Source organism: Trematomus bernacchii, unplaced genomic scaffold (genome assembly GCF_902827165.1).
Source record: "Trematomus bernacchii unplaced genomic scaffold, fTreBer1.1, whole genome shotgun sequence".
Taxonomy (NCBI): domain Eukaryota; kingdom Metazoa; phylum Chordata; class Actinopteri; order Perciformes; family Nototheniidae; genus Trematomus; species Trematomus bernacchii.
Genome location: NW_022987689.1, coordinates 4,957,827 through 5,018,774, shown reverse-complemented (window position 1 = coordinate 5,018,774; position 60,948 = coordinate 4,957,827). Strand labels below are relative to the sequence as shown.

General features: G+C 43.3%; 2 protein-coding genes and 1 long non-coding RNA gene across 3 annotated transcripts; all 3 read right to left on the bottom strand.

Moving 5' to 3' along the window:
- Nucleotides 1–340: 340 nt before the first annotated feature.
- Nucleotides 341–2,545, bottom strand: LOC117488966. Its single transcript, XR_004556556.1, has 5 exons — nucleotides 2,243–2,545; nucleotides 1,993–2,138; nucleotides 1,779–1,894; nucleotides 510–1,577; nucleotides 341–391 (listed from the first exon to the last, which is right to left on the bottom strand). It is a non-coding gene; the product is annotated as an uncharacterized LOC117488966 (long non-coding RNA).
- Nucleotides 2,546–13,112: 10,567 nt separating this feature from the next.
- On the bottom strand, nucleotides 13,113–19,076 carry LOC117488566. The gene is made up of 5 exons (XM_034137559.1): nucleotides 18,613–19,076; nucleotides 18,356–18,493; nucleotides 18,153–18,271; nucleotides 17,629–17,784; nucleotides 13,113–13,295 (listed from the first exon to the last, which is right to left on the bottom strand). The coding sequence occupies exons 1-5, from the start codon at nucleotides 18,905–18,907 to the stop codon at nucleotides 13,113–13,115; spliced, it is 891 nt and encodes a 296-aa protein (XP_033993450.1). The 5' UTR covers nucleotides 18,908–19,076.
- A 20,990-nt stretch (nucleotides 19,077–40,066) lies between these two features.
- LOC117488565 lies at nucleotides 40,067–46,100 on the bottom strand. Its single transcript, XM_034137558.1, has 5 exons — nucleotides 45,636–46,100; nucleotides 45,380–45,517; nucleotides 45,176–45,294; nucleotides 44,640–44,807; nucleotides 40,067–40,249 (listed from the first exon to the last, which is right to left on the bottom strand). The coding sequence occupies exons 1-5, from the start codon at nucleotides 45,928–45,930 to the stop codon at nucleotides 40,067–40,069; spliced, it is 903 nt and encodes a 300-aa protein (XP_033993449.1). The 5' UTR covers nucleotides 45,931–46,100.
- Between the last annotated feature and the right edge of the window lie 14,848 nt (nucleotides 46,101–60,948).

Below are 60,948 nucleotides of genomic sequence, written 5' to 3'. Positions count from 1 at the left end.
ACCATGTATTTGTCTTAAGGCAGACTGGGCATAATACCAGTTGTGACAATTGCCGTTTTAGGTTCTTCTTTAAATTCTTTGGTAAAGTAGATTAGCAACCCGTAGGTTTTTTTTACCCCTAATCTGCACAGACTTTAAAGGCAATTGGCACCTTGCCAAGAACATGGTACAAAAAAAAAGAAAAAAAAGACAGTCAGGTTAACGGTTTCCTGTAACCCATGCAAAACATGTCACTTGCCAAATGTCTTTGGAAGAAAAACACACACCCAGGACATGCCAGTTGTTTTTAGCACCCCAGCACAAAAGGAAATATATTACAGATGAATCACAAATGACAAGGTTAAAATTTAAACTGGTTTATTCAATGCTCAGTATTGCAGGACACCAGCCCCTGAAAGAAAGCAAAGAGTTATGGTTGGTTGAGAGACTTGACAGTTGAAATAAAAAAAAGAGGTCACGCCAAATTCCATTTTTTTTTTTTTTTTTTTTTAAACACAAGTTATACTTACCATTTAGAGTTAATCTGCCTCAGGCAGTGTCCAATCAAATAGATTGTTCTCCCCCATTGAGTGTGGATACCAGGGCACAGTTTGCCATGCAGTTGTTAAACCCTGGATGTGCTTGAGCCTGGAGACCAGATTTGTAGCCAGCTTGAGGCATGTACTTCTGGTCATCTGGGAGTTTACCAGCCTTGTATGAAACGTATGGAGTAAAGGGAAGCTCATTGTATATGGACCAATTTGGCCTGGGTAGTTATTGCTTGGTGTTTGTGTCGTTAAGCAAGTGGTTGTAGGAGCAGAAGTGGTTGTAGGAGCAGAAGTGGTTGCAGGAGTCGAAGCAGAAACAGTTGTTGCCATCGTCGTAGGACTTGCGTTATTTGGTGTTGTGGTGGGAGCAGTTGTACCTTGCGTCGTTGTGCCAATTGGAGGCATTTTAGTTTGCATGGGTGCATATGTAGGGTATGGAGGATTTCCAAAGAAAGGCTGGTTATATGGGTAGTAGTAAAGATTGAACGGGAATCCTGGAGGGTAGTAAGGATTTGGATAATATGGGTAAGTTGGCATTTGAGAAGTCATCGTCGGCATTGTGGTGGTCAGCATCGTGGTGGTCGGCACCGTGGTTGGGGCAGCAGTCGTTGTGGTCGGCATGGTTGTGGCTGTAGTAGTCATCCCACTAGTGACAGGTCCAGTAGTAGGTGTGGCAGTGGTAGTGATAACTGGGGCATTTTGAGGGTATATGGATAGTAGTAAGGATAATAATAGTAATAATATGGATATCCAGGAGGCATGGTTTGAGGGGGGTCCATAGATGGCGTAACAGGGGTGGTGTCAGGTTGAGCAGTAGTTGTAGCAGCAGTTGTGGCGGCGTCAACATACTCAAGTAATACATATAGTAATAGAGATAAGGATCGTAGTTGGGCTGTATTAAATGACGCTTATGACGATTCACGCTCCAGGGCTTGAGGGAATGGAAGTCTCGTTGGCTGACGAGCAGGCTTCTGGGTAGCAGAAGCCGAACTTTTCAACATGTGGCAGGTGAACTTTACTGTAGTCTCCAACCAATGCGTACTCTCCATTCTGAAACACAAAGCAAAGCAGTTATGGTATACACACTAAACAATTTGCTGAAAAGTTGGCTTTAATGTGCCAATACATTTTAGCTGCAGTCATTACAATTTTTATGAGCAATACCAACACTTTTACTTGCATCTTTAAAAGGCTTATAAATGTGCCACCTTGTAAGTATATGTATTGCATTATTAGAAGTAAAATGCATACCTCTATCACATTGCAGCCATCATATGGAACAACCAAAACGAGGCCAAGCTCATTTTGCCGCATTGTATAGCCACAGATTTTAGGCACCTGGATCAAATGCAGGGAATTGGCGTTGCCTGAGGAGGAGAAAGAAAATAAAACATGCCAACTTGTCTTTCACATACAGTGTCAGAATAAACTGACTTTATGCAAGTTTGGTTGTGTGTTGTAATACCCATGTCCAGCTGAAAGTCAGAAGCTCCAGGTCCCATTGCTTTAAACTTCATCTTGCCTTGTCCACATGTCAGGGAAATATTCAAGCACCTCCATGCCGCTTCATCAACCATGTTGTTCCCCAGCTATATGAGGTCTCCAACAACCCTTTAGAGGTCCAGATAAAACAGTTAATACTGGCCATATTCCTTGGTTTTAGTTCCAAACTTTCTGCATGTAGTATATCAAATTAGGAAACTGGAACATCTTACCTCTGCCATCAGATTGTTTTGAGTCAATATGCAGCAATCCATCATTTCCTGTGGTAGGAGCAGAAGCAGATCCTGACTTGGAATTAAACTCTTTCCCATTCAGGAGAATTCTTCTTGTCCTAACTTCTGTCACCATCGCCCCACTAACTTCATCTTTACTAACTATTTTGCTCAGCTGATGCAAGCTAAAACAAGTTAAAGTCTGGGTCAAAGCACAGAGGATTAATATGACGGCTGCAGTTGGGATCAAGCTGTTTCCCCTTCCATCGTCACCTGCCACAGGGAAAATCCAAGCTCAGAGCAGATGGAGAGCACTTTGCAATGAAGCATGAGACACGGCTTTTAATACTGGCACATATTACCACCAGGCAGCCAATCAACAAGGCAGGTGCAGCCTCAGCTAATGCTTGCACCTGTGTTCAATTAGCTTGCAACAGGTGGGCCTCGTTAAGACTTGTATAATGTCTACACCAGGGGTACTCAAACTTTTTAATTAAAGGTCCACTTGTGAACTTTATACAAGGTCACTGGTCCGGATCAATGCCAGTAAAGTACACCCCCCCCCCCTCCCGGAGTGGAGAAGCGAAACTGAAATTAAGAAGCAGTTTCTTACGGCGCTCTATGCATGTCGTTGCAGTAAATTAAAGGATGTTTCATGTTGTCGTTGCTGTGGACCTTCTTAATCTACCTTCTTTGGGGGCCCACTTCTGGTCCAAGCACTTGCCTGCCTTGCCTGTCGGCAAACGGCGCCCCTGTATACACACACACATTCAATACATACATACAGTATGATGGCTTGAACTAGTGGGAGAAATGGCACTGTTTGTCTGTAGCCAATGCCTTGAACCTCGGCAAAAAAAAAAAAAGGCATTAGAACCATTAGAAAGTCAAGGTAAACTTGCGATTAACTTGCGGTCTGCAATGCGTGTCACGCTCGCGCACCCAAGTAAATATATATGCACGTTCATTCTCACAATGCGTCAGACACAAGACGCGCGTACACAATGATGTACATTAATTTATCAGAATCAGAATAAAAAAAAAAAAAAAAAAGATTTTTATTTTTATTTATTTTTTATAATGGGACACAGGGTTCGGTCCGGATTGATTTGCAGTTCGGTCCGGATCCGGACCTTGGTCCGGAGTTTGAGAAGCCCTGGTCTACACAGTAAGCCCTGTATATTGATCATGTAGATCAGGGGTGCCCAATACGTCGATCGCAAAGGTAGTGTGGGTAGATCGCATGGCATTGAAGCGCAAATGCGGCGCACCTTTATGCGCTTAAGAGGCGCTATTGGTGTAAGTGCTCCACAGTTTCTCCGTCGCTGTGAGGTTCCGGCACTCGCAGTTCACTAGCACCGTTGGTTTCAAAGGCATACCAACTATTACAAATTAAGTCACAAGAATGATAGAGACATAACAATACAGTATTTATTTGGGCATGGCTAATATACTGTAATTGTTGATGGCCAAACATTTCATAGAAGTAACACAACTCTGCTCACATTTCAGGGTTTTTCTTTGACTTAGCCTACTTAAGAGGGAAAATATCTTTCAATATAAAATTATTTTTACGATAAGCTTCTTAACAATTACTATCATGTTTACATAACAGTAGACTAGATACAACTCATATGATGTAATTAGGACACTTATAAAATAGAAAAACATATTTTCTATATTGCTCCAATACTTTAAATGTAGATTAAAGGGTTGTGAGGATACTTTCTATTTAACCTAGATAAAAGCATTTACTGGCAGGCCGCAAACAACTTCACGGCGTATACTGCCGCCCGAAGTCCCCGGCCGGAAGTCCCCGGAGTTGTCACAGCACCTACTGAAGCCTTCCGAGTAAATCGCCAGAACGTCGACATCTCCACCGCTCCCATGTTTTCTTTTGTGTTGCCATAAGTTAGTCTCTCTGCGTTTCTGCGCTGGGCTAATGCTAATGCTAATAATGCTAATGCGAGGATAATAAAATGGCTTCACAAAACTTTTTGGGAGTTTTACGGGGCGTGGTTTGCATTCCGCCCAGCCAATCAGACATAGGAACCTTTTTCTCCAACACACTCTCACTCCCTAAACGTCCAGGAGCGACGCTTGGTCAGGGTCCCGTGGCGTGCAGTTGGGACGCGCCGAGGCTCCTTCAGCTTCATAAACGGACGCAAAGAGCTTTCAACTGATTGCAATGTATTCCCATCGGCAGCGGTATTTGACGCTCAGGGAAGCACCGCATCGGTCCATGTCGGCGGCATTTAAAAGCAATGTGAGCGTCCATTCCCATTGGATAACGGAGGATTTTACACCTGGAAGTAACTATTCTCCTTACTGTCGATTGATTTTACAGTGATATCTGCACTACTCATCAACTCAAAAACACCAGATTAACCTTGTTAATTACACAACATTGATTGGTTTAAATTGTGTGCAATGCTTTTGTGTTTTTCCCCTTCGATTCGGAGAAACAAATATTTTTTCGGAGTTTAGGATGGCAGAAGACACTACACTACCCAGAATCCTCAGCTATCGTTTGGGACTACACCATGTGCTTTGTTTGACAAACCCCGTGATTAGTTCTCAAGCTCTGTGATTGGATGTTGGAGTGGCAGCGCGCAAAGTTTACACCGCGTCAAACAGCACTTTGAAATGGAATGAAACCCATCGACGGCACACTATCCAAATCAAGACACCGCAAAGACTTCAGCCTTACCAGCAGGCGGCGGTAGTGTGTATTCGTCATTCAAAATAGGCAACAACCGGAAGACAGAGAAGAAGAACAGACCGCGTGATATAAACAAACAACAAATAGCGTGTGCGTTCCATTTTCACTCTCGTCCATCGAAAACATGTTTCGTGCGGTACTGGAGCTATCAGCCATTGGAGTGTTGCTTGTGGAAGACATTCTCAAGCAACAGTCTCTCAAGAGGCGGAAGCGAAGAATTAGGAGAAACCGCACTAAATGGGTGAAATCATGGATACTACAGCGAGAAGCTCGTGGGGCTTTCCTGAACCTGTGTCGAGAGCTGGAGTTAAATGAAATGCCAGATTTCAGATATTTTCCTCAAGCTTTGGTAAAGTGTATTCTTTGAATGCAGATTTGGGTTCTGCCCGCTCTGTATTAATGTCATGTGAATTTTCCTGTCATGTTGACAGGTTATCATCATGTAGGCGTTGATAAAAGCTCATTCTAATGTTGTGTTATGTGTTAAAGTTTTGCATTGCCTATCCATCCATATATTTGTGTTTATTCTTTTAATCACACAGCGATAAGAAACAATAACAATGTGCCTACATAACTGTCAGTTGCAGCCCTAGCATTAGTATTGGTTATAGTAACAGCTACAACATTAAAATACTTCGAGGCAGATTGAGGAGGATAATGGGAGAATGAACAGAGGGGCAGAAACATCCATCTGAATAATAATAATAACTTTATTTGTATAACACCTTTCATACAGGGGATTGCAGTTCAAAGTGCTTTACATCAGTAAGAAATAAGACATACAATCAGTGTAAAACAAGCAGCAAGAGCAAAGCATAAAGTGGGATAAAATAATGCAGATATATTATATATATATATATATATATATATATATATATATATATATATTAATCCCAACAGGCCACCTTGTTTATAGTTTGATTCAGTTTTAGTAGAATATAAAATACATGAATGATGAAATGAGCACATAAAGTGCAGACATACTATAAAATCACAGTTAATAGACCTGCATCTGATGATCGCAGTGTTCTGGCGGGTGTGTAGTTTATTGAGTCAGTAATGTACAGTATGTAATGTAATAATGGCCACTTCTTGCTAAATTTACATTTCCATGTGATGCTTTTATCCGAGGCGACTCACAATAGGTAAATGAACAGCAGTAGACAGTATCTCATGTACTTGAGACTAATGAATAGCCGTCTGTGTTGTGCCTTCTTAAATCGTTTGTTTACGTCCCTCACTTCCGTTTCGCTTCTCATTCGCTAGCTGAACAGCCAATCAGAGTGGTTTCTTGGTCCGACTGCCTGTTGCCGACGCATGGCCGATTCAACATGTTGGTTTGGGTTAAAAAGCTGTCAAGTTTACAGTGTTAACAAAATAAAATATACTGCTGTTTCTGGTTTAGTTTACGATGGATATATTTAGTTATTGTTTTGATATTTGTAACACAAAAGCGATGTAAAAAACCCACTGCAACACAGAAAAGATGGTCTTAACATGACCCAGCGGTCTAGTAGTTAATAAAAAACAATAATATCAAAACAAAATATTACTACTAACTTTATTGTGAAATTAAAACAGAACGGTAAAATTATAATTTCCGGTCTATTCTGAGGCCCGATGTCTGTAGATAAATAAAGAACTACGACAGATGTGTAATATTTAATGCAGCCGAACCATTTATTACAATGCATTCATGTGATGACTTTCAAAGAGTAAAGCAAGCACTGCTGAATAAAGTATGATTTTATCTTTTACGAAACGTTTTTATTTCATATGGAATGCAGTTGGAGGTCAACCAATCACAGAGCTTGAGAACTAATCCCGCCCCCCCTCTTCCCACATTAAAAAAATTAAAAATAAAAAGATATATATTTAAAGAATATATATATTTTTTTTATTTATTTTTTTAATAAACAAGGTAAATATTATATAATTGGTATCAGTAAAATGTATAATCTACATTAAAATCTCGTTTAAAATTGTGTTACGATGTCTAAAGTTACTGATAAGTCACATGTTTCCTGCCTGGCCTTGCCCGTGTATCATTACCATAGACTGTATATATAAAGGATCATTACCCTCTCTGCACTTGCTGCACTCTCGTCTGGGCGCTGTAGCCCAGACGAGAGTGCAGCAAGTGCAGCACAAGCCAACTGTTGCTATCTTTAAACTATGCCGCCGAAACATAATTTCAGCCAATTAGCGTCATCAAATCTGATGGTCACAGGGCGCCTACGTCAGCGCCCGGTGCAGTCTGTGAGTTTTTTGGACTCGTATCCAAGGAGACAAAACAGGAAGCTGTCATACACTCTGGAAGCTATCATTAGCAGTTAATATGAAAACTCCGTTTTTGACATAAAAATTGAATTATGGATTATCAATAATTTTTTCAAAGTGACAGACACATTGGATTGACCTATGGATTAACCTTCAGCCGCGTTTTTCTGGTTAATAGAATAACAGCAAAAGGTGAGCATATCTCCGTGTTTTGCTACCTAAAGCTACATTGTGTGATGTCTGTATTTGCTTCCCCTGTCGCGAGTTCTGATCGCTCAGTGATGATACTTATATTTCTAGAATCTGTGGAATCTCAGCTTGTTAGCTAAGCTTGTTTGTGCATATCCGATAAGTATATCGATTGATTTATACCTAGAGTGCGTTAGCATTTTTTCGCTCAGGGCTCATTTAGACGCTTCTTGTGAGACTTGTGTTTTGTTTCGGTAAACATGGTTCATATCATCAGTTAGCTGAGTGTCTTCCCGTTAAATGAGTAGGACACATGAATAGTTTATTACATTTTAAGAAGCCTTGAGAGTTGAGACACAGTTTCATGAGAAAAAAACGGGGGGAAAAAGCCCCTTAACAGGTTAAATGGGAATTAAATCATTTAAAGTGGACCTATCATGCTATATTTAAATGATATATTGTAGGGCCATACCTATATAAGGTATATTTATACGTTTCTGTTTTCAAAATACCAAACAGATCATGCATTTTAGCCATGCCTCATTTCGCTCTATGTGCTGTTTGCTGTCTACGGGTCTGATTCTGCTGACCACGCCCCCCTGCAGGAGAGGTGAGCCGTGCTCTGATCAGCTGCTGGGCTGTCAGAAGAGGGGGAGAAAAAGAGATCTCCGTCCTCCATGTTTTATTATATTGAGTCGTTATTCATTTGTTTTAAAGCTCAATAAATAACAAAGAAGACCTTTGACCGGCACTTTTCTAATTTTGTCCGGAAGATTTAAACTTTAACGGACATCTTGACCGGCGAAAGAAACTGAAACTGAAACTCTGCCGCACGGTCCCCTCGTTCCTTGGAAGAGGCGGAGAGGTGGGTGTTTGTCATCTGCTGGTGAACTAACCGGAGAGAATTACAGTGCTTGCCTCGACGGGGAGGGATTGCATTGAATTAAAGCAGCGGGAGCAAACGCTTGCCTCGGGGAGGGAGAAAAAAGCCACAGCGGAGAATAAACAGAAGGGTAACCATGGTAACTATGGGCAGGAAGTCTTCTTCACTGCTTTTGTGGCAGACTACAGCGCCACTTACAGGCCTGGCATATGTACTACAGCGTCTCCACCGCTTTCGAGTGGCAATGGCCGGCCGTGGCCCAACCCCACATTCCCCTGATAGGTGGAGAGTTGGCCCAATAGCCGTAGCGCCACTTCTGTGACGACATAGAAGTGTTCAAATCTGGATCAGTCTGTATCAGATCCGTTGCAGCCCCTTTTTTAGAGATTTGGGTATGGAGGAAAATAGAGAGGGTTGTGTTTTCTGACACTTGGTGAGTTCCCTGGAACACCAGGGACACATATTCATGTATAAAAGACGTACAAAAGTGCATTTTGCATGATAGGTCCCCTTTAAAGTAATTTTGAGTGTTCCCAAAGCCCCGGTGTTCTGCAGTTTGTGTGGGCCTACTGTACTGTTGCACAGTTTATACTGTAGAAACTATGTCAAGGACAAGGTGTTTGGAAGTTTTGGAAGATTCATAGCTAACCACACTGAAGATTATGGAGGTATTGATCAGTCTTCTCATATTTTTAAGCCTCAATTTGTCCTTCCAACCCCACCCCCCTAACATCACCAGAAGTCATCATTTAAGTGGTCTTTTCTCAATTTTTATTTACCGGGGGAGCATCCCCCCGGACCCCCCTAGTATTGTTTGGTTACCATTTCCACAGCCCCACCAAAGATATTTTCCACCTGCCGCCATGGTGTGTAATGTATCACACGGTTTGATTGCGATAACAAACCAATGAATGCAAGGGAAGAGTCTGACTATTTTGATTTGTTAATCTACTTTGACCCACAATTAGATGTATAACAATGCTTTCCCTTATTTAGAAGACAAAATATGTATCTTCACATCAAGGAAAGTCAATCAGACGGTAACGGGATGGTGAACATGCATCAGTGTCCCAGCCTGACTTGGACCAGAGATGTCGTTTTATGGTTAGTTCCATAATTTGAAAGAAACAATACACAGGTGTTAAGGACACTCTGTAGGATAAAAGGTTTTGCTTCTATCATTGTTGACATTTCACTTGAATAATTAAGGATCTCACCTGTCAAGTCATTTTTAGTTGTATGAAGGCTACTTTTACAATATGACATCTACATGTGTAGTTTGAACACTTATGACCTAGTGTTAGACCACATATTTGGTAATGCTTACTCCAGTTTACAAAACCAAAAAGAGACAAATGCTGAAGGTTCATTGTTTTGATTTGCAGAACTGCCCAAAGTTGTAAATGCTCCTTTTCAGAGTTGGTGTATGTAATGAGTGAAGCCAGCATCCATCACACAGCAGATGTTAAGTATTTTAGGAAAGGACATGATGGAACTTTACCTTTGACTGAAATACATTTTCAAAAATACAACCCTTTTAAAGCTTGTTCACACAAGGAAAGCCAGTGTGAACACAAAATGTTCCAATTAAAAACCTTCTAAGAAATGGTTGAGCAATGATGCCACCATGTGGACACAAAGCCACACTATGACAACACTTCAAATGCCAAACATTAATTGAATTTATAAATGTAGCAATTTAAAGTGTGCACTTTAAGTTAATCATTTGTCAGCACAACTTTTCTGTTTAAATTAAATGTCATTTTCTCAATATGGACTGTTCACTCATTCACAAATCAAATGAGACTTCTTGAAGAGCCTGGAATAAAGAGTCTCTTGGGTAGTTGAAGGTTAAAAAAAAAAAAAGCACAAACTGGAAAGCGTCTCCATTCAAAACTTTTATTAGAACTGTTTAAGTAAGGTAGCGTGGAGGAGGAAAAGGAGGCAGCATTGGTATGGGCAAGTGAACATGGGGATGAAAAGGAGGATGGGGTGCCGGACTGGGCGGGGGATCTGGTTTCACAGTGGTAGCTGGAGTGGTTGGATATTGGGGATAGGGAGGGATCATAGGGTAAAGATGATAGTAAGGCATAGATGGTGGAAGCTGCGATAAGGGATTTTTAGCCTTTAGTCGCAGAATTTGTAGCTCGATATTTGGGTGGATCAAGAGGATTAATCGGCGTATATTGTGGAAACGGCATCTGAGGGTTTTGAGGCATCTCAGGACATTGAGGCATCTCAGGGCATTGAGGTATCTCAGGGCATTGAGGCATCTCAGGGCATTGAGGCATCTCAGGGCATTGAGGCATACCAGGGTATTGAGGCATACCAGGGCATTGAGGCATCTCAGGGCATTGAGGCATCTTAGGGCATTGAGGCATACCAGGGCATTGAGGCATACCAGGGCATTGAGGCATACCAGGGCATTGAGGCATCTCAGGGCATTGAGGCATCTCAGGGCATTGAGGCATCTCAGGGCATTGAGGCATCTGAGGGCATTGAGGCATCGGAGGGCTTTGAGGCATCTGAGGGTTTTGAGGCATCTGAGGCATCTCAGGGCATTGAGGCATCTGAGGGCATTGAGGCATCTGAGGGCTTTGAGGCATCTGAGGGTGTTGAGGCATCTGAGGGAATTGAGGCATCTGAGGGAATTGAGGCATCTGAGGGTTTTGAGGCATCTGAGGGAATTGAGGCATCTGAGGGAATTGAGGCATCTGAGGGTTTTGAGGCATCTGAGGGTTTTGAGGCATCTGAGCTACAGGGGAATGGGGGCAAGTCGTTTTGGAAGCAGGAGGTGAGGCAGGAGGTGCGGCAGGAGGTGCGGCAGGAGGTGCGGCAGGAGGTGCGGCAGGTTTGGAACACCAGAGAGAGACTGGAATTCCTTGCCAACGCATCGGGAGTACATAACTTCCACCCTTTGGGAGAAAAACATGCAATTAGAAACAGCAAGGAATCATACAAACCTGTCAATGTTACAATCCGACTGTACAAGGCAAAATATTAATCTCATGCTATATTTTCTAAATAGATCATCATGATGCAACATATTTGAATGTCGGTCCCCATCCAAAAAACATAGTTAATCAGTACATTTGAAAGCAAGCGAAAAACAACTCGCATTTGAAAAGCTGAAAACACATTTTCGCTTGAGATCAATGATGAAGATTAAACATTTAATTGTTTTGGCTCTCGTTACACCATTCATAACCATAACAATTCACAGCACTAGCCATCGTATTTTTAAACTCACTTCCTCACTCTTTAAATCAGTTTCACATTACCTCTTGAACCATGTTGCAGCCATCATAGGGAACAAACATGACAAGTGCATGAGAGTTCCTCTGCATGCTGTAGCCACAGGTAGACGGGACCTGGGACAGAGGCATTGGAGGTGCATTTCCTGTGGGGTAAAAAGGTTCAGTGTTTATATCATTGGTAGAGATAAATGAAGTCTACATTTAGAATATTATCGCTATTAATTTACCTTGTTCTACCGCAAATTGTGAAATTCCTGATCCCACCACTCTGAATTTCAACTGGCCCGAACCACACTGCAGTGAGGGCGACATGCTCATCCATGACGAGTCTTTGGGACTGGCGACTTGTGTAGGGCTTATCCAGCCTGAAGGCGAATATATAATATATAATATATATATATATATTTTTTTTCAATAGTTTGTACTTTAAAGAGAAGCAAAACAATTCAAGCAAAATAACAAACCCTTCAATACGGAATCAAAATATGTTTACCTGCAGAGTCTGCTTGATAAGCACCTTCATCATCCACATAAGCGTTTGAGGATGACTTCTTTGTCCCGTCTGTGACTTGAGAATCAAGTCCTGACCCTTTTTCAAAAGCTCTCCCGAAAACAATTGTCCCCTCTTGGAACCCATTTGTAGTATCGGCATCTTTTCTCCCTTCTCGTCGTTCTGTTTTCTTCAGACGATAACAATCTATAGTTTGCGCAAAATAACACGTCAGAATAACAACTGCAGCCAGGTAAACACCGGCGCCTTTTCTGTTGCGTATCATCATGTTGCACATGACTGCTGGTAATGTGGAGAGATGAGATAACTTTCTTTGCCGCAACTATTTGAGCATCAGCAGGTGCTGTGACAACCAATACAGCTGTGATAGGTGCTCATAGGATTCCCATTCTGTAAAATCAAACTCACTGCGGGTGGAGAGCACTTGGCAATGAAGCATGAGACAGGGCTTTTAATACTGGCACATATTACCACCAGGCAGCCAATCAACAAGGCAGGTGCAGCCTCAGCTAATGCTTGCACTTGTGTTCAATTAGCTTGCAACAGGTGGGCCTCGTTAAGACTTGTATAATGTCTACACAGTAAGCCCTGTATATTGATCATGTAGATCATGGGTGCCCAATACGTCGAACGCAAAGGTAGTGTGGGTAGATCGCATGGCATTGAAGAGCAAATGCGGCGCACCTTTATGCGCTTAAGAGGCGCTATTGGTGTAAGCGCTCCACAGTTTCTCCGCCGCTGTGAGGTTCCGGCGCTCGCAGTTCACTAGCACCGTTGGTTTCAAAGGCATGCTATTATTACAAATCCAATCCAATCCACTTTATTTGTATAGTACATAATAAAAACAGAGGGTTTACCAAAGTGCTTCACACCAAACATAACATTATAATAAAATATAATATTACAATAATAGATAAAAGGCACACATAAGAAAATATAAAAGGATAAAAGGCACAAATAAGAATTAATACACGGTACATAAAGGCTATGGACATACAATAAAAGCATAACAATCCATAAAACATAGCTCAGACTGACTCGAAAGCGAGGGAAAAGAGGTGGGTCTTTGGACGAGACTTAAAAGTTTGGAGGGTGGGCGACAATTTGACATGGGGGGGCAGGTCGTTCCAGAGCCTGGGGGCTACCGCTGAGAAGGCTCGATCTCCCCTGGTCTTTTTCTTGGTTTTAGGGACTACCAGCAGCAGCTGAAGCTAAATGAAGTCACAAGAATGATAGAGACATAATACAGTATTTATTTGGGCATGGCTAATATAATTGTTGATGGCCAAACATTTCATAGAAGTAACACAAATGCTCACATTTCAGGGTTTTTCTTTGACTTAAGAGGGAAAATATCCCTCAATATAAAATTGTTTTTACGATAAGCTTCTTAACAATTACTATCATGTTTACATAACAGTAGACTAGATACAACTCATATGATGTAATTAGGACACTTATAAAATAGAAAAACGTATTTACTATATTGCTCCAATACTTTAAATGTTAAAGGGTTGTGAGGATAAACAAGAACAGCAGTACATCCAAAGACAATGGAAAGAAAACGTGGAAATATACCAAGAATGTCTACACATCCTCAATTGCTAACCTATTATATTTAAAAGATGTTCTCACCTCGAGTATTTTTAATATAAGACATTCCCCATTGTTATTTTCCCCGACTTGACAGGAAAGGGGAAAAAACGAGCAATTCATTATTTCCCCAGAATCTTTATTCACGAAGCGCTATACAAGTTGTATTCAAAAGTATACAAACAACTTTGCACAAGCTTGAGAATGCAAAGTCCATTAAGTCCTTTCAGAGTTCAAATAAAAACATATCCCGATTCTTGGTTCTTCATCATTTTGTGTAATGTATCATACGGTTTGATTTCGATAACAAACCAATGAATGCAAGGGAAGAGTCTGGCTATTTTGATTTGTTAATCTACTTTGACCCACAATAATTAGATGTATAACAATGCTTTCTCTTATTTAGAAGACAAAATATGTATCTTCACATCAAGGAAAGTCAATCAGACGGTAACGGGATGGTGAACATGCATCAGTGTCCCAGCCTGACTTGGACCAGAGATGTCGTTTTATGGTTAGTTCCATAATTTGAAAGAAACAATACACAGGTGTTAAGGACACTCTGTAGGATAAAAGGTTTTGCTTCTATCATTGTTGACATTTCACTTGAATAATTAAGGATCTCACCTGTCAAGTCATTTTTAGTTGTATGAAGGCTACTTTTACAATATGACATCTACATGTGTAGTTTGAACACTTATGACCTAGTGTTAGACCACATATTTGGTAATGCTTACTCCAGTTTACAAAACCAAAAAGAGACAAATGCTGAAGGTTCATTGTTTTGATTTGCATAACTGCCCAAAGTTGTAAATGCTCCTTTTCAGAGTTGGTGTATGTAATGAGTGAAGCCAGCGTCCCTCACACAGCAGATGTTAATTATTTTAGGAAAGGATATGATGGAACTTTACCTTTGACTGAAATACATTTTCAAAATACAACCCTTTTATAGCTTGTTCACAAAAGGAAAGCTAGTGTGAACACAAAAGGTTCCAATTCAAAACCTACTAAGAAATGGTTGAGCAATGATGCCACCATGTGGACACAAAGCCACACTATGACAACACTTCAAATGCCAAACATGAATTGAATTTATAAATGTAGGAATTTAAAGTGTGCACTTTAAGTTAATCATTGGTCAGCACAACTTTTCTGTTTAAATTAAATGTCATTTTCTCAATATGGACTGTTTACTCATTCACAAATCAAATGAGACTTCTTGAAGAGCCTGGAATAAAGAGTCTCTTGGGTAGTTGAAGGTTAAAAAAAAAGCACAAACTGGAAAACGTCTCTGTTCAAAACTTTTATTAGAACTGTTTAAGTAAGGTAGCGTGGAGGAGGAAAAGGAGGCAGCAATGATATGGGCAAGTGAACATGGGGATGAAAAGGAGGATGGGGTGCCGGAGTAAGAGGGGGATCTGGTTTCACAGTGTTAGCTGGAGTGGTTGGATATTGGGGATGGGAGGGATCGTAGGGTAAAGATGATAGTAAGGCATAGATGGGGGAAGCTGCGATAAGGTTTTTTTAGCCTTAGTTGTAGTAGTTTTTGGCTTCGTAGCTGGATAAAGAGGATTAAAGGGAGGATACATCGGCATATATTGTGGAAACGGCATCTGAGCGTATTGAGGCATCTGAGGCAGGACAGGAATTTTAGTCGCCTTTGCAGTTGTAGGCCGTGTGGTCGTTGCTGTTGTTGTCTCCAGCATCTTAGGGTATTGACGCATCAGATGGTATTGAGGCATCTGAGCGTATTGAGGCATCTGAGCGTATTGAGGCATCTGAGCGTATTGAGGCATCTGAGCGTATTGAGGCATCTGAGCGTATTGACGCATCAGAGGGTTTTGACGCATCAGAGGGTACTGAGGCATCTGAGCGTATTGAGGCATCTGAGCGTATTGAGGCATCTGAGCGTATTGAGGCATCTGAGGGTTTTGAGGCATCAGAGGGTATTGACGCATCAGAGGGTTTTGAGGCATCAGAGGGTTTTGAGGCATCAGAGGGTTTTGGGGGTTTTGAGGCATCAGAGGGTTTGGGGGGTTTTGAGGCATCAGAGGGTTTGGGGGGTTTTGACGCATCTGGGGGATTTGAGGCATCTGGGGGTTTTGAGGCATCTGGGGGTTTTGAGGCATCTGGGGGTTTTGAGGCATCTGGGGGTTTTGAGGCATCTGGGGGTTTTGAGGCATCTGGGGGTTTTGAGGCATCTGGGGGTTTTGAGGCATCTGGGGGTTTTGAGGCATCTGGGGGTTTTGAGGCATCTGGGGGTTTTGAGGCATCTGGGGGTTTTGAGGCATCTGGGGGTTTTGAGGCATCAGAGCGTATTGAGGCATCAGAGGCAGTGCAGGAATTTTAGGAATTTGAGTCGCCTTTGCAGTTGGGGGCCGTGTGGTCGTTGCCTCAGGCATCTTAGGGTTTTGAGGCATCGGAGGGTATTGAGGCATCGGAGGGTTTTGAGGCATCGGAGGGTTTTGAGGCATCTCATGGTATTGAGGCATCAGAGGGGTTTGAGGCATCAGAGGGGTTTGAGGCATCAGAGGGGTTTGAGGCATCAGAGGGGTTTGAGGCATCAGAGGGGTTTGAGGCATCAGAGGGGTTTGAGGCATCAGAGGGGTTTGAGGCATCAGAGGGGTTTGAGGCATCAGAGGGGTTTGAGGCATCAGAGGGGTTTGAGGCATCAGAGGGGTTTGAGGCATCAGAGGGGTTTGAGGCATCAGAGGGGTTTGAGGCATCAGAGGGGTTTGAGGCATCAGAGGGGTTTGGGGGTTTTGAGGCATCTGGGGGTTTTGAGGCATCTGAGGGTTTTGAGGCATCTGAGGGGTTTTGAGGCATCTGAGGGTTTTGAGGCATCTGAGGGTTTTGAGGCATCTGGGGGTTTTGAGGCATTTGAGGGTTTTGAGGCATCAGAGCGTATTGAGGCATCAGAGGCAGTGCAGGAATTTTAGGAATTTGAGTCGCCTTTGCAGTTGTAGGCTGTGTGGTCGTTGCCTGAGGCATCTGGGGTTTTGAGGCATCTGGGGGTTTTGAGGCATCTGGGGGGTTTTGAGGCATCTGGGGGTTTTGAGGCATCTGGGGGTTTTGAGGCATCTGGGGGTTTTGAGGCATCTGGGGGTTTTGAGGCATCTGGGGGTTCTGAGGGTTTTGAGGCATCTGAGGGTTTTGAGGCATCTGAGGGTTTTGAGGCATCAGAGGGTTTTGAGGCATCAGAGGGTTTTGAGGCATCTGGGGGTTTTGAGGCATCTGGGGGTTTTGAGGCATCTGGGGGTTTTGAGCCATCTGGGGGGTTTTGAGCCATCTGGGGGTTTTGAGCCATCTGGGGGTTTTGAGCCATCTGGGGGTTTTGAGCCATCTGGGGGTTTTGAGCCATCTGGGGGTTTTGAGCCATCTGGGGGTTTTGAGGCATCAGAGTGTATTGAGGAATCAGAGGCAGTGCAGGAATTTTAGGAATTTGAGTCGCCTTTGCAGTTGTAGGCCGTGTGGTCGTTGCCTCAGGCATCTTAGGGTTTTGAGGCATCTGAGGGTTTTGAGGCATCTGGGGGTTTTGAGGGCATCTGGGGGTTTTGAGGCATCTGGGGGTTTTGAGGCATCTGGGGGGTTTTGAGGCATCTGGGGGTTTTGAGGCATCTGGGGGTTTTGAGGCATCTGGGGGTTTTGAGGCATCTGGGGGTTTTGAGGCATCTGGGGGTTTTGAGGCATCAGAGGGTTTTGAGGCATCAGAGGGTTTTGAGGGTTTTGAGGCATCTGAGGGTTTTGAGGGTTTTGAGGCATCTGAGGGTTTTGAGGCATCTGAGGGTTTTGAGGCATCTGAGGGTTTTGAGGCATCTGAGGGTTTTGAGGCATCTGAGGGTTTTGAGGCATCTGAGGGTTTTGAGGCATCTGGGGGTTTTGAGGCATCTGGGGGTTTTGAGGCATCTGAGGGTTTTGAGGCATCTGAGGGTTTTGAGGCATCTGAGCTACAGTGGAATTTAGGGAAGTCGTTTTGGAAGCAGGAGGTGACGCAGGAGGTGACGCAGGAGGTGAGGCAGGAGGTGAGGCAGGAGGTGAGGCAGGTTTGGAACACCAGAGAGAGACTGGAATTCCTTGCCAACGCATCGGGAGTACATAACTTCCACCCTTTGGGAGAAAAACACACAATTAGAAACAGCAAGGAATCACACAAACCTGTCAATGTTACAATCTGACTGCACAAGGCAAACGATTAATCTCATGCTATATTTTCTAAATAGATCATCATGATGAAACATATTTAAATGTCGGTCCCCATCCAAAAAACATATTTAATCAGTACATTTGAAAGCAAGCGAAAAACAACTCGCATTTGAAAAGCTGAAAACACATTTTCGCTTGAGATCAATATGACGCAGATTAAAAATTTCATTTTTTTAGCTCTCGTTACACCATTCATAACTATAACAATTCACAGCACTAGCCATCATATTTTTAAACTCACTTCCTCACTCTTTAAATCAGTTTCACATTACCTCTTGAACCATGTTGCAGCCATCATAGGGAACCAACATGACAAGTGCATATGAGTTCCTCTGCATGCTGTAGCCACAGGTAGACGGGACCTGGGACAGAGGCATTGGAGGTGCATTTCCTGTGGGGTAAAAAGGTTCAGTGTTTATATCATTGGTAGAGATTAATCAAGTCTACATTTGGGATATTATGGCTATTAATTTACCTTGTTCTACCGCAAATTGTGAAATTCCTGATCCCACCACTCTGAACTTCAACTGGCCCGAACCACACTGCAGTGAGGGCGACATGCTCATCCATGACGAGTCTTTGGGACTGGCGACTTGTGTTGGGCTCATCCAGCCTGAAGGCAAATATAATATATATATATTTTTTTCTTTCAATAGTTTGTACTTTAAAGAGAAGCAAAACAATTCACGCAAAATAACAAACCCTTCAATACGTAATCAAAAATATTTTTACCTGCAGAGTCTGCTTGATAAGCACCTTCATCCTCCACATAAGCGTTTGAGGATGACTTCTTGGTCCCGTCTGTGACTTGAGAATCAAGTCCTGACCCTTTTTCAAAAGCTCTCCCGAAAACAATTGTCCCCTCTTGGAAGCCATTTGTTGTTTCGGCATCTTTTCTCCCTTCTCGTCTTTCTCTTTTCTTCAGACGATAACAATCTATAGTTTGCGCAAAATAACACGTCAGAATAACAGCTGCAGCCAGGTAAACACCGGCGCCTTTTCTCTTGCGTGTCAGCCTGTTGCACATGACTGCTGGTAATGTGAAGAGATGAGATAACTTTCTTTGCCGCAACTATTTGAGCATCAGCAGGTGCTGTGACAACCAATACAGCTGTGATACTGTAGGTGCTCATAGGATTCCCATTCTTTAAAATCAAACTCACTGCGGGTGGAGAGCACTTGGCAATGAAGCATGAGACAGGGATTTTAATACTGGCACATATTACCACCAGGCAGCCAATCAACAAGGCAGGTGCAGCCTCAGCTAATGCTTGCACCTGTGTTCAATTAGCTTGCAACAGGTGGGCCTCGTTAAGACTTGTATAATGTCTACACAGTAAGCCCTGTATATTGATCATGTAGATCAGGGGTGCCCAATACGTCGATCGCAAAGGTAGTGTGGGTAGATCGCATGGCATTGAAGAGCAAATGCGGCGCACCTTTATGCGCTTAAGAGGCGCTATTGGTGTAAGCGCTCCACAGTTTCTCCGCCGCTGTGAGGTTCCGGCGCTCGCAGTTCACTAGCACCGTTGGTTTCAAAGGCATGCTATTATTACAAATCCAATCCAATCCACTTTATTTGTATAGCACATAATAAAAACAGAGGGTTTACCAAAGTGCTTCACACCAAACATAACATAATAAAATATAATATTACAATAATAGATAAAAGGCACACATAAGAAAATATAAAAGGATAAAAGGCACACATAAGAATTAATACACGGTACATAAAGGCTATGGACATACAATAAAAGCATAACAATCCATAAAACATAGCTCAGACTGACTCGAAAGCGAGGGAAAAGAGGTGGGTCTTTGGACGAGACTTAAAAGTTTGGAGGGTGGGCGACAATTTGACATGCGGGGGGCAGGTCGTTCCAGAGCCTGAGGGCTACCGCTGAGAAGGCTCGATCTCCCCTGTTCTTTTTCTTGGTTTTAGGGACTACCAGCAGCAGCTGAAGCTAAATGAAGTCACAAGAATGATAGAGACATAACAATACAGTATTTATTTGGGCATGGCTAATATAATTGTTGATGGCCAAACATTTCATAGAAGTAACACAAATGCTCACATTTCAGGGTTTTTCTTTGACTTAAGAGGGAAAATATCCCTCAATATAAAATTGTTTTTACGATAAGCTTCTTAACAATTACTATCATGTTTACATAACAGTAGACTAGATACAACTCATATGATGTAATTAGGACACTTATAAAATAGAAAAACGTATTTACTATATTGCTCCAATACTTTAAATGTTAAAGGGTTGTGAGGATAAACAAGAACAGCAGTACATCCAAAGACAATGGAAAAAAAACGTGGAAATATACCAAGAATGTCTACACATCCTCAATTGCTAACCTATTATATTTAAAAGATGTTCTCACCTCGAGTATTCTTAATATAAGACATTCCCCATTGTTATTTTCCCCGACTTGACAGGAAAGGGGAAAAAACGAGCAATTCATTTCCCCAGAATCTTTATTCACGAAGCGCTATACAAGTTGTATTCAAAAGTATACAAACAACTTTGCACAAGCTTGAGAATGCAAAGTCCATTAAGTCCTTTCAGAGTTCAAATAAAAACATATCCCGATTCTTCATCATTTTGTGTAATGTATCATACGGTTTGATTTCGATAACAAACCAATGAATGCAAGGGAAGAGTCTGGCTATTTTGATTTGTTAATCTACTTTGACCCACAATAATTAGATGTATAACAATGCTTTCTCTTATTTAGAAGACAAAATATGTATCTTCACATCAAGGAAAGTCAATCAGACGGTAACGGGATGGTGAACATGCATCAGTGTCCCAGCCTGACTTGGACCAGAGATGTCGTTTTATGGTTAGTTCCATAATTTGAAAGAAACAATACACAGGTGTTAAGGACACTGTAGGATAAAAGGTTTTGCTTCTATCATTGTTGACATTTCACTTGAATAATTAAGGATCTCACCTGTCAAGTCATTTTTAGTTGTATGAAGGCTACTTTTACAATATGACATCTACATGTGTAGTTTGAACACTTATGACCTAGTGTTAGACCACATATTTGGTAATGCTTACTCCAGTTTACAAAACCAAAAAGAGAAAAATGCTGAAGGTTCATTGTTTTGATTTGCATAACTGCCCAAAGTTGTAAATGCTCCTTTTCAGAGTTGGTGTATGTAATGAGTGAAGCCAGCGTCCCTCACACAGCAGATGTTAATTATTTTAGGAAAGGATATGATGGAACTTTACCTTTGACTGAAATACATTTTCAAAAATACAACCCTTTTATAGCTTGTTCACAAAAGGAAAGCTGGTGTGAACACAAAAGGTTCCAATTCAAAACCTACTAAGAAATGGTTGAGCAATGATGCCACCATGTGGACACAAAGCCACACTATGACAACACTTCAAATGCCAAACATTAATTGAATTTATAAATGTAGGAATTTAAGTGTGCACTTTAAGTTAATCATTTGTTAGCACAACTTTTCTGTTTAAATTAAATGTCATTTTCTCAATATGGACTGTTCACATCATTCACAAATCAAATGAGACTTCTTGAAGAGCCTGGAATAAAGAGTCTCTTGGGTAGTTGAAGGTTAAAAAAAAAGCACAAACTGGAAAACGTCTCTGTTCAAAACTTTTATTAGAACTGTTTAAGTAAGGTAGCGTGGAGGAGGAAAAGGAGGCAGCAATGATATGGGCAAGTGAACATGGGGATGAAAAGGAGGATGGGGTGCCGGAGTAAGAGGGGGATCTGGTTTCACAGTGTTAGCTGGAGTGGTTGGATATTGGGGATGGGAGGGATCGTAGGGTAAAGATGATAGTAAGGCATAGATGGGGGAAGCTGCGATAAGGTTTTTTTTAGCCTTTAGTTGTAGTAGTTTTTGGCTTCGTAGCTGGATAAAGAGGATTAAAGGGAGGATACATCGGCATATATTGTGGAAACGGCATCTGAGCGTATTGAGGCATCTGAGGCAGGACAGGAATTTTAGTCGCCTTTGCAGTTGTAGGCCGTGTGGTCGTTGCTGTTGTTGTCTCCAGCATCTTAGGGTATTGACGCATCAGATGGTATTGAGGCATCTGAGCGTATTGAGGCATCTGAGCGTATTGAGGCATCTGAGCGTATTGAGGCATCTGAGCGTATTGAGGCATCAGAGGGTATTGACGCATCAGAGGGTATTGACGCATCTGAGCGTATTGAGGCATCTGAGCGTATTGAGGCATCTGAGGGTATTGAGGCATCTGAGGGTATTGAGGCATCTGAGGGTTTTGAGGCATCAGAGGGTTTGGGGGTTTGAGGCATCAGAGGGTTTTGGGGGTTTTGAGGCATCAGAGGGTTTGGGGGTTTTTGAGGCATCAGAGGGTTTGGGGGGTTTTGAGGCATCTGGGGGTTTTGAGGCATCTGGGGGTTTTGAGGCATCTGGGGGTTTTGAGGCATCTGGGGGTTTTGAGGCATCTGGGGGTTTTGAGGCATCTGGGGGGTTTGAGGCATCTGGGGGTTTTGAGGCATCTGGGGGTTTTGAGGCATCTGGGGGTTTTGAGGCATCTGGGGGTTTTGAGGCATCTGGGGGTTTTGAGGCATCTGGGGGTTTTGAGGCTCTTTGCATCTGGGGGTTTTGAGGCATCTGGGGGTTTTTGAGGCATCTGGGGGTTTTGAGGCATCTGGGGGTTTGAGGCATCTGGGGGTTTTGAGGCATCTGGGGGTTTTGAGGCATCAGAGCGTATTGAGGCATCAGAGCGTATTGAGGCATCAGAGGCAGTGCAGGAATTTTAGGAATTTGAGTCGCCTTTGCAGTTGGGGGCCGTGTGGTCGTTGCCTCAGGCATCTTAGGGTTTTGAGGCATCGGAGGGTATTGAGGCATCGGAAGGTTTTGAGGCATCTCATGGTATTGAGGCATCTCATGGTATTGAGGCATCTGAGGGTTTTCAGGCATCTGAGGGTTTTCAGGCATCTGAGGGTTTTCAGGCATCTGAGGGTTTTCAGGCATCAGAGGGTTTTGCAGGCATCAGAGGGGTTTGAGGCATCAGAGGGGTTTGAGGCATCAGAGGGGTTTGAGGCATCAGAGGGGTTTGAGGCATCAGAGGGGTTTGAGGCATCAGAGGGGTTTGAGGCATCAGAGGGGTTTGAGGCATCAGAGGGGTTGAGGCATCAGAGGGGTTTGAGGCATCAGAGGGGTTTGAGGCATCAGAGGGGGTTGAGGCATCAGAGGGGTTTGAGGCATCAGAGGGGTTTGAGGCATCAGAGGGGTTTGAGGCATCAGAGGGGTTTGAGGCATCAGAGGGGTTTGAGGCATCAGAGGGTTTTGAGGCATCTGAGGGTTTTGAGGCATCTGAGGGTTTTGAGGCATCTGAGGGTTTTGAGGCATCTGGGGGTTTTGAGGCATCTGGGGGTTTGAGGGCATCTGGGGGTTTTGAGGCATCTGAGGGTTTTGAGGCATCTGGGGGTTTTGAGGCATTTGAGGGTTTTGAGGCATCAGAGCGTATTGAGGGTTTTGAGGCATCTGAGGGTTTTGAGGCATCTGAGGGTTTTGAGGCATCTGAGGGTTTTGAGGCATCTGAGGGTTTTGAGGCATCTGAGGGTTTTGAGGCATCTGGGGGTTTTGAGGCATCTGGGGGTTCTGAGGGTTTTGAGGCATCTGAGGGTTTTGAGGCATCTGGGGGTTTTGAGGCATCAGAGGGTTCTGAGGGTTCAGAGGCATCTGAGGGTTCTGAGGGTTTTGAGGCATCTGAGGGTTTTGAGGCATCTGGGGGTTTTGAGGCATCTGGGGGTTTTGAGGCATCTGGGGGTTTTGAGGCATCTGGGGGTTTTGAGGCATCTGGGGGTTTGAGGGCATCTGGGGGTTTTGAGGCATCTGGGGGTTTTGAGGGCATCTGGGGGTTTTGAGGCATCTGGGGGTTTTGAGGCATCTGGGGGTTTTGAGGCATCTGGGGGTTTTGAGGCATTTGAGGGTTTTGAGGCATCAGAGCGTATTGAGGCATCAGAGGCAGTGCAGGAATTTTAGGAATTTGAGTCGCCTTTGCAGTTGTAGGCTGTGTGGTCGTTGCCTCAGGCATCTTAGGGTTTTGAGGCATCTGAGGGTTTTGAGGCATCTGAGGATTTTGAGGCATCTGAGGGTTTTGAGGCATCAGGGGGGTTTTGAGGCATCTGGGGGTTTTGAGGCATCTGGGGGTTTTGAGGCATCTGGGGGTTTTGAGGCATCTGGGGGTTTTGAGGCATCTGAGGGTTTTGAGGCATCTGAGGGTTTTGAGGCATCTGAGGGTTTTGAGGCATCTGGGGGTTTTGAGGCATCTGGGGGTTTTGAGGCATCTGGGGGTTTTGAGGCATCTGGGGGTTTTGAGGCATCTGGGGGTTTAGAGGCATCTGGGGGTTTAGAGGCATCTGGGGGTTTAGAGGCATCTGGGGGTTTTGAGGCATCTGGGGGTTTTGAGGCATCTGGGGGTTTTGAGGCATCTGGGGGTTTTGAGGCATCTTGGGGGTTTTGAGGCATCTGGGGGTTTTGAGGCATCTGGGGGTTTTGAGGCATCTGGGGGTTTTGAGGCATCAGAGGGTTTTGAGGCATCAGAGGGTTTTGAGGCATCTGAGGGTTTTGAGGCATCTGAGCTACAGTGGAATTTAGGGAAGTCGTTTTGGAAGCAGGAGGTGAGGCAGGAGGTGAGGCAGGAGGTGACGCAGGAGGTGACGCAGGAGGTGAGGCAGGTTTGGAACACCAGAGAGAGACTGGAATTCCTTGCCAACGCATCGGGAGTACATAACTTCCACCCTTTGGGAGAAAAACACACTATTAGAAACAGCAAGGAATCACACAAACCTGTCAATGTTACAATCTGACTGCACAAGGCAAACGATTAATCTCATGCTATATTTTCTAAATAGATCATCATGATGAAACATATTTAAATGTCGGTCCCCATCCAAAAAACATATTTAATCAGTACATTTGAAAGCAAGCGAAAAACAACTCGCATTTGAAAAGCTGAAAACACATTTTCGCTTGAGATCAATATGACGCAGATTAAAAATTTCATTTTTTAGCTCTCGTTACACCATTCATAACTATAACAATTCACAGCACTAGCCATCATATTTTTAAACTCACTTCCTCACTCTTTAAATCAGTTTCACATTACCTCTTGAACCATGTTGCAGCCATCATAGGGAACCAACATGACAAGTGCATATGAGTTCCTCTGCATGCTGTAGCCACAGGTAGACGGGACCTGGGACAGAGGCATTGGAGGTGCATTTCCTGTGGGGTAAAAAGGTTCAGTGTTTATATCATTGGTAGAGATTAATCAAGTCTACATTGGGATATTATGGCTATTAATTTACCTTGTTCTACCGCAAATTGTGAAATTCCTGATCCCACCACTCTGAACTTCAACTGGCCCGAACCACACTGCAGTGAGGGCGACATGCTCATCCATGACGAGTCTTTGGGACAGGCGACTTGTGTTGGGCTCATCCAGCCTGAAGGCAAATATAATATATATATATTTTTTTCTTTCAATAGTTTGTACTTTAAAGAGAAGCAAAACAATTCAAGCAAAATAACAAACCCTTCAATACGTAATCAAAAATATTTTTACCTGCAGAGTCTGCTTGATAATCACCTTCATCCTCCACATAAGCGTTTGAGGATGACTTCTTGGTCCCGTCTGTGACTTGAGAATCAAGTCCTGACCCTTTTTCAAAAGCTCTCCCGAAAACAATTGTCCCCTCTTGGAAGCCATTTGTTGTTTCGGCATCTTTTCTCCCTTCTCGTCTTTCTCTTTTCTTCAGACGATAACAATCTATAGTTTGCGCAAAATAACACGTCAGAATAACAGCTGCAGCCAGGTAAACACCGGCGCCTTTTCTCTTGCGTGTCATCCTGTTGCACATGACTGCTGGTAATGTGAAGAGATGAGATAACTTTCTTTGCCGCAACTATTTGAGCATCAGCAGGTGCTGTGACAACCAATACAGCTGTGATACTGTAGGTGCTCATAGGATTCCCATTCTTTAAAATCAAACTCACTGCGGGTGGAGAGCACTTGGCAATGAAGCATGAGACAGGGATTTTAATACTGGCACATATTACCACCAGGCAGCAATCAACAAGGCAGGTGCAGCCTCAGCTAATGCTTGCACCTGTGTTCAATTAGCTTGCAACAGGTGGGCCTCGTTAAGACTTGTATAATGTCTACACAGTAAGCCCTGTATATTGATCATGTAGATCAGGGGTGCCCAATACGTCGATCGCAAAGGTAGTGTGGGTAGATCGCATGGCATGAAGAGCAAATGCGGCGCACCTTTATGCGCTTAAGAGGCGCTATTGGTGTAAGCGCTCCACAGTTTCTCCGCCGCTGTGAGGTTCCGGCGCTCGCAGTTCACTAGCACCGTTGGTTTCAAAGGCATGCTATTATTACAAATCCAATCCAATCCACTTTATTTGTATAGCACATAATAAAAACAGAGGGTTTACCAAAGTGCTTCACACCAAACATAACATAATAAAATATAATATTACAATAATAGATAAAAGGCACACATAAGAAATATAAAAGGATAAAAGGCACACATAAGAATTAATACACGGTACATAAAGGCTATGGACATACAATAAAAGCATAACAATCCATAAAACATAGCTCAGACTGACTCGAAAGCGAGGGAAAAGAGGTGGGTCTTTGGACGAGACTTAAAAGTTTGGAGGGTGGGCGACAATTTGACATGCGGGGGCAGGTCGTTCCAGAGCCTGAGGGCTACCGCTGAGAAGGCTCGATCTCCCTGTTCTTTTTCTTGGTTTAGGGACTACCAGCAGCAGCTGAAGCTAAATGAAGTCACAAGAATGATAGAGACATAACAATACAGTATTTATTTGGGCATGGCTAATATAATTGTTGATGGCCAAACATTTCATAGAAGTAACACAAATGCTCACATTTCAGGGTTTTTCTTTGACTTAAGAGGGAAAATATCCCTCAATATAAAATTGTTTTTTACGATAAGCTTCTTAACAATTACTATCATGTTTACATAACAGTAGACTAGATACAACTCATATGATGTAATTAGGACACTTATAAAATAGAAAAACGTATTTACTATATTGCTCCAATACTTTAAATGTTAAAGGGTTGTGAGGATAAACAAGAACAGCAGTACATCCAAAGACAATGGAAAAAAAACGTGGAAATATACCAAGAATGTCTACACATCCTCAATTGCTAACCTATTATATTTAAAAGATGTTCTCACCTCGAGTATTCTTAATATAAGACATTCCCCATTGTTATTTTCCCCGACTTGACAGGAAAGGGGAAAAAACGAGCAATTCATTATTTCCCCAGAATCTTTATTCACGAAGCGCTATACAAGTTGTATTCAAAAGTATACAAACAACTTTGCACAAGCTTGAGAATGCAAAGTCCATTAAGTCCTTTCAGAGTTCAAATAAAAACATATCCCGATTATTCATCATTTTGTGTAATGTATCATACGGTTTGATTTCGATAACAAACCAATGAATGCAAGGGAAGAGTCTGGCTATTTTGATTTGTTAATCTACTTTGACCCACAATAATTAGATGTATAACAATGCTTTCTCTTATTTAGAAGACAAAATATGTATCTTCACATCAAGGAAAGTCAATCAGACGGTAACGGGATGGTGAACATGCATCAGTGTCCCAGCCTGACTTGGACCAGAGATGTCGTTTTATGGTTAGTTCCATAATTTGAAAGAAACAATACACAGGTGTTAAGGACACTCTGTAGGATAAAAGGTTTTGCTTCTATCATTGTTGACATTTCACTTGAATAATTAAGGATCTCACCTGTCAAGTCATTTTTAGTTGTATGAAGGCTACTTTACAATATGACATCTACATGTGTAGTTTGAACACTTATGACCTAGTGTTAGACCACATATTTGGTAATGCTTACTCCAGTTTACAAAACCAAAAAGAGAAAAATGCTGAAGGTTCATTGTTTTGATTTGCATAACTGCCCAAAGTTGTAAATGCTCCTTTTCAGAGTTGGTGTATGTAATGAGTGAAGCCAGCGTCCCTCACACAGCAGATGTTAATTATTTTAGGAAAGGATATGATGGAACTTTACCTTTGACTGAAATACATTTTCAAAATACAACCCTTTTATAGCTTGTTCACAAAAGGAAAGCTAGTGTGAACACAAAAGGTTCCAATTCAAAACCTACTAAGAAATGGTTGAGCAATGATGCCACCATGTGGACACAAAGCCACACTATGACAACACTTCAAATGCCAAACATTAATTGAATTTATAAATGTAGGAATTTAAAGTGTGCACTTTAAGTTAATCATTGTTAGCACAACTTTTCTGTTTAAATTAAATGTCATTTTCTCAATATGGACTGTTCACTCATTCACAAATCAAATGAGACTTCTTGAAGAGCCTGGAATAAAGAGTCTCTTGGGTAGTTGAAGGTTAAAAAAAAAGCACAAACTGGAAAAACGTCTCTGTTCAAAACTTTTATTAGAACTGTTTAAGTAAGGTAGCGTGGAGGAGGAAAAGGAGGCAGCAATGATATGGGCAAGTGAACATGGGGATGGAAAAGGAGGATGGGGTGCCGGAGTAAGAGGGGGATCTGGTTCACAGTGTTAGCTGGAGTGGTTGGATATTGGGGATGGGAGGGATCGTAGGGTAAAGATGATAGTAAGGCATAGATGGGGGGAAGCGCGATAAGGTTTTTTTAGCCTTTAGTTGTAGTAGTTTTTGGCTTCGTAGCTGGATAAAGAGGATTAAAGGGAGGATACATCGGCATATATTGTGGGAAACGGCATCTGAGCGTATTGAGGCATCTGAGGCAGGACAGGAATTTTAGTCGCCTTTGCAGTTGTAGGCCGTGTGTCGTTGCTGTGTTGTCTCCAGCATCTTAGGGTATTGACGCATCAGATGGTATTGAGGCATCTGAGCGTATTGAGGCATCTGAGCTATTGAGGCATCTGAGCGTATTGAGGCATCTGAGCGTATTGAGGCATCTGAGCGTATTGAGGCATCAGAGGGTATTGACGCATCAGAGGGTATTGAGGCATCTGAGCGTATTGAGGCATCTGAGCGTATTGAGGCATCTGAGCGTATTGAGGCATCTGAGGGTATTGAGGCATCTGAGGGTATTGAGGCATCAGAGGGTTTTGAGGCATCAGAGGGTATTGAGGCATCAGAGGGTTTTGAGGCATCAGAGGGTTTTGGGGGTTTTGAGGCATCAGAGGGTTTGGGGGGTTTTGGGGGTTTTGAGGCATCAGAGGGTTTGGGGGGTTTTGAGGCATCAGAGGGTTTGGGGGGTTTTGAGGCATCAGAGGGTTTGGGGGGTTTTGACGCATCTGGGGGATTTGAGGCATCTGGGGGTTTTGAGGCATCTGGGGGTTTTGAGGCATCTGGGGGTTTTGAGGCATCTGGCTTCTGGGGGTTTTTCGAGGCATCTGGGGGGTTTTGAGGCTCTGGGGGTTTTGAGGCATCTGGGGGTTTTGAGGCATCTGGGGTTTGAGGCATCTGGGGATTTGAGGCATCAGAGCGTATTGAGGCATCAGAGAGGCAGTGCAGGAATTTTAGGAATTTGAGTCGCCTTTGTCAGTTGGGGGACGTGTGTGTGTGGTCGTTGCCTCAGGCATCTTAGGGTTTTGAGGCATCGGAGGGTATTGAGGCATCTCATGGTATTGAGGCATCTCATGGTATTGAGGCATCTGAGGGTTTTCAGGCATCTGAGGGGTTTCAGGCATCAGAGGGGTTTGAGGCATCAGAGGGGTTTGAGGCATCAGAGGGGTTTGAGGCATCAGAGGGGTTTGAGGCATCAGAGGGGTTTGAGCATCAGAGGGGTTTGAGGCATCAGAGGGGTTGAGGCATCAGGAGGGGTTTGAGGCATCAGAGGGGTTTTGAGGCATCAGAGGGGTTTGAGGCATCAGAGGGGTTTGAGGCATCAGAGGGGTTGAGGCATCAGAGGGGTTTGAGGCATCAGAGGGGTTTGAGGCATCAGAGGGTTTGAGGCAATCTTGGGGGTTTTGAGGCATCTGAGGGTTTGAGGCAATCATGGGGGTTTTGAGGCATCTGGGGGTTTGAGGCATCTGGGGGTTTGAGGCATCCTGGGGGGTTTTGAGGCATTTGAGCGTATTGAGGCATCAGAGGGGTTCTGAGGGTTTTGAGGCATCTGAGGGTTTTGAGGCATCTGAGGGTTTTGAGGCATCTGAGGGTTTTGAGGCATCTGAGGGTTTTGAGGCATCTGAGGGTTTTGAGGCATCTGAGGGTTTTGAGGCATCTGGGGGTTTGAGGCATCAGGGTTTGAGGGTTTTGAGGCATCTGAGGGTTTTGAGGCATCTGGGGGTTTTGAGGCATCTGGGGGTTTTGAGGCATCTGGGGGTTTTGAGGCATCTGGGGGTTTTGAGGCATCTGGGGGTTTTGAGGCATCTGGGGGTTTTGAGGCATCTGGGGGTTTTGAGGCATCTGGGGGTTTTGAGGCATCTGGGGGTTTTGAGGCATCTGGGGGTTTTGAGGCATCTGGGGGTTTGAGGCATCTGGGGGTTTTGAGGCATCTGGGGGTTTTGAGGCATCTGGGGGTTTTGAGGCATTTGAGGGTTTTGAGGCATCAGAGCGTATTGAGGCATCAGAGGCAGTGCAGGAATTTTAGGAATTTGAGTCGCCTTTGCAGTTGTAGGCTGTGTGGTCGTTGCCTCAGGCATCTTAGGGTTTTGAGCCATCTGGGGGTTTTGAGCCATCTGGGGGTTTTGAGCCATCTGGGGGTTTTGAGCCATCTGGGGGTTTTGAGGCATCTGGGGGTTTTGAGGCATCTGGGGGTTTTGAGGCATCTGGGGGTTTTGAGGCATCTGGGGGTTTGAGGCATCAGAGGGGTTTGAGGCATCAGAGGCAGTGAGGTTTTAGGAATTTGAGGCTTGCAGTTGAGGGTGTGGTTTGAGGCATCTTAGGGTTTTGAGGCATCTGAGGGTTTTGAGGCATCTGGGGTTTTGAGGCATCTGGGTTTTGAGGCATCTGGGGGTTTGAGGCATCTGGGGGTTTTGAGGCATCTGGGGGTTTTGAGGCATCTGGGGGTTTGAGGCATCTGGGGGTTTGAGGCATCAGAGGGTTTTGAGGCATCAGAGGGTTTTGAGGGTTTTGAGGCATCTGAGGGTTTTGAGGCATCTGAGGGTTTTGAGGCATCTGAGGGTTTTGAGGCATCTGAGGGTTTTGAGGCATCTGAGGGTTTTGAGGCATCTGAGGGTTTTGAGGCATCTGAGGGTTTTGAGGCATCTGGGGGTTTTGAGGCATCTGAGGGTTTTGAGGCATCTGAGGGTTTTGAGGCATCTGAGCTACAGTGGAATTTAGGGAAGTCGTTTTGGAAGCAGGAGGTGACGCAGGAGGTGAGGCAGGAGGTGAGGCAGGAGGTGAGGCAGGAGGTGAGGCAGGTTTGGAACACCAGAGAGAGACTGGAATTCCTTGCCAACGCATCGGGAGTACATAACTTCCACCCTTTGGGAGAAAAACACACAATTAGAAACAGCAAGGAATCACACAAACCTGTCAATGTTACAATCTGACTGCACAAGGCAAACGATTAATCTCATGCTATATTTTCTAAATAGATCATCATGATGAAACATATTTAAATGTCGGTCCCCATCCAAAAAACATATTTAATCAGTACATTTGAAAGCAAGCGAAAAACAACTCGCATTTGAAAAGCTGAAAACACATTTTCGCTTGAGATCAATATGACGCAGATTAAAAATTTCATTTTTTTAGCTCTCGTTACACCATTCATAACTATAACAATTCACAGCACTAGCCATCATATTTTTAAACTCACTTCCTCACTCTTTAAATCAGTTTCACATTACCTCTTGAACCATGTTGCAGCCATCATAGGGAACCAACATGACAAGTGCATATGAGTTCCTCTGCATGCTGTAGCCACAGGTAGACGGGACCTGGGACAGAGGCATTGGAGGTGCATTTCCTGTGGGGTAAAAAGGTTCAGTGTTTATATCATTGGTAGAGATTAATCAAGTCTACATTTGGGATATTATGGCTATTAATTTACCTTGTTCTACCGCAAATTGTGAAATTCCTGATCCCACCACTCTGAACTTCAACTGGCCCGAACCACACTGCAGTGAGGGCGACATGCTCATCCATGACGAGTCTTTGGGACTGGCGACTTGTGTTGGGCTCATCCAGCCTGAAGGCAAATATAATATATATATTTTTTTTTCTTTCAATAGTTTGTACTTTAAAGAGAAGCAAAACAATTCAAGCAAAATAACAAACCCTTCAATACGTAATCAAAAATATTTTTACCTGCAGAGTCTGCTTGATAAGCACCTTCATCCTCCACATAAGCGTTTGAGGATGACTTCTTGGTCCCGTCTGTGACTTGAGAATCAAGTCCTGACCCTTTTTCAAAAGCTCTCCCGAAAACAATTGTCCCCTCTTGGAAGCCATTTGTTGTTTCGGCATCTTTTCTCCCTTCTCGTCTTTCTCTTTTCTTCAGACGATAACAATCTATAGTTTGCGCAAAATAACACGTCAGAATAACAGCTGCAGCCAGGTAAACACCGGCGCCTTTTTCTCTTGCGTGTCATCCTGTTGCACATGACTGCTGGTAATGTGAAGAGATGAGATAACTTTCTTTGCCGCAACTATTTGAGCATCAGCAGGTGCTGTGACAACCAATACAGCTGTGATACTGTAGGTGCTCATAGGATTCCCATTCTTTAAAATCAAACTCACTGCGGGTGGAGAGCACTTGGCAATGAAGCATGAGACAGGGATTTTAATACTGGCACATATTACCACCAGGCAGCCAATCAACAAGGCAGGTGCAGCCTCAGCTAATGCTTGCACCTGTGTTCAATTAGCTTTGCAACAGGTGGGCCTCGTTAAGACTTGTATAATGTCTACACAGTAAGCCCTGTATATTGATCATGTAGATCAGGGGGTGCCCAATACGTCGATCGCAAAGGTAGTGTGGGTAGATCGCATGGCATTGAAGAGCAAATGCGGCGCACCTTTATGCGCTTAAGAGGCGCTATTGGTGTAAGCGCTCCACAGTTTCTCCGCCGCTGTGAGGTTCCGGCGCTCGCAGTTCACTAGCACCGTTGGTTTCAAAGGCATGCTATTATTACAAATCCAATCCAATCCACTTTATTTGTATAGCACATAATAAAAACAGAGGGTTTACCAAAGTGCTTCACACCAAACATAACATAATAAAATATAATATTACAATAATAGATAAAAGGCACACATAAGAAAATATAAAAGGATAAAAGGCACACATAAGAATTAATACACGGTACATAAAGGCTATGGACATACAATAAAAGCATAACAATCCATAAAACATAGCTCAGACTGACTCGAAAGCGAGGGAAAAGAGGTGGTCTTTGGACGAGACTTAAAAGTTTGGAGGGTGGGCGACAATTTGACATGGGGGGGCAGGTCGTTCCAGAGCCTGGGGCTACCGCTGAGAAGGCTCGATCTCCCCTGGTCTTTTTCTTGGTTTTAGGGACTACCAGCAGCAGCTGAAGCTAAATGAAGTCACAAGAATGATAGAGACATAATACAGTATTTATTTGGGCATGGCTAATATAATTGTTGATGGCCAAACATTTCATAGAAGTAACACAAATGCTCACATTTCAGGGTTTTTCTTTGACTTAAGAGGGAAAATATCCCTCAATATAAAATTGTTTTTACGATAAGCTTCTTAACAATTACTATCATGTTTACATAACAGTAGACTAGATACAACTCATATGATGTAATTAGGACACTTATAAAATAGAAAAACGTATTTACTATATTGCTCCAATACTTTAAATGTTAAAGGGTTGTGAGGATAAACAAGAACAGCAGTACATCCAAAGACAATGGAAAAAAAACGTGGAAATATACCAAGAATGTCTACACATCCTCAATTGCTAACCTATTATATTTAAAAGATGTTCTCACCTCGAGTATTCTTAATATAAGACATTCCCCATTGTTATTTTCCCCGACTTGACAGGAAAGGGGAAAAAACGAGCAATTCATTATTTCCCCAGAATCTTTATTCACGAAGCGCTATACAAGTTGTATTCAAAAGTATACAAACAACTTTGCACAAGCTTGAGAATGCAAAGTCCATTAAGTCCTTTCAGAGTTCAAATAAAAACATATCCCGATTATTCATCATTTTGTGTAATGTATCATACGGTTTGATTTCGATAACAAACCAATGAATGCAAGGGAAGAGTCTGGCTATTTTGATTTGTTAATCTACTTTGACCCACAATAATTAGATGTATAACAATGCTTTCTCTTATTTAGAAGACAAAATATGTATCTTCACATCAAGGAAAGTCAATCAGACGGTAACGGGATGGTGAACATGCATCAGTGTCCCAGCCTGACTTGGACCAGAGATGTCGTTTTATGGTTAGTTCCATAATTTGAAAGAAACAATACACAGGTGTTAAGGGACACTCTGTAGGATAAAAGGTTTTGCTTCTATCATTGTTGACATTTCACTTGAATAATTAAGGATCTCACCTGTCAAGTCATTTTTAGTTGTATGAAGGCTACTTTTACAATATGACATCTACATGTGTAGTTTGAACACTTATGACCTAGTGTTAGACCACATATTTGGTAATGCTTACTCCAGTTTACAAAACCAAAAAGAGAAAAATGCTGAAGGTTCATTGTTTTGATTTGCATAACTGCCCAAAGTTGTAAATGCTCCTTTTCAGAGTTGGTGTATGTAATGAGTGAAGCCAGCGTCCCTCACACAGCAGATGTTAATTATTTTAGGAAAGGATATGATGGAACTTTACCTTTGACTGAAATACATTTTCAAAAATACAACCCTTTTATAGCTTGTTCACAAAAGGAAAGCTAGTGTGAACACAAAAGGTTCCAATTCAAAACCTACTAAGAAATGGTTTTTGAGCAATGATGCCACCATGTGGACACAAAGCCACACTATGACAACACTTCAAATGCCAAACATTAATTGAATTTATAAATGTAGGAATTTAAAGTGTGCACTTAAGTTAATCATTGTTAGCACAACTTTTCTGTTTAAATTAAATGTCATTTTCTCAATATGGACTGTTCACTCATTCACAAATCAAATGAGACTTCTTGAAGAGCCTGGAATAAAGAGTCTCTTGGGTAGTTGAAGGTTAAAAAAAAAGCACAAACTGGAAAACGTCTCTGTTCAAAACTTTTATTAGAACTGTTTAAGTAAGGTAGCGTGGAGGAGGAAAAGGAGGCAGCAATGATATGGGCAAGTGAACATGGGGATGAAAAGGAGGATGGGGTGCCGGAGTAAGAGGGGGATCTGGTTTCACAGTGTTAGCTGGAGTGGTTGGATATTGGGGATGGGAGGGATCGTAGGGTAAAGATGATAGTAAGGCATAGATGGGGGAAGCTGCGATAAGGTTTTTTTTAGCCTTTAGTTGTAGTAGTTTTTGGCTTCGTAGCTGGATAAAGAGGATTAAAGGGAGGATACATCGGCATATATTGTGGAAACGGCATCTGAGCGTATTGAGGCATCTGAGGCAGGACAGGAATTTTAGTCGCCTTTGCAGTTGTAGGCCGTGTGGTCGTTGCTGTTGTTGTCTCCAGCATCTTAGGGTATTGACGCATCAGATGGTATTGAGGCATCTGAGCGTATTGAGGCATCTGAGCGTATTGAGGCATCTGAGCGTATTGAGGCATCTGAGCGTATTGACGCATCAGAGGGTTTTGACGCATCAGAGGGTATTGACGCATCAGAGGGTACTGAGGCATCTGAGCGTATTGAGGCATCTGAGCGTATTGAGGCATCTGAGCGTATTGAGGCATCTGAGGGTATTGAGGCATCTGAGGGTATTGACGCATCAGAGGGTTTTGAGGCATCAGAGGGTGAGGCATCAGGGGTTTGGGTGAGGCATCAGAGGGTTTTGGGGGGTTTTGAGGCATCAGAGGGTTTGGGGGGGTTTTGAGGCATCAGAGGGTTTGGGGGGTTTTGAGGCATCAGAGGGTTTGGGGGGTTTTGAGGCATCAGAGGGTTTGAGGCATCTGGGGGTTTTGAGGCATCTGGGGGTTTTGAGGCATCTGGGGGTTTTGAGGCATCTGGGGGTTTTGAGGCATCTGGGGGTTTGAGGCATCTGGGGGTTTTGAGGCATTGGGGGTTTTGAGGCATCTGGGGGTTTTGAGGCATCTGGGGTTTGGAGGCATCTGGGTTTTGAGGCATCTGGGGGTTTTGAAGGCATCAGAGCGTATTGAGGCATCAGAGGCATTGCAGGGAATTTTAGGAATTTGAGTCGCCTTTGCAGTTGGGGGCCGTGTGGTCGTTGCCTCAGGCATCTTAGGGTTTTGAGGCATCGGAGGGTATTGAGGCATCGGAAGGTTTTGAGGCATCTCATGGTATTGAGGCATCTCATGGTATTGAGGCATCTGAGGGTTTCAGGCATCAGAGGGGTTTGAGGCATCAGAGGGGTTTGAGGCATCAGAGGGGTTTGAGGCATCAGAGGGGTTTGAGGCATCAGAGGGGTTTTGCAGGCATCAGAGGGGTTTGGAGGCATAGAGGGGTTTGAGCATCAGAGGGTTTGAGGCATCAGAGGGGTTTGAGGCATCAGAGGGGTTTGAGGCATCAGAGGGGTTTGAGGCATCAGAGGGGTTTGAGGCATCAGAGGGGTTTGAGGCATCAGAGGGGTTTGAGGCATCAGAGGGGTTTTGAGGCATCAGAGGGGTTTGAGGCATCAGAGGGGTTTGAGGCATCAGAGGGGTTTGAGGCATCAGAGGGGTTTGAGGCATCAGAGGGGTTTGAGGCATCAGAGGGGTTTGAGGCATCAGAGGGTTTGAGGCATCAGAGGGTTTTGAGGCATCTGGGGGTTTTGAGGCATCTGAGGGTTTTGAGGCATCTGAGGGTTTTGAGGCATCTGGGGGTTTTGAGGCATCTGGGGGTTTTGAGGCATCTGGGGGTTTTGAGGCATTTGAGCGTATTGAGGCATCAGAGGGTTCTGAGGGTTTTGAGGCATCTGAGGGTTTTGAGGCATCTGAGGGTTTTGAGGCATCTGAGGGTTTTGAGGCATCTGAGGGTTTTGAGGCATCTGGGGGTTTTGAGGCATCAGAGGCATCTGAGGGTTTTGAGGCATCTGGGGGTTTTGAGGCATCAGAGGGTTCTGAGGGTTTTGAGGCATCTGGGGGTTTTGAGGCATCTGGGGGGTTTTGAGGCATCTGGGGGTTTTGAGGCATCTGGGGGTTTTGAGGCATCTGGGGGTTTTGAGGCATCTGGGGGTTTTTGAGGCATCTGGGGGTTTTGAGGCATCTGGGGGTTTTGAGGCATCTGGGGGTTTTGAGGCATCTGGGGGTTTTGAGGCATCTGGGGGGTTTTGAGGCATTTGAGGGTTTTGAGGCATCAGAGCGTATTGAGGCATCAGAGGCAGTGCAGGAATTTTAGGAATTTGAGTCGCCTTTGCAGTTGTAGGCTGTGTGGTCGTTGCCTCAGGCATCTTAGGGTTTTGAGGCATCTGAGGGTTTTGAGGCATCTGAGGGTTTTGAGGCATCTGGGGGTTTTGAGGCATCTGGGGGTTTGAGGCATCTGGGGGTTTTGAGGCATCTGGGGGTTTTGAGGCATCTGGGGGTTTTGAGGCATCTGGGGGTTTTGAGGCATCAGAGGGTTTTGAGGCATCAGAGGGTTTTGAGGCATCAGAGGCATCTCAGGGTTTTGAGGCATCTCAGGGTTTTGAGGCATCTCAGGGTTTTGAGGCATCTGGGGGTTTTGAGGCATCTGGGGGTTTTGAGGCATCTGGGGGTTTTGAGGCATCTGGGGGTTTTGAGGCATCTGGGGGTTTTGAGGCATCTGGGGGTTTTGAGGCATCTGGGGGTTTTGAGGCATCTGGGGGTTTTGAGGCATCTGGGGGTTTGAGGCATCTGGGGGTTTTGAGGCATCTGGGGTTTTGAGGCATCTGGGGGTTTTGAGGCATCTGGGGGTTTTGAGGCATCTGGGGGTTTTGAGGCATCTGGGGGTTTTGAGGCATCTGGGGGGTTTTGAGGCATCTGGGGGTTTTGAGGCATCTGGGGGTTTTGAGGCATCTGAGGGTTTTGAGGCATCTGAGGGTTTTGAGGCATCTGAGGGTTTTGAGGCATCTGAGCTACAGTGGAATTTAGGGAAGTCGTTTTGGAAGCAGGAGGTGAGGCAGGAGGTGAGGCAGGAGGTGAGGCAGGAGGTGAGGCAGGAGGTGAGGCAGGAGGTGAGGCAGGTTTGGAACACCAGAGAGAGACTGGAATTCCTTGCCAACGCATCGGGAGTACATAACTTCCACCCTTTGGGAGAAAAACACACAATTAGAAACAGCAAGGAATCACACAAACCTGTCAATGTTACAATCTGACTGCACAAGGCAAACGATTAATCTCATGCTATATTTTCTAAATAGATCATCATGATGAAACATATTTAAATGTCGGTCCCCATCCAAAAAACATATTTAATCAGTACATTTGAAAGCAAGCGAAAAACAACTCGCATTTGAAAAGCTGAAAACACATTTTCGCTTGAGATCAATATGACGCAGATTAAAAATTTCATTTTTTTAGCTCTCGTTACACCATTCATAACTATAACAATTCACAGCACTAGCCATCATATTTTTAAACTCACTTCCTCACTCTTTAAATCAGTTTCACATTACCTCTTGAACCATGTTGCAGCCATCATAGGGAACCAACATGACAAGTGCATATGAGTTCCTCTGCATGCTGTAGCCACAGGTAGACGGGACCTGGGACAGAGGCATTGGAGGTGCATTTCCTGTGGGGTAAAAAGGTTCAGTGTTTATATCATTGGTAGAGATTAATCAAGTCTACATTTGGGATATTATGGCTATTAATTTACCTTGTTCTACCGCAAATTGTGAAATTCCTGATCCAACCACTCTGAACTTCAACTGGCCCGAACCACACTGCAGTGAGGGCGACATGCTCATCCATGACGAGTCTTTGGGACTGGCGACTTGTGTTGGGCTCATCCAGCCTGAAGGCAAATATAATATATATATATTTTTTTCTTTCAATAGTTTGTACTTTAAAGAGAAGCAAAACAATTCAAGCAAAATAACAAACCCTTCAATACGTAATCAAAAATATTTTTACCTGCAGAGTCTGCTTGATAATCACCTTCATCCTCCACATAAGCGTTTGAGGATGACTTCTTGGTCCCGTCTGTGACTTGAGAATCAAGTCCTGACCCTTTTTCAAAAGCTCTCCCGAAAACAATTGTCCCCTCTTGGAAGCCATTTGTTGTTTCGGCATCTTTTCTCCCTTCTCGTCTTTCTCTTTTCTTCAGACGATAACAATCTATAGTTTGCGCAAAATAACACGTCAGAATAACAGCTGCAGCCAGGTAAACACCGGCGCCTTTTCTCTTGCGTGTCATCCTGTTGCACATGACTGCTGGTAATGTGAAGAGATGAGATAACTTTCTTTGCCGCAACTATTTGAGCATCAGCAGGTGCTGTGACAACCAATACAGCTGTGATACTGTAGGTGCTCATAGGATTCCCATTCTTTAAAATCAAACTCACTGCGGGTGGAGAGCACTTGGCAATGAAGCATGAGACAGGGATTTTAATACTGGCACATATTACCACCAGGCAGCCAATCAACAAGGCAGGTGCAGCCTCAGCTAATGCTTGCACCTGTGTTCAATTAGCTTGCAACAGGTGGGCCTCGTTAAGACTTGTATAATGTCTACACAGTAAGCCCTGTATATTGATCATGTAGATCAGGGGTGCCCAATACGTCGATCGCAAAGGTAGTGTGGGTAGATCGCATGGCATTGAAGAGCAAATGCGGCGCACCTTTATGCGCTTAAGAGGCGCTATTGGTGTAAGCGCTCCACAGTTTCTCCGCCGCTGTGAGGTTCCGGCGCTCGCAGTTCACTAGCACCGTTGGTTTCAAAGGCATGCTATTATTACAAATCCAATCCAATCCACTTTATTTGTATAGCACATAATAAAAACAGAGGGTTTACCAAAGTGCTTCACACCAAACATAACATAATAAAATATAATATTACAATAATAGATAAAAGGCACACATAAGAAAATATAAAAGGATAAAAGGCACACATAAGAATTAATACACGGTACATAAAGGCTATGGACATACAATAAAAGCATAACAATCCATAAAACATAGCTCAGACTGACTCGAAAGCGAGGGAAAAGAGGTGGGTCTTTGGACGAGACTTAAAAGTTTGGAGGGTGGGCGACAATTTGACATGCGGGGGCAGGTCGTTCCAGAGCCTGAGGGCTACCGCTGAGAAGGCTCGATCTCCCCTGTTCTTTTTCTTGGTTTTAGGGACTACCAGCAGCAGCTGAAGCTAAATGAAGTCACAAGAATGATAGAGACATAACAATACAGTATTTATTTGGGCATGGCTACTATAATTGTTGATGGCCAAATATTTCATAGAAGTAACACAACTCTGCTCACATTTCAGGGTTTTTCTTTGACTTAAGAGGGAAAATATCCCTCAATATAAAATTGTTTTTACGATAAGCTTCTTAACAATTACTATCATGTTTACATAACAGTAGACTAGATACAACTCATATGATGTAATTAGGACACTTATAAAATAGAAAAACGTATTTACTATATTGCTCCAATACTTTAAATGTTAAAGGGTTGTGAGGATAAACAAGAACAGCAGTACATCCAAAGACAATGGAAAAAAAAACGTGGAAATATACCAAGAATGTCTACACATCCTCAATTGCTAACCTATTATATTTAAAAGATGTTCTCACCTCGAGTATTCTTAATATAAGACATTCCCCATTGTTATTTTCCCCGACTTGACAGGAAAGGGGAAAAAACGAGCAATTCATTATTTCCCCAGAATCTTTATTCACGAAGCGCTATACAAGTTGTATTCAAAAGTATACAAACAACTTTGCACAAGCTTGAGAATGCAAAGTCCATTAAGTCCTTTCAGAGTTCAAATAAAAACATATCCCGATTATTCATCATTTTGTGTAATGTATCATACGGTTTGATTTCGATAACAAACCAATGAATGCAAGGGAAGAGTCTGGCTATTTTGATTTGTTAATCTACTTTGACCCACAATAATTAGATGTATAACAATGCTTTCTCTTATTTAGAAGACAAAATATGTATCTTCACATCAAGGAAAGTCAATCAGACGGTAACGGGATGGTGAACATGCATCAGTGTCCCAGCCTGACTTGGACCAGAGATGTCGTTTTATGGTTAGTTCCATAATTTGAAAGAAACAATACACAGGTGTTAAGGACACTCTGTAGGATAAAAGGTTTTGCTTCTATCATTGTTGACATTTCACTTGAATAATTAAGGATCTCACCTGTCAAGTCATTTTTAGTTGTATGAAGGCTACTTTTACAATATAACATCTACATGTGTAGTTTGAACACTTATGACCTAGTGTTAGACCACATATTTGGTAATGCTTACTCCAGTTTACAAAACCAAAAAGAGAAAAATGCTGAAGGTTCATTGTTTTGATTTGCATAACTGCCCAAAGTTGTAAATGCTCCTTTTCAGAGTTGGTGTATGTAATGAGTGAAGCCAGCGTCCCTCACACAGCAGATGTTAATTATTTTAGGAAAGGATATGATGGAACTTTACCTTTGACTGAAATACATTTTCAAAAATACAACCCTTTTATAGCTTGTTCACAAAAGGAAAGCTAGTGTGAACACAAAAGGTTCCAATTCAAAACCTACTAAGAAATGGTTGAGCAATGATGCCACCATGTGGACACAAAGCCACACTATGACAACACTTCAAATGCCAAACATTAATTGAATTTATAAATGTAGGAATTTAAAGTGTGCACTTTAAGTTAATCATTTGTTAGCACAACTTTTCTGTTTAAATTAAATGTCATTTTCTCAATATGGACTGTTCACTCATTCACAAATCAAATGAGACTTCTTGAAGAGCCTGGAATAAAGAGTCTCTTGGGTAGTTGAAGGTTTAAAAAAAAGCACAAACTGGAAAACGTCTCTGTTCAAAACTTTTATTAGAACTGTTTAAGTAAGGTAGCGTGGAGGAGGAAAAGGAGGCAGCAATGATATGGGCAAGTGAACATGGGGATGAAAAGGAGGATGGGGTGCCGGAGTAAGAGGGGGATCTGGTTTCACAGTGTTAGCTGGAGTGGTTGGATATTGGGGATGGGAGGGATCGTAGGGTAAAGATGATAGTAAGGCATAGATGGGGGAAGCTGCGATAAGGTTTTTTTTAGCCTTTAGTTGTAGTAGTTTTTGGCTTCGTAGCTGGATAAAGAGGATTAAAGGGAGGATACATCGGCATATATTGTGGAAACGGCATCTGAGCGTATTGAGGCATCTGAGGCAGGACAGGAATTTTAGTCGCCTTTGCAGTTGTAGGCCGTGTGGTCGTTGCTGTTGTTGTCTCCAGCATCTTAGGGTATTGACGCATCAGATGGTATTGAGGCATCTGAGCGTATTGAGGCATCTGAGCGTATTGAGGCATCTGAGCGTATTGAGGCATCTGAGCGTATTGAGGCATCTGAGCGTATTGACGCATCAGAGGGTTTTGACGCATCAGAGGGTATTGACGCATCAGAGGGTACTGAGGCATCTGAGCGTATTGAGGCATCTGAGCGTATTGAGGCATCTGAGCGTATTGAGGCATCTGAGGGTATTGAGGCATCTGAGGGTATTGACGCATCAGAGGGTTTTGAGGCATCAGAGGGTTTTGAGGCATCAGAGGGTTTTGGGGGTTTTGAGGCATCAGAGGGTTTGGGGGGTTTTGAGGCATCAGAGGGTTTGGGGGGGTTTTGACGCATCTGGGGGATTTGAGGCATCTGGGGGTTTTGAGGCATCTGGGGGTTTTGAGGCATCTGGGGGTTTTGAGGCATCTGGGGGTTTTGAGGCATCTGGGGGTTTTGAGGCATCTGGGGGTTTTGAGGCATCTGGGGGTTTTGAGGCATCTGGGGGGTTTTGAGGCATCAGAGCGTATTGAGGCATCAGAGCGTATTGAGGCATCAGAGGCAGTGCAGGAATTTTAGGAATTTGAGTCGCCTTTGCAGTTGGGGGCCGTGTGGTCGTTGCCTCAGGCATCTTAGGGTTTTGAGGCATCGGAGGGTATTGAGGCATCGGAAGGTATTGAGGCATCTCATGGTATTGAGGCATCTGAGGGTTTTCAGGCATCTGAGGGGTTTGAGGCATCAGAGGGGTTTGAGGCATCAGAGGGGTTTGAGGCATCAGAGGGGTTTGAGGCATCAGAGGGGTTTGAGGCATCAGAGGGGTTTGAGGCATCAGAGGGGTTTGAGGCATCAGAGGGGTTTGAGGCATCAGAGGGGTTTGAGGCATCAGAGGGGTTTGAGGCATCAGAGGGGTTTGAGGCATCAGAGGGGTTTGAGGCATCAGAGGGGTTTTGAGGCATCAGAGGGGTTTGAGGCATCTGGGGGTTTTGAGGCATCTGAGGGTTTTGAGGCATCTGAGGGTTTTGAGGCATCTGGGGGTTTTGAGGCATCTGGGGGTTTTGAGGCATCTGGGGGTTTTGAGGCATTTGAGCGTATTGAGGCATCTGAGCGTATTGAGGCATCAGAGGGTTCTGAGGGTTTTGAGGCATCTGAGGGTTTTGAGGCATCTGAGGGTTTGAGGCATCTGAGGGTTTTGAGGCATCTGAGGGTTTTGAGGCATCTGGGGGTTTTGAGGCATCAGAGGGTTCTGAGGGTTTTGAGGCATCTGAGGGTTTTGAGGCATCTGGGGGTTTTGAGGCATCTGGGGGTTTTGAGGCATCTGGGGGTTTTGAGGCATCTGGGGGTTTTGAGGCATCTGGGGGTTTTGAGGCATCTGGGGGTTTTGAGGCATCTGGGGGTTTTGAGGCATCTGGGGGTTTTGAGGCATCTGGGGGTTTTGAGGCATCTGGGGGTTTTGAGGCATCTGGGGGTTTTGAGGCATCTGGGGGTTTTGAGGCATCTGGGGGTTTTGAGGCATCTGGGGGTTTTGAGGCATTTGAGGGTTTTGAGGCATCAGAGCGTATTGAGGCATCAGAGGCAGTGCAGGAATTTTAGGAATTTGAGTCGCCTTTGCAGTTGTAGGCTGTGTGGTCGTTGCCTCAGGCATCTTAGGGTTTTGAGGCATCTGAGGGTTTTGAGGCATCTGGGGGTTTTGAGGCATCTGGGGGTTTTGAGGCATCTGGGGGTTTTGAGGCATCTGGGGGTTTTGAGGCATCTGGGGGTTTTGAGGCATCTGGGGGTTTTGAGGCATCTGGGGGTTTTGAGGCATCAGAGGGTTTTGAGGCATCAGAGGGTTTTGAGGCATCAGAGGGTTCTGAGGGTTTTGAGGCATCTGAGGGTTTTGAGGCATCTGAGGGTTTTGAGGCATCTCAGGGTTTTGAGGCATCTCAGGGTTTTGAGGCATCTCAGGGTTTTGAGGCATCTGGGGGTTTGAGGCATCTGGGGGTTTTGAGGCATCTGGGGGTTTTGAGGCATCTGGGGGTTTGAGGCATCTGGGGGTTTTGAGGCATCTGGGGGTTTGAGGCATCTGGGGGTTTTGAGGCATCTGGGGGTTTTGAGGCATCTGGGGGTTTTGAGGCATCTGGGGGTTTTGAGGCATCTGGGGGTTTTGAGGCATCTGGGGGTTTTGAGGCATCTGGGGGTTTTGAGGCATCTGGGGGTTTTGAGGCATCTGAGGGTTTTGAGGCATCTGAGGGTTTTGAGGCATCTGAGGGTTTTGAGGCATCTGAGCTACAGTGGAATTTAGGGAAGTCGTTTTGGAAGCAGGAGGTGAGGCAGGAGATGAGGCAGGAGGTGAGGCAGGAGGTGAGGCAGGAGGTGAGGCAGGAGGTGAGGCAGGTTTGGAACACCAGAGAGAGACTGGAATTCCTTGCCAACGCATCGGGAGTACATAACTTCCACCCTTTGGGAGAAAAACACACAATTAGAAACAGCAAGGAATCACACAAACCTGTCAATGTTACAATCTGACTGCACAAGGCAAACGATTAATCTCATGCTATATTTTCTAAATAGATCATCATGATGAAACATATTTAAATGTCGGTCCCCATCCAAAAAACATATTTAATCAGTACATTTGAAAGCAAGCGAAAAACAACTCGCATTTGAAAAGCTGAAAACACATTTTCGCTTGAGATCAATATGACGCAGATTAAAAATTTCATTTTTTTAGCTCTCGTTACACCATTCATAACTATAACAATTCACAGCACTAGCCATCATATTTTTAAACTCACTTCCTCACTCTTTAAATCAGTTTCACATTACCTCTTGAACCATGTTGCAGCCATCATAGGGAACCAACATGACAAGTGCATATGAGTTCCTCTGCATGCTGTAGCCACAGGTAGACGGGACCTGGGACAGAGGCATTGGAGGTGCATTTCCTGTGGGGGTAAAAAGGTTCAGTGTTTATATCATTGGTAGAGATTAATCAAGTCTACATTTGGGATATTATGGCTATTAATTTACCTTGTTCTACCGCAAATTGTGAAATTCCTGATCCCACCACTCTGAACTTCAACTGGCCCGAACCACACTGCAGTGAGGGCGACATGCTCATCCATGACGAGTCTTTGGGACTGGCGACTTGTGTTGGGCTCATCCAGCCTGAAGGCAAATATAATATATATATTTTTTTTCTTTCAATAGTTTGTACTTTAAAGAGAAGCAAAACAATTCAAGCAAAATAACAAACCCTTCAATACGTAATCAAAAATATTTTTACCTGCAGAGTCTGCTTGATAATCACCTTCATCCTCCACATAAGCGTTTGAGGATGACTTCTTGGTCCCGTCTGTGACTTGAGAATCAAGTCCTGACCCTTTTTCAAAAGCTCTCCCGAAAACAATTGTCCCCTCTTGGAAGCCATTTGTTGTTTCGGCATCTTTTCTCCCTTCTCGTCTTTCTCTTTTCTTCAGACGATAACAATCTATAGTTTGCGCAAAATAACACGTCAGAATAACAGCTGCAGCCAGGTAAACACCGGCGCCTTTTCTCTTGCGTGTCATCCTGTTGCACATGACTGCTGGTAATGTGAAGAGATGAGATAACTTTCTTTGCCGCAACTATTTGAGCATCAGCAGGTGCTGTGACAACCAATACAGCTGTGATACTGTAGGTGCTCATAGGATTCCCATTCTTTAAAATCAAACTCACTGCGGGTGGAGAGCACTTGGCAATGAAGCATGAGACAGGGATTTTAATACTGGCACATATTACCACCAGGCAGCCAATCAACAAGGCAGGTGCAGCCTCAGCTAATGCTTGCACCTGTGTTCAATTAGCTTGCAACAGGTGGGCCTCGTTAAGACTTGTATAATGTCTACACAGTAAGCCCTGTATATTGATCATGTAGATCAGGGGTGCCCAATACGTCGATCGCAAAGGTAGTGTGGGTAGATCGCATGGCATTGAAGAGCAAATGCGGCGCACCTTTATGCGCTTAAGAGGCGCTATTGGTGTAAGCGCTCCACAGTTTCTCCGCCGCTGTGAGGTTCCGGCGCTCGCAGTTCACTAGCACCGTTGGTTTCAAAGGCATGCTATTATTACAAATCCAATCCAATCCACTTTATTTGTATAGCACATAATAAAAACAGAGGGTTTACCAAAGTGCTTCACACCAAACATAACATAATAAAATATAATATTACAATAATAGATAAAAGGCACACATAAGAAAATATAAAAGGATAAAAGGCACACATAAGAATTAATACACGGTACATAAAGGCTATGGACATACAATAAAAGCATAACAATCCATAAAACATAGCTCAGACTGACTCGAAAGCGAGGGAAAAGAGGTGGGTCTTTGGACGAGACTTAAAAGTTTGGAGGGTGGGCGACAATTTGACATGCGGGGGCAGGTCGTTCCAGAGCCTGAGGGCTACCGCTGAGAAGGCTCGATCTCCCCTGTTCTTTTTCTTGGTTTTAGGGACTACCAGCAGCAGCTGAAGCTAAATGAAGTCACAAGAATGATAGAGACATAACAATACAGTATTTATTTGGGCATGGCTACTATAATTGTTGATGGCCAAATATTTCATAGAAGTAACACAACTCTGCTCACATTTCAGGGTTTTTCTTTGACTTAAGAGGGAAAATATCCCTCAATATAAAATTGTTTTTACGATAAGCTTCTTAACAATTACTATCATGTTTACATAACAGTAGACTAGATACAACTCATATGATGTAATTAGGACACTTATAAAATAGAAAAACGTATTTACTATATTGCTCCAATACTTTAAATGTTAAAGGGTTGTGAGGATAAACAAGAACAGCAGTACATCCAAAGACAATGGAAAGAAAACGTGGAAATATACCAAGAATGTCTACACATCCTCAATTGCTAACCTATTATATTTAAAAGATGTTCTCACCTCGAGTATTCTTAATATAAGACATTCCCCATTGTTATTTTCCCCGACTTGACAGGAAAGGGGAAAAAACGAGAAATTAATTATTTCCCAAGAATCTTTATTCACGAAGCGCTATACAAGTTGTATTCAAAAGTATACAAACAACTTTGCACAAGCTTGAGAATGCAAAGTCCATTAAGTCCTTTCAGAGTTCAAATAAAAACATATCCCGATTCTTGGTTCTTCATCATTTTGTGTAATGTATCATACGGTTTGATTTAGATAAACCAATGAATGCAAGGGAAGAGTCTGACTATTTTGATTTGTTAATCTACTTTGACCCACAATAATTAGATGTATAACAATGCTTTCCCTTATTTAGAAGACAAAATATGTATCTTCACATCAAGGAAAGTCAATCAGACGGTAACGGGATGGTGAACATGCATCAGTGTCCCAGCCTGACTTGGACCAGAGATGTCGTTTTATGGTTAGTTCCATAATTTGAAAGAAACAATACACAGGTGTTAAGGACACTCTGTAGGATAAAAGGTTTTGCTTCTATCATTGTTGACATTTCACTTGAATAATTAAGGATCTCACCTGTTAAGTCATTTTTAGTTGTATGAAGGCTACTTTTACAATATGACATCTACATGTGTAGTTTGAACACTTATGACCTAGTGTTAGACCACATATTTAGTAATGCTTACTCCAGTTTACAAAACCAAAAAGAGACAAATGCTGAAGGTTCATTGTTTTGATTTGCAGAACTGCCCAAAGTTGTAAATGCTCCTTTTCAGAGTTGGTGTATGTACAGATGGAGCGTCTTATTTTGGACAGTTTAAAACGCGAGGGTCGTGATTGGTTCGTGCACGTTCCGTGATGGCCGGCCGGCCCCCAGTCTGACTTGATACCGCCCCCGTGATAAATAAATTTAATTATTGTGAAGCCAGCTGCAATGGATCATTGATCCACCAGGGGGTGCAGTGGGGTTCCACACTGGAGTCATGTGTGGAGTCTTCGACAAACTGGATGTACAGTATGTCTGCTACTAATGTATAGCGGATCTTTGTTAAGATCCATATGTCACGGATAGGATCATAGTCTGTGCTAAATAAGACATGTAATCATTTACAAAACATCACCATGTTGTTATTTAACAAAATAATGTTGTTTAGTCGAAAAAAACGAACGAGCCGGCTCTCCCGATTTGTAATCCTAATTTAATCATCATCATTGATGTTTATGTTCGCCGAATTGACATGAAATCACTGACAAATATGAATATTCTGTATTCAACTTCATTGAAACGATCAGGATGGGTGTTATTTTTCCCCACAATGACCAAGTCGCTGCAAATTATTCCGTTTATTACATGGCCACATTCTCAACAAAGTAACGTAACGAAACATTCTGTATTCCTTGCTTACTTCCTTAAACCTTTTCTCCTCCTTATCTCTTTCATGACTTTTTATTTAATGCTTTTGAATGTTTTGAAATTATGAATGTACAGTAAGGCATAGTAATCATAGATAACACGGCAGGGTTCGTTACAGTTTGTTTTCATCTGATTTCAAATATTTCAAATGTCTGAAGTTAATAAATACATTCTCAGTGTTCAAGTCAATAATAGTCATATAAGAAAAGTACTGATCTAATAACAGAGATTTTATAAGGACTTTTCAATGTTCGACATCGCTCATGTGAAATACAGTAAACTGGATGTTGTGGTGCCGAGAGACGGGAGTCGGAGGCGGGGTATCAAAAGTACAAGCTAAACTTTTATTTAGCATCTGAACACACTTGTAAACAACTTCATGCCCGGGAAGCGAAGACCCGGCGGAAACAGCTGGTCTGGTTCACTAAAATGTCCGTGCGGATCAATACCCCAACCCATAGATCCGTGGGTGAATAATGTCAATCATCACAATGTACAGTATGTCTGGTGCTAATGTATAGCGGATCTTTGTTAAGATCCATATGTCACGGATAGGATCATAGTCTGGATCATAGTCTGTGCTAAATAAGACATGTAATCATTTACAAAACATCACCATGTTGTTATGCGCATGTGCGAGATGTTATGCATGTGCGCATGTTATGCGCAAGTGCGAGATGGTCCGCCATATTGCACAACTCCGTACGGCAACCCAACTAGGACACTTGACGTCTAGACCGTCTTGACGGCTGGCCAATATGCGAATATGCATTGCGCATGCGCGAGTCTTATGATCTTATTAGGTGAGTTAGGTGAGTTAATTATTAGTTGTTAGTTAATTAGGTGAGTCTTATTAGGATATTAATGCCATACATGTTTGCATACATATGTATTCAGTATGATAGCTGTCTAACAGAAGTTAAATCCATTTCTCACTTATTCTGACAATGTACTTAACCCCAAATAAAAGAACCCAATTAAAATAGTTGTTAAATAATGGGTGAAGTCACGTTGTAATAACAATAACTCATCTCTCTCGGTTTTTTTTGTTTTCTTTGTGTGCTTTGCCAAAAGCCACTGTGTCAAATGTCCTAGTTGGGTTGCCGTACGGAGTTGTGCAATATGGCGGACCATCTCGCACATGCGCAGTACCGATCGGGCAGGCGAACGGATCGGGTAGTGACAGCTGTAATAGTTTGTTTAGAAATCCTAGAAACACTTTATGAACAGGGTTGGGAGGGTTACTTTGTAAATGTAATCAGTTACTGATTACTGAATACATGGCTCTGAAAGCATCCGAATACAGTTACAGTTACGTGTTTAAAAAAAGTAACGTAATCAGATTACTTTTAGATTACTTTTGGATTACTTTCTTTATCCATCACAGATGAGAATATAATAAAACAAATACAAAGAGGAAACAATTTGATATGTCTACCATTTATTTTAGGAGTATTAATATTTTTTCAGATAGGATCATACTGTTAACTTAACATCTTGTCACAAGCTTTTTGGAAGAAAAGACTGACCCAAGAGGAGGAAAACACACACTTCAAGTCAGATCATCACCCTTAGCTATTTCAATTACCTCTCAAACAACCTAAACTAGTTATAAATGTTTATTTTAAATAAAGTCTTTATGACGCAGAATATGAATAATATGGGTCCGTTACAGTTTGTTTTCATCTGATTTCAAATAAACAAAGTCTTGGCTTTCAGAATATTTTTCCCCAAGAGCAATAAATCACCTTCTGTTAGAAGGTGCGACGGGGGAGGGGGGAGAGAGTTAGACGCTCGTGAATTGTAAACGGGGGGGGGGCCTCTCTGCACGGAGGAGCCGCAGAGAAGAGACACACGTTCACTAAGCCGAATCACAGTGATCTGCTATTTTAAAGTAAATTCAACACATATCGACCCTAAATATAGCATATATTAAGAACGAGAAAGTGTTAACATCGTTTTTTGTAAACATATGACAAATGTGCGAGGGTGATGACATCAGAGCATCGTCCTATGGGCTTAGCCCCGGACAGGTACAACAGGTATTCACTCAGATGGGGGTAGTTACCCATTTACATGTCAAAAAGCAACATACAGTAGGCGGGTGGGGGATGGTGAACGTTTACATTTATCTACAGAATACATTTCATTTAAGGGGAGCAGTTACTGAGAAGTATATAATGAGAACTGCTACCAATGGTGGCCTATTTAGTTTATTAAGAAATACATATTTTTAGCTTTTTTTTATCTGCAGTAGGAAATGGAGCGGACCTGCAGAGAGTAGCGACAGGGCTGGTCCAACCTGATCTGTAAAGTGATCTAAGTGCTATTCATATTCTTGACGGGAAGTGCAGTGTAAATGGGGGGCTTATATGCATTTGAAAAGCAATATAAATCACACAGTTCGTATACAATAGGCTTTAAAAGCACCATCGATAACCATTGCCCTTCTCCTATTCAAACCAAAAGAGAAAATGCAGATATTACACTCTGAAAAGAAAGGGTAGACATATCTGTACTCTTAGTGCCAAGTAGCTAAGCTATTCATTCGCAGAAATGTAAAGTGATCTATCTAAGTTCTATTCATATTCTTGACGGGAAGAGTTAGTATACAATAGGCTTTAAAAGCCTTCTCCAAATCAAACCAAGATATCTTGGGTCAGTCTTTTCTTCCAAAAAGCTTGTGACAAGTTGTGAAGTTAACAGGTATTCACTCAGAGGGGGGTCGGTGAACCGGGCAGAGTTTTTCACCGGTCAACGTGTTTGAGAGGTAATTGAAATAGCTAAGGGTGATGATCTGACATGCATATTTAAAGACATGTATGTATGTATAGCAACACCATGTGGCCATTCATAAAGCACTTTTTTGATCTGGCCGATAACTCTGAAGCATGGATTGCATGAATATAGCAACAACAACAACAACTCAAGAGATTCACTTTGTGTTCATTATGCATACAGTATAACTCGCCACCAGCCACTACTGGGTAACAACCATAAGCTGAAAACTTAACTGATGTTAAATACTGTTCAGTTGGGATTAAGGTTGTCAGTATAACAGCAGTCAATCTTGCCTCCTGCTTCATTATTTATTTAAAATGTGTCAATCATAGCCTTAGGTGCTGTTCCTGCGACCCAATGTCTATCTCTCAGAGGAGATGCAGTCATGATGGCTGACAACATTTGCCATTCAAAACAGTCAGCATTATTCTAAGATTTTTTTTTTTTTTTTTAAATAGGTTCCTTGATGATTACCTGGGTGTTTTCAGGCTCTATTTTATCTCTGCTCTGATGTTAGTCGGTTGCTTTGTTGCTTTTCTTGGACAAAGGGACACCAAATGTATCACATTAGTCTCATTCATGTCAGCGTGCACTTACCTTCAACATACCAAGGAAACAATGTATGTTTTGATAAATGAATGCTGTTTTGGGGTATATATCTGGATAGAACATATCCAACAGGATTAGATGTCCAACCCTTCATCATGTAATTGGTTTTAATCTATGAAGGACAGCCAAATATATTGTGTTGTTCGTGTGGCATTAGTTATCCATGTCCCAGACATTAATTAGGCATACATACACATATATGGTGATACATAAAATAAAGGAAGATTCCATCAAACAATATCTCTGGTGATGTTTAAATAAGAGTTCAGAAATGCACCCACTGCCCTCACCCAGTCCACCTAGAAGCACCAGTAACACTCAAACATAATTAGGGGTGCCATTCTGAGCAATTATGGAATTTAGTGGTCACATTGTCAGAATGATTTGGCCAGAGAGGAATGATTCAATTAATTCATCATGGGTCATTAGTCATGTTCTCCTTTGGCCAGCGGAAGAGGCAGTCCTGAAGGTACCAAATGACCAGTAAAGTGGAGAGTAATGCAATTTGATTTTAGAGTTATTAGATGGTGAGAGAGAGAGAGAAGGAGAAAGAGACAGAAAGACTGACATATACAGTAGACTAAGACAGACAGAGATGCAAACAGAGGGACACAAATTGTTTTCCTTATAATGTTTGTTTAGCTTTTCCTGTTGGGTTGTACAAAATATTCAGTGAATCACAAATACATAATGCCACAGGAAAGCTAAACTGGACAGTCAACTAAATCAATGTATAAACTTTATTGAGGCCTGTAATTAGTCAACTACAGGTCTCTTGGGTCAGTCTTTTCTTCCAAAAAGCTTGTGACAAGATGTTAAGTTAACAGGTATTCACTCAGAGGGGGGGCGGTGATTTATTGCTCTTTGGGCATTAAAAACAAGATTTTAACTTTAGTTTTTTATATAATATCTGCATTTTCTCTTGTGAAAAACTAAGTCTTAGTTTGGCCATAGTTATTTAATATATAGCGCCATCTCCTGGTTAAACCCTGAAATTGGAAAATAGTGGGAGGGCTTAACATTCCCACATACTGGTCTTTGGCAGGTCTTAGGCAGGTAACTGGCTGGTAGTAGGCAGGAAGCTGTATGCTGGCGTCCAAAATAAGATGCCCCATCTGTAATGAGTGAAGCCAGCGCCCCTCACACAGCAGATGTTAATTATTTTAGGAAAGGACATGATGGAACTTTACCTTTGACTGAAATACATTTTCAAAAATACAACCCTTTTATAGCTTGTTCACAAAAGGAAAGCTAGTGTGAACACAAAAGGTTCCAATTCAAAACCTACTAAGAAATGGTTGAGCAATGATGCCACCATGTGGACACAAAGCCACACTATGACAACACTTCAAATGCCAAACATTAATTGAATTTATAAATGTAGGAATTTAAAGTGTGCACTTTAAGTTAATCATTTGTCAGCACAACTTTTCTGTTTAAATTAAATGTCATTTTCTCAATATGGACTGTTCACTCATTCACAAATCAAATGAGACTTCTTGAAGAGCCTGGAATAAAGAGTCTCTTGGGTAGTTGAAGGTTAAAAAAAAAAGCACAAACTGGAAAACGTCTCTGTTCAAAACTTTTATTAGAACTGTTTAAGTAAGGTAGCGTGGAGGAGGAAAAGGAGGCAGCAATGATATGGGCAAGTGAACATGGGGATGAAAAGGAGGATGGGGTGCCGGAGTGGGAGGGGGATCTGGTTTCACAGTGGTAGCTGGAGTGGTTGGATATTGGGGATGGGAGGGATCGTAGGGTAAAGATGATAGTAAGGCATAGATGGGGGAAGCTGCGATAAGGTTTTTTTTTAGCCTTTAGTTGTAGTAGTTTTTGGCTTTGTAGCTGGATAAAGAGGATTAAAGGGAGGATACATCGGCATATATTGTGGAAACGGCATCTGAGCGTATTGAGGCATCTGAGGCAGTGCAGGAATTTTAGTCGCCTTTGCAGTTGTAGGCCGTGTGGTCGTTGCTGTTGTTGTCTCAGGGTATTGACGCATCAGATGGTATTGAGGCATCAGAGCGTAATGAGGCATCAGAGCGTATTGAGGCATCAGAGGCAGTGCAGGAATTTTAGGAATTTGAGTCGCCTTTGCAGTTGTAGGCCGTGTGGTCGTTGCCTCAGGCATCGGAGGGTATTGAGGCATCGGAGGGTACTGAGGCATCTGAGCGTATTGAGGCATCTGAGCGTATTGAGGCATCCGGGGGTTTTGAGGCATATGGGGGTTTTGAGGCATATGGGGGTTTTGAGGCATATGGGGGTTTTGACGCATATGGGGCAGTGCAGGAATTTGAGTCGCCTTTGCAGTTGTAGGCCGTGTGGTCGTTGCCTCAGGCATCTTAGGGTTTTGAGGCATCGGAGGGTTTTGAGGCATCGGAGGGTATTGAGGCATCGGAAGGTATTGAGGCATCTCATGGTATTGAGGCATCCGAGGGTATTGAGGCATCCGAGGGTATTGAGGCATCCGAGGGTATTGAGGCATCCGAGGGTATTGAGGCATCCGAGGGTTTTGAGGCATCCGAGGGTTTTGAGGCATCCGGGGGTTTTGAGGCATCCGGGGGTTTTGAGGCATCCGGGGGTTTTGAGGCATCCGGGGGTTTGAGGCATCTGGGGGTTTTGAGGCATCTGGGGGTTTGAGGCATCCGGGGGTTTGAGGCATCCGGGGGTTTGGAGGCATCCGGGGGGTTTTTGAGGCATCCGGGGGTTTTGAGGCATCCGGGGGTTTTGAGGCATCCGGGGGTTTTGAGGCATCCGGGGGTTTGAGGCATCCGGGGGTTTTGAGGCATCCGGGGGTTTTGAGGCATCCGGGGGTTTTGAGGCATCCGGGGGTTTTGAGGCATCCGGGGGTTTTGAGGCATCCGGGGGTTTTGAGGCATCCGGGGGTTTTGAGGCATCCGGGGGTTTTGAGGCATCCGGGGGTTTTGAGGCATCCGGGGGTTTTGAGGCATCCGATGGTATTGAGGCATCAGAGCGTATTGAGGCATCAGAGCGTATTGAGGCATCAGAGTGTATTGAGGCATCAGAGGCAGTGCAGGAATTTTAGGAATTTGAGTCGCCTTTGCAGTTGTAGGCTGTGTGGTCGTTCCCTCAGGCATCGGAGGGTATTGAGGCATCAGAGGGTACTGAGGCATCTGAGCGTATTGAGGCATCAGAGGGTTTTGAGGCATCCGGGGGTTTTGAGGCATCTGGGGGTTTTGAGGCATCTGGGGGTTTTGAGGCATCTGGGGGTTTTGAGGCATCTGGGGGTATTGAGGCATCTGGGGGTATTGAGGCATCAGACGGTATTGAGGCATCAGAGCGTAATGAGGCATCAGAGCGTATTGAGGCATCAGAGGCAGTGCAGGAATTTTAGGAATTTGAGTCACCTTTGCAGTTGTAGGCTGTGTGGTCGTTCCCTCAGGCATCGGAGGGTATTGAGGCATCAGAGGGTACTGAGGCATCTGAGCGTATTGAGGCATCAGAGGGTTTTGAGGCATCAGAGGGTTTTGAGGCATCAGAAGGTTGTTGAGGCATCAGAGGGTTTTGGGGGTTTTGAGGCATCTGGGGGTTTTGAGGCATCAGAGGGTTTTGAGGCATCAGAGGGTTTTGAGGCATCAGAGGGTTTTGAGGCATCAGAGGGTTTTGAGGCATCAGAGGGTTTTGAGGCATCAGAGGGTTTTGAGGCATCAGAGGGTTTTGAGGCATCAGAGGGTTTTGAGGCATCAGAGGGTTTTGAGGCATCTGAGGGTATTGAGGCATCTGAGGGTATTGAGGCATCTGAGGGTATTGAGGCATCTGAGGGTATTGAGGCATCTGAGGGTATTGAGGCATCTGAGGGTATTGAGGCATCTGAGGGTATTGAGGCATCTGAGGGTATTGAGGCATCTGAGGGTATTGAGGCATCTGGGGGTTTTGAGGATTCAGAGGCATCAGAGGGTTTTTAGGCATCAGAGGCAGTGCAGGAATTTGAGTCGCCTTTGTAGTTGTAGGCCGTGTGGTCGTTGCCTCAGGCATCTTAGGGTTTTGAGGCATCGGAAGGTTTTTAGACCCTCCAGAAAAACACGGGCTAAAATCCTTGATTATGCAATTAAACATGCGGGGTTTTTATGTATGTACACACACACACACACACACACACACACACACTACACACACACACACACACACCCACACACACACACACACACACCCACACACACACACACACCACACACACACACACACACACACACACACACACACACACCACACACACACACACACACACACACCCACACACACACACACACACACACACACACACACACACACACACACACACACACACACACACACACACACACACACACACACACACACACACACACACACACACACCACACACACACCAACACACCACACACACACACACACACACACACACACACACACACACACACCACACACAACACACACACACACACACACACCACACACACACACACACACACACACACACACACACACACACACACACCACACACACACACACACACACACACACACACACACACACACACACACACACACACACACACACACCACACACACCACACACACACACACACACACACACACACACACACACACACACACACACACACACACACACACACACACACACACACACACACACACACACACACACACACACACACACACACACACACACACACAACACACACACACACCACACACACACACACACACACACACACACACACACACACACACACACACACACACCATTGTTTTCATTTACTCGTTCGTTATCTGACCAGCTTCAATCTTGTAAGCTACTCACCTCGTTTCTTGTAGCCCTCGAAAGGGTTTTGGAGGTTGATGCCTCGGTGAACCTGAGTTGTTTGACTTTCTTGTCCGCAGCAGCAGAAAGCATTTTAGAATGTTTGAATGAATCAAAGTGGGTCGTCACCGTCGATTTTCTCTTATGCTCCAACACACAGTTGCACGGGGTGCAGAATAGTTTCCCCCCCACTTTCGTGCAAGACATCGGGGTACTGCTTTGCCGGGTCTTTAGCAGAAATGTTTGTAGGCAAATGAGATGGATTCGATTTTTTCATCTTGGTCAGAGCCGTATAATAATAATATATATGGCGCTGATCTTGTTGTTTTCTCTCTCGTGTGAGTTCCACACATTCACTCTACGGTGTTGTTTACCTGCGCGAGCCGATGACATCACTACTTCACGTTAACTTTTTTTTCCCTCAACTTTGTGTGGAAAAATGCGGGGATTATGCGACCTTTAATAAATATGCGCCATTTTGCGGTAAATTATGCAATCGCATAATCGCGTTTTTCTGGAGGGTCTAGGTTTTGAGGCATCTCATGGTATTGAGGCATCTCATGGTATTGAGGCATCTCATGGTATTGAGGCACTTGAGGGTTTTCAGGCACTTGAGGGTTTTCAGGCACCTGAGGGTTTTGAGGCATCAGAGGGTTTTGAGGCATCAGAGGGTTCTGAGGCATCAGAGGGTTTTGGGGGTTTTGAGGCATCTCATGGTATTGAGGCACCTGAGAGTTTTCAGGCATCTGGGGGTTTTCAGGCATCTGGGGGTTTTCAGGCATCTGAGGGTTTTCAGGCATCTGGGGGTTTTCAGGCATCTGGGGGTTTTCAGGCATCTGGGGGTTTTCAGGCATCTGGGGGTTTTCAGGCATCTGGGGGTTTTCAGGCATCTGGGGGTTTTGAGGCATCTGGGGGTTTTGAGGCATCTGGGGGTTTTGAGGCATCTGGGGGTTTGAGGCATCTGGGGGTTTTGAGGCATCTGGGGGTTTTGAGGCATCTGGGGGTTTTGAGGCATCTGGGGGTTTTGAGGCATCTGGGGGTTTTGAGGCATCTGGGGGTTTTGAGGCATCAGAGGGTTTTGAGGCATCTGGGGGTTTTGAGGCATCTGGGGGTTTTGAGGCATCTGGGGGTTTTGAGGCATCTGGGGGTTTTGAGGCATCTGGGGGTTTTGAGGCATCAGAGCGTATTGAGGCATCAGAGGCAGTGCAGGAATTTTAGGAATTTGAGTCGCCTTTGCAGTTGTAGGCCATGTGGTCGTTGCCTCAGGCATCTTAGGGTTTTGAGGCATCTGAGGGTTTTGAGGCATCTGAGGGTTTTGAGGCATCTGAGGGTTTTGAGGCATCTGAGGGTTTTGAGGCATCTGAGGGTTTTGAGGCATCTGAGGGTTTTGAGGCATCTGAGGGTTTTGAGGCATCTGAGGGTTTTGAGGCATCTGGGGGTTTTGAGGCATCTGAGGGTTTTGAGGCATGTGAGCTACAGTGGAATTTAGGAAAGTCGTTTTGGAAGCAGGAGGTGATGCAGGAGGTGAGGCAGGAGGTGAGGCAGGTTTGGAACACCAGAGAGAGGCTGGAATTCCTTGCCAACGCATCGGGAGTACATAACTTCCACCCTTTGGGAGAAAAACACACAATTAGAAACAGCAAGGAATCATACAAACCTGTCAATGTTACAATCCGACTGCACAAGGCAAACGATTAATCTCATGCTATATTTTCTAAATAGATCATCATGATGAAACATATTTAAATGTCGGTCCCCATCCAGAAAACATATTTAATCAGTACATTTGAAAGCAAGCGAAAAACAACTCGCATTTAAAAAGCTGAAAACACATTTTCGCTTGAGATCAATATGATGCAGATTAAACATTTCATTTTTTTAGCTCTCGTTACACCATTCATAACTAACAATTCACAGCACTAGCCATCGTATTTTTAAACTCACTTCCTCACTCTTTAAATCAGTTTCACATTACCTCTTGAACCATGTTGCAGCCATCATAGGGAACCAACATGACAAGTGCATATGAGTTCCTCTGCATGCTGTAGCCACAGGTAGACGGGACTGGGACAGAGGCATTGGAGGCGCCTTTTCTCTTGCGTATCATCCTGTTGCACATGACTGCTGGTAATGTGAAGAGATGAGAACTTTCTTTGCCGCAACTATTTGAGCATCAGCAGGTGCTGTGACAACCAATACAGCTGTGATAGGTGCTCATAGGATTCCCATTCTGTAAAATCAAACTCACTGCGGGTGGAGAGCACTTGGCAATGAAGCATGAGACAGGGCTTTTAATACTGGCACATATTACCACCAGGCAGCCAATCAACAAGGCAGGTGCAGCCTCAGCTAATGCTTGCACCTGTGTTCAATTAGCTTGCAACAGGTGGGCCTCGTTAAGACTTGTATAATGTCTACACAGTAAGCCCTGTATATTGATCATGTAGATCAGGGGTGCCCAATACGTCGAACGCAAAGGTAGTGTGGGTAGATCGCATGGCATTGAAGAGCAAATGCGGCGCACCTTTATGCGCTTAAGAGGCGCTATTGGTGTAAGCGCTCCACAGTTTCTCCGCCGCTGTGAGGTTCCGGCACTTGCAGTTCACTAGCACCGTTGGTTTCAAAGGCATGCTATTATTACAAATCCAATCCAATCCACTTTATTTGTATAGCACATAATAAAAACAGAGGGTTTACCAAAGTGCTTCACACCAAACATAACATAATAAAATATAATATTACAATAATAGATAAAAGGCACACATAAGAAAAGATAAAAGGATAAAAGGCACACATAAGAATGAATACACGGTACATAAAGGCTATGGACATACAATAAAAGCATAACAATCGATAAAACATAGCTCAGACTGACTCGAAAGCGAGGGAAAAGAGGTGGGTCTTTGAACGAGACTTAAAAGTTTGGAGGGTGGGCGACAATTTGACATGGGGGGGCAAGGCTCGATCTCCCCTGTTCTTTTTCTTGGTTTTAGGGACTACCAGCAGCAGCTGAAGCTAAATGAAGTCATAAGAATGATAGAGACATAACAATACAGTATTTATTTGGGCATGGCTAATATAATTGTTGATGGCCAAACATTTCATAGAAGTAACAACTCTGCTCACATTTCAGGGTTTTTCTTTGACTTAGCCTACTTAAGAGGGAACATATCTTTCAATATAAAATTGTTTTTACGATAAGCTTCTTAACAATTACTATCATGTTTACATAACAGTAGACTAAATACAACTCATATGATGTCATTAGGACACTTATAAAATAGAAAAACGTATTTACTATATTGCTCCTATGTAGATTAAAGGGTTGTGAGGATAAACAAGAACAGCAGTAAATCCAAAGACAATGGAAAGAAAACATGGAAATATACCAAGAATGTCTACACATCCTCAATTGCTAACCCATTATATTTAAAAGATGTTCTCACCTCAAGTATTCTTAATATAAGACATTCCCCATTGTTATTTTCCCCGACTTGACAGGAAAGGGGAAAAAACGAGAAATTAATTATTTCCCCCAAATCTTTATTCACGAAGCGGTATACAAGTTGTATTCAAAAGTATACAAACAACTTTGCACAAGCTTGAGAATGCAAAGTCCATTAAGTCCTTTCAGAGTTCAAATAAAAACATATCCCGATTCTTGGTTCTTCATCATTTTGTGTAATGTATCATACGGTTTGATTTCGATAAACCAATGAATGCAAGGGAATAGTCTGACTATTTTGATTTGTTAATCTACTTTGACCCACAATAATTAGAAGTATAACAATGCTTTCCCTTATTTAGAAGACAAAATATGTATCTTCACATCAAGGAAAGTCAATCAGACGGTAACTGGATGGTGAACATGCATCAGTGTCCCAGCCTGACTTGGACCAGAGATGTCGTTTTATGGTTAGTTCCATAATTTGAAAGAAAGAATACACAGGTGTTAAGGACACCCTGTAGGATAAAAGGTTTTGCTTCTATCATTGTTGACATTTCACTTGAATAATTAAGG

What these genes read in the sequence shown, in the direction of transcription:
- LOC117488566 (XM_034137559.1), bottom strand. Translation starts at nt 18,907, where the DNA reads ATGTGCAACAGGCTGACACGCAAGAGAAAAGGCGCCGGTGTTTACCTG. An exon ending in ACAATTTGCGGTAGAACAAG is followed by an intron (nt 18,272 to 18,355) that starts GTAAATTAATAG and finishes TTTACCCCACAG; the next exon opens with GAAATGCACCTCCAATGCCT. An exon ending in CGACTTCCCTAAATTCCACT is followed by an intron (nt 13,296 to 17,628) that starts GTAGCTCAGATG and finishes GACTTCATTTAG; the next exon opens with CTTCAGCTGCTGCTGGTAGT.
- LOC117488565 (XM_034137558.1), bottom strand. Translation starts at nt 45,930, where the DNA reads ATGTGCAACAGGATGACACGCAAGAGAAAAGGCGCCGGTGTTTACCTG. An exon ending in TTATCAAGCAGACTCTGCAG is followed by an intron (nt 45,518 to 45,635) that starts GTAAAAATATTT and finishes ATTTGCCTTCAG; the next exon opens with GCTGGATGAGCCCAACACAA. An exon ending in CGACTTCCCTAAATTCCACT is followed by an intron (nt 40,250 to 44,639) that starts GTAGCTCAGATG and finishes GACTTCATTTAG; the next exon opens with CTTCAGCTGCTGCTGGTAGT.